General features: G+C 39.4%; 4 protein-coding genes across 5 annotated transcripts; all 4 read left to right on the top strand.

The window, feature by feature from the left end:
* The first annotated feature begins 3,083 nt into the window (after nt 1–3,083).
* fstl3 (follistatin-like 3 (secreted glycoprotein)) lies at nt 3,084–7,383 on the top strand. Its single transcript, XM_068320344.1, has 5 exons — nt 3,084–3,327; nt 3,755–3,940; nt 5,467–5,682; nt 5,790–6,017; nt 6,134–7,383. The coding sequence occupies exons 1-5, from the start codon at nt 3,264–3,266 to the stop codon at nt 6,184–6,186; spliced, it is 747 nt and encodes a 248-aa protein (XP_068176445.1). The 5' UTR covers nt 3,084–3,263; the 3' UTR covers nt 6,187–7,383.
* Nucleotides 7,384–15,916: 8,533 nt separating this feature from the next.
* On the top strand, nt 15,917–21,344 carry LOC137598874 (E3 ubiquitin-protein ligase RNF126-like). The gene is made up of 9 exons (XM_068319400.1): nt 15,917–16,048; nt 17,550–17,608; nt 18,182–18,242; nt 18,593–18,828; nt 18,946–19,014; nt 19,094–19,163; nt 19,318–19,411; nt 19,659–19,774; nt 19,869–21,344. Exons 1-9 carry the CDS (start codon nt 15,974–15,976, stop codon nt 20,055–20,057), a joined length of 969 nt encoding a protein of 322 aa, XP_068175501.1. The 5' UTR covers nt 15,917–15,973; the 3' UTR covers nt 20,058–21,344.
* A 1,249-nt stretch (nt 21,345–22,593) lies between these two features.
* Nucleotides 22,594–33,079, top strand: bsg (basigin). 2 transcript variants are annotated; one of them, XM_068319818.1, is made up of 9 exons: nt 22,594–22,816; nt 25,918–26,268; nt 27,861–28,029; nt 28,810–28,898; nt 29,313–29,449; nt 29,659–29,935; nt 31,607–31,631; nt 31,730–31,801; nt 31,946–33,079. In XM_068319818.1, exons 1-8 carry the CDS (start codon nt 22,753–22,755, stop codon nt 31,788–31,790), a joined length of 1,173 nt encoding a protein of 390 aa, XP_068175919.1. In that variant the 5' UTR covers nt 22,594–22,752; the 3' UTR covers nt 31,791–31,801; nt 31,946–33,079. The 2 variants fall into 2 exon arrangements, with proteins under 2 accessions (XP_068175919.1, XP_068175920.1); XM_068319819.1 differs by lacking the exon at nt 25,918–26,268.
* Nucleotides 33,080–34,234: 1,155 nt separating this feature from the next.
* hcn2b (hyperpolarization activated cyclic nucleotide-gated potassium channel 2b) lies at nt 34,235–70,421 on the top strand. Its single transcript, XM_068320484.1, has 8 exons — nt 34,235–35,076; nt 36,550–36,973; nt 42,337–42,498; nt 51,178–51,396; nt 59,165–59,311; nt 59,979–60,219; nt 63,413–63,577; nt 68,663–70,421. Exons 1-8 carry the CDS (start codon nt 34,235–34,237, stop codon nt 69,631–69,633), a joined length of 3,171 nt encoding a protein of 1,056 aa, XP_068176585.1. The 3' UTR covers nt 69,634–70,421.
* Nucleotides 70,422–72,089: the final 1,668 nt, after the last annotated feature.

Here is a 72,089-nt window from a genome sequence, read left to right as displayed (position 1 = left end):
TCCACACGACAACGCAGATATCTGGAACGAAAACGCAACTTTTTAACAACGCTGGCGGAGGTGGAGTTTTTTTTGTTTTTTTTTAAAAAAAAAACGCTGGGTCTGTGTTGTGCGGACGGCGTATCTTGCGCCTTTTTAAAAACGCTGACGTCTTACTTGCGACGAAAACCGCTGTGACGTCATATTTATGGGCCCGTGTGTTGTAACAACAACACACGGAGGATTCCTATTGGATAAAATTTGACTCAATACTGCCACCACATGGTTTGGCATGCTTATAGCCGTCTTCGAAAACGCACTGGTGCGTTTAGTGTGGACGGAGATATTTTCAGTATGTTTTGGATAATAATGAGTAGATTGAAATCATTTTGTAGGAAGGGAGAGAAGAGGAACGAGGTTTATGGATGTAGTGAAAGAAGACGTGAAGGTAGTTGATGTGAATCTTGGCATCATGTTACAAATTACTGTTACAATAATACTTTAGAATATATTTAATCTTCCCCTGTCATCATCTCACTGTGTGTTCTGATTTGCTTACAGCTACCCTGGTCTGGACTTTATGTGCTTTCTATTCTCCGTCCCACTGCCCCATATTGGGAACCACATAAAAACTGCTTTTAGAATTCCACCAGGAAAATAAGATTATATATTAAATTCAAGCTGGAATTCACTTCACTCATACTTCTTCAAGCATTAATTTAATGTAATATTAAATGATTATACAATCAAAACTGTCTATATTTGTTTGATATAAAAAAAAAATTTTAAAATGAGATTTTTCAACCCATATAGTCTGTGAATTTAAATAACCCTTCTGGCTTTTACCTTAGCCTCGTCTACAAATAGCACTGCTCTTCTAATAACTAACCAGTGAGATTTTTTTTTCTCAACACCAAAAGCAGGTTATATGTGTTATATAAACGGTATCTTTGTCCTGTTTTATTATCATACATACAGTACTGATTAGCTTGTGTTGATGGATTGCTGGGTACATACAGCAGTGGACCCGCTATGACATGTTCACTGCTGTGTGTTTACATGCATACTGCAATATTTGGACCCCGACCACAAGGTGCATGCCTCCAGGCTTTTATTTTGGTTAAAAGCTGTATTAGTTTGACATTTGCACTGACTGAGGTTTGAAATAGAATACAATTGCCTCTTTATTTATGATCTAAATTAATTGTAAAGTATAAGATCTTGATAAAATTTGAAATATATCAAGGTTTGGTTCATAATGCAGGACCCAATTGCAGACAATGAGTGTCAAAAAATGTAGTTTGGCTTTGGTGAAAATGCTTATCTTGTACAAATCTAATTACATGTTGCATTTTATAATTCAGTTTCATTTCCTTGAGGTTCATGTAGTGTTCATGTATAGCAGTAGGTGTTAGAATCTGTATAAAACTAAGAGTACAGAATAAAAACATGAAATACACACAAACACACGTCTCTGCCCTATGTGCATTAGAGATGTATCTGTTTCGTGAACTAGAATGCAGTAGTTAAAATGTTATATTCTGTACTTTAATATGTACATTAATAAACTGGAGGTTAAATAACAATCACGTGTCAGAGACACACGTGGTGTACTTCTGCCACCAGGTGGCAGTGGTGGTTTTAGTGTCTCCGTTTCATTAGTAAGCAAATGCACTGGATAACAGTTGTGAGTGCTACACCTGCCCTGTCAGAGACGCACCCGTTAGATTTGACTTTAGACCGGGTCTACCACTGACTCCATCAATCACATCCTCACGCATCGGACCAGGCCACTTCAAAAAGATCAAAAGTTCTGAGAGATGGGACACGTTACACAGTAAACTGTCGTAATGAAGATCATACATTAGTGGCTGCTCCAGCCTTCCCACCATGCTGTATTCATTTGTATGGCTCTGCAGTGATGATCCAAACCATATGAGGAGCTGAGCAGAGACCCAGTGGAGAGGCAGGCCACCCACAGCCATTGCACTCTTTCCTTCTAGGTCAGGCAACATTCCTCGGGTGCCCTAGGGATCAGAAGAAGGGAACATCATTCACAAAGATGTAGATGCTGTTGCATGTGCTACCTTCATTCCCCCTAAATGATCTAAAGGGGATGCGGAAAAAAAACTGGCATGCCAATGGTAGATTCAAAGCATCTTGGCATCAGCCACATCTCAGTGTCAGAGGTGAATGAGTGCAGGAAAAAGAGACGGGTGCAGATGTTTTGAACAAACATAAAGATAAAGCAGGTTGGATGTACTGTATACATCCAAAGAATGTCAACACATTTATTATTACGTGCTATGTCTGTGTTTCATCATAAACTGAAAATCAAAGGGGCCAGATATGAATGGTCTTGTTAAGCTCCAAAATAGCGGTGTTTATTGAATTTGATGTTCTGCTCAAGGGCAGACCACCTCCACTCCCACAGTACCACTCATCCATCAGGATTATTCTAACCACAGCTGTAAAATGAAACACCAACATCCATTGATGAACCCAGACAGTAAACAAAATGCGGTACGGTAGAATGTGGTCATTTATGCAACAATGAAGAACAAATTGTGGATCACGTTGTATGAAAAGGATTATTGTTTGACCTCAGTGAAGAGAAAAGAAATAAGTCATTTATACAGAGCAGCCAGACAGAAAACTATCATAAAAATGCTAAATGATTTGTGAGGGCAGTTCGGTCTACGCCAGGTGAAAGAGGGAGATGAGATAATAGAGGACAAAATGTTCTGCGCTCATCAAACTATTTCAAAAGCCAGCAACATAAATGGCTTCTTATTAACTCGTTTCCAGAGGCTAATATGATAATAAGTATTTTCTCAAATTGTTCTGCAGCCTGTGAGAAAAAAAGAAAGAGAATTTGAAAGTGAATCATAGAAAGACTGATAAGACCCACTTTAAATCATTTCCAGGGATTATTTAGACTCCAGTTATTCTGATATGCTGTGAAGCTGCTTTGTGAGGTCATATAAGTGTCCAGCTTCTGGCACAGGAGGTGCGTGGATCATTTCCTGACTCTGGAAATTGAGTCAGAGTCAAACTGTGTCCTGCCCTGGCTTATTACTGGCTGAGAGGATCGCCCATCCCAGCAGCATAATTCCATCTGGACTAAATATTTATACGGAGGGGGAACAACATCGCTTATCCACAACACATCCATTCACATACGGGAGAGCTAATACAGTAACTAAGTGGAGTTAGAGCTTTTGTCTGGAACATCACCTCTTTTTGTTGAGAGAAAGGCAGTTTTCTGCTAATCGAAGAACACAATGAGTGTGCCTATCTATGTTTTTGGAGCAATTGTCACTTTGATTCTGGGGAATCCTGTCAGTGGTGAGTGGACGATTTTATTTACCTGATTTTGGTTTTGTTTTTTGTGAAAATTAGATGACCATCCTGCAATGTTTTTAAATCAGGAATGAAATTTGTTTAGGTTAAAGAGTTTATTTGCTACAACTGCACATGCTCTAATGTTTTCATTTGTAGATAGATAGATAGATAGATAGATAGATAGATAGATAGATAGATAGACAGACAGACAGACAGACAGACAGACAGACAGACAGACAGACAGACAGACATAGATAGATTTTTTAAACCAAAAATAATATTGTTAAAATATGATATATAAGTATTTTTTATCTATAATGCAGATATATATGAAACACCTCTAATGTTATTTTAGTGGTGTTTGAACACACGCGCGTGTTTAGTGAACAATAACGTTGTGATCACATTAGTTACTTGTGATTGTTTCCAGCTGGAATGTGCTGGCTGCAACAGAGTCAGGACCAAAGGTGCGACATGGTGCTGATGAGAGGGGTGACCAGAGAGGAGTGTTGTGCTGGGGGTCGCCTAGACACCGCATGGTCCAACACCAGCCTGCCCATGAATGAGGTCAGCCTGCTGGGCTTTTTGGGAATTGTCTCCTGTAAACCATGCAAAGGTAAACAACTTACCAATTCATTGAGTCTATGGAGCAGAAGCCATCAGTTAGTCACGTGTTTGATTTATAGCAGCATCTAATATTTGTTAATGCACATAATTCAAACTTTAAATGCTGTCCTAACTTCTTCATATTAATGTTGCGAATAAGCATTATGAATTGATTTCACTGAATATGGGTTATTTAGGGTAAGTATTGATGAGGATAATCACTTATTAGACTTTCACTGGAAGAGGATAAATGTCATCATCAACGAAAATAGACAACAGACTTAAATCAATAAATTTCCACAATGACTTCCAGGTACAGCTTTATAAAAAATGCAGACGTGGATGGAGGAGAGGCGCTCGACATAACTCCACCCAACTGTCCTGAGAAGCTTTAGTGATCTCTGCAAAGTTCATCCAGGTTCACTTGAAGATAAAATCAAAAATTTTTCAGCAACACCTATGCTGCAGAGTCATAAGCCAAAATCTAATTTTCTCTATGCTCCATTAAAATATACTGTACCTGCTGGAATTTGTTCATCCACATGGAAACTAAAGTATTTAGATAATCCTGAGATGGCGACAAGACCACGGTCAAACAAAGAAAAAAAAAAGGTAAAACATTAAGTCTGTCTTGCAAATGTGTTCCTCTTGAAAGCAAGTTGAAAAGAATCTGTTTATTTTCATGAACAAAATACAAAAATGCATTCCTGCAGGCTTGAATAAATGGTAGCCACATGCCCAGATATTTGAGACTTGTAATGTGTCAAGTTATCTTGAACATTTGGAATTCCGTGGGAGGACGATGTCAGCATTGCGAACATTGATGAAAGTTTATTGGTGTGATCTGTTCGGAGTTACGACACTGCAATCATCAAAAGTCCTCTGTTTAGTTTCAGAAAGTCCGTGACTGGGAGACACGGAGGCAAGAGAGAGAAAAAGTGCTGGAATAATACAAGATATTGAAAATCTGATAGAAACAAGAGATAAGTTCCTCAGTGTTTATAGAAACCTTTGGACTCAGAGCTCATCAGTCATCATCTCTCAGTCCTGGGAAGAGACGTGTTTGCATTGTCTAATGTTGACTCTGTCCTGTGTAGGATTACTGTTCGTCCTGTGCATTGACATTAGGGGATGTCAAAGGAGTCCAGAGTTTCCACCTTTCTGAGCCTGTACTTTTTTCCGACAGTTATTTGAACTCTGTGTACCTCAGATTCCCTCTGTTCCTCTGCAGGAGCTTTGCTTAGTCTGTGTGCAGTCGTACACATAGATCTGTTATGAAAACACACCAGCCTCACATTCCACCAGACGAGACACCCCTGTGTGTAATGGTCAATAAAGAGATGTGATTATTGTAAATATTGTGCAAGATTTTTTTTTTAAAATGTTATGGTCTGGGAAAACCTCAGATCATATGCTTGTTTTGAATGAAAATGCCTGTGGATAACCTGCCGTCTGCAGACTTGTTAATACAGTAACATAATGCTGACGCTGCACAGCGCCGCTGCAAATATGAAACCACTCGCTGTGTTTTTGCAGGGACTTGCGAGGGAGTCAAATGCAGTCCTGGAAAGGTTTGCAAAATGAAGATGGGAAGGCCGCAATGCGTGTGCTCTCCAGACTGCTCTCACATTTCCCGGAAACATGCTGTGTGCGGCAGCGACGGAAAGTCATACAAGGATGAATGCAGTCTGTTGATGGCCCGCTGCATGGGACACCCCGACCTGGAGGTCATGTACCAAGGAGAGTGCAAAAGTACATAAGATCGATCTCATTTACACAAAAAATATTACACTTTATACACTTTTTCTACAAATTAACATGATTCAGTGATAATCCTTTTTTTTTTTCATGCCTTACAGAGTCGTGCTCCAATGTGGTCTGTCCAGGTACCTACACCTGTGTGATTGACCAGACTAACAGTGCTCACTGCGTCACGTGTCGCACAACTCCTTGCCCAATGCCCATGCTCTCCGAGCAGGCAATCTGTGGCAATGACAACATCACTTACCCCAGTGCCTGCCACCTTCGCCGGGCCACCTGCTTCCTTGGTCGCTCTATAGGAGTCCGCCATTATGGTCACTGCAACAGTAAGGCTACAAAGACTCATCTCACTTTTTACCTGTCAGACTTGTCTCTAATAATAATAACAATGAGGAGCTTACACATTTCATGTATGTAAATTCTTACTCTGTCTTTGATCCAGATCCACCTCGGAAATCTCACAATTTTGAAGGCAGTGAGGAAAACGCAGTCTAAAAGAACAACTCCCAAATAAAGCCATTTTTCAAGAGTTTGTCGGCACACCACTACCTTCTGATGATGGCCTCTTTTTGTCAATTACTCATCTCTTTTGTACACAGTATGACAACATGTGTGATATGGATGGAAAACCTAAGTTTGGAGACACATTGATTTAACTGTTTCAAAAATAGCTGCAAAAATCTGTGAACAGTTTGTGTTAAGCTTGTGTTAGTTTGGGAAACAGAGGCAAGTGAACACATTTCTGGACGTAGATATATCTCATGAGCTCTTTGGGAGATGTGTGCATATTGTAAATAGAATGCCACAACTATTTATCAAACTCTATTTATGTTTTTACCCTAGCAAGAAATACACATATCCTTGGGACATCTGATGCAAAATATGTATTTATTTAGTTTTGTTTATTGTGTGGCTACAACTGGCTTTGGCATTTTGCAGATTTCCCACTAACAAAAGCGTGCGCTCGTGGAAAGTAATGCTGATTTCTTTGGAAATTAAATTTTTCTTCATAAACTGTCAATTTAGTTTCATTTCACTGTAAATATAACTGTAAAAACAGGACATTTACAGCTATATTGTATATATTTTAGATTTTGTCTGGAGCTGACGGAGGGCTTCAGCCTAACTAAAAGTCAAAATGTCCCCCTCATGCATTTATTCTACATCTTAATCCAAACTTGGAGCAACCAGCTGATCACTAAAGAGTTGGTTGTATTAAGAGTCCTAGCATACCACAGGCTGAAACCCAAAGCCTCCTCTGCGCTTGGCATTTGTTGTCTTGGTGTGTGTTTTTGGAGGCCATGCTACTTTATTCTGATTCTTTTTTATAAACATTGTAACGCACAGGAAAATAAATGTAATTACACTTAACCAGTAATAAAAGAATATTAGCTTTGTCTGAAAATGGCTAAAATAATTAAATCTTATTTGCTTAACTGCCACAAGAAATGAGCCACTTATTGGTGAGTCTGAAAACCAAATTTAAATAGTGACTCAGCTTTCAAGTGTAAGCAGTGGTTGAAATGCTTTAAATAATGCCTTTAGTGTATTTTGGAGTACTTCAATGACTCTCCTGTACATAACTGTCCCATGTGTACCTACTGTGAAATGTTAAAGATAAATGCATCAACATATTTTTGTATTTTTGTACTGCTATTTCAAACCAACATAAAATGTAATATTTGTAAAATGCGTCATCTCTCTTTTTCTTGGAATGTGCTTCGCAGTCTTGTTAGTTTGCAGTTGACCTTAACATATTATCCGCAATCTGTTACAACAGAATTAAAAATACACAACATACTCTATAACAGTCAAAATATATCTGACATGTATTTTATAATATTTAAAGTTGTGCTAACTGTGTCAATCTTCATAGTCAGATTCAGCCAAATGAGATCATACTAGCAGTCTGAGAAGACTGGGCAGCTTTCCTCTCGGGCTTGGGTTTAGACTCGTGGGTCAGACTGCAGCAGCCAGCCAGACTTCCAGTTTGTGCGTGCGATGGTTAGACTTCCCCTCCTATGCGTGCAGGGACTAGGTTGCGTTTCTGACAGGCCTTGTGAGATGCAACAGAGGCAAATCCAAGCCGGGTGGCTTTTCTCCTCCAGAATATGCCACCACTAGTTAAGATGGGAAGGTTCAGGGGTATGAGTTAGAAGAGGAATGTAGATTTTGAAGTGTAACAGCCTTGATATTCTCACTTTCTTTTGCATGATGTCCGTGCCTCGTTTTTCTGTCTTTTTCTTTCCCTACTTTCAATCCTACGTGCCGCCATGCTGCAGCATCTGGTTCAGCTTTAGGCAGATGTTTATATTCCTGTCGAAGTACCCTTTTATTACACTGGGAAAAGAAACTGGATGTTTGGTTAGTTTGAACAGGGCAAATAAGAATGCCACGAGTGGCTATGTCCACACAAAAAACACTATTTTTTTCAGGGGTACAGAATTTACTTAAATGTTCTCCATGTACTATAAACTTAAATACGAAAGTAGCTCAGTCACACATGAATATTGGTCATATTCTGTCATCAGGCAGGTATACACAACCTCACTGTGGCACTGGAAGTCCTGGGTGAAGAATTCTCTCGAGCAAGTTTGTGACAAATACTGTACACAGAAATGTGCCCCAATTCTCATTATAAACTTAAATGGCTCAGTCTAAATGAACATATAATACAAAAGACAATTATTCCCATACCTTTGAGGGTGAAAACCATCTGTAATTTTTTTTTCAAACTCACACAATAAATGAACCAAACCAGTGTTTCCTGACATAATTTAAAAAGTGGCAATCCCACAGGAAATGGCAGTGAACACCCACTGAAATTACACATTTACCACACATCGTGGTGCATTTGTTGAAATGGCTGTGGTCTTCCAGTAAAATACGCCCAATGACAGTAAGGTTGAAACAGTACTTTTGATACCTTTTTTTGGACGAACAATCACAAGACAAATAAAATTAAGCTATAGTAAAAGTTCTTTCAGAAAGACTTGCCCATAGTTTAGTTCTCATACCATCCTGTCTTCCACATCTCTCACTTCATTTCCTCCTGTCATTGGAGTTCATTATTTCATCAGCCTCATTGGTCTCAGAATCGTCATCGGCCACCTCCACTACCAATGTCTGGACTCCGTGTAATTCTCTTGCTGCTGCTCAAACTAGATTTCTCTGAAGAGTCAAAGCACCAAGGACATTATGGTAAGGCAATCATCACATATCATCTCCTTTTGTTTGTTTTATTCTTTGGTCTGCCCTGATTGAAGCATCATGTGCTATTGACATAATAAATGTGCAATGGCCTTCTCTGGGACAGCCTGTATATCATCAATACACAAATATCTGACTCATTTTGGATAAGTTGTTTCTATGTCACCCCAGTAGAGTTAATGACATAACCAGAGAGTAAAGCTAAAAGTCATCTCAGAGCCCAAGCAGGAGACCGCAACTATTCCCTGCCCACTTCACTCCTTATTTCATCCTCTATTCTGAATGTTATCTTTTGTGGTAAATCTTGTAACAGGCCAGCGTCACTTCCACTGAATTACAGCTGTTTGCGTGTGTGTGTGTGTGTGTGTGTGTGTGTGCGTGTGTGTGGGTGGGATTGTGGGTGCTTCTCATCTGCTGGAGCTCACCTCAAGTGAGTATGGGATCAGTCACACATATGACATCACAACCTTTGGCTGACTTGTTTATATCCCTACGCCCACACTGACATTTCAGGGATGCGTAATCATCCTGGTCTAATATGTCATACGTCTTTCTCAACAATGTCCACATGGTATCATTTCCACCATGTTGTCTTACTACTTCCAGTAAATTAACAGCCAGCATTTAAATGATGAGATGAGGCCAGGCACTGCAAAGTGTTTTGGAGACCACCCACACTTTGGATTGTATCACTGGGTCTAAACAGCTTCTTCTCGCAGCTGAAACTAATAGATTTCAGATTCATCAACCCATCATAATATATCTGCATCAGACATTATTATTACATTATTTTGCATGTGCCTAACGTTGAACTTTTGTCCACTGATTATCACACTGACTGCTCATATTCCAGCATTGCAGTTCACACTGCCTCACTGCCTCAGGTAATATTTTATAGATTGCTCAGAGGCATTTTATCTGTGATATTAGCTTATGATTGCTTTGTGGAATCATATCACACAGCATCACCTTTTAACTACAAGTTTAATCTTGGACCCAAAATTAATTATGAAAGCTTTTTTTCTCATTCTATGTGTGGTCTGGTCCATATGTACTAAGTCTAAAAGGAAGGCAAAGTACTTGCAACACAGTGAGCTCTCGTTACTCACGGTTAGTATGTTCCAGGAACCACCCGCAAACACGCAATTCTGCGATATAGCGACAGACTATTTACAGTAATTTAAACGTTTATGAACCCTCCCCATATTGGTGATAAACCGTCTTCTATCTGTATTACCTTTTCCCACACTCTTAGAGACCGTTTAAAGCTGTAGCCTTCCAGCTTTAAACAGTCTCACGGAATTGCGCAGCGCACTTCTCGGAACGCAGCGCACTTCCGGATGTCGTCGGCCAATAGAATGTGCGTAAGGTATCACGTGACTACCTACTAAAAATCTGCGACGAGGTGAAGCCGTGCGTGTTGATGCGCGAATGTGCGAGGGATTACTGTAAAATAATTGTTAATGTAAATTAAAAATCATCAAAGTAAAATGTTTGTTTGATGTAAATCCAGTCTGGTATGACATTCTTTAAAAATGTACTGTCTGTGATTTCTCAAGGGTTTTAAGGTGTTTGAGAATGTGTGTGTGCGCCAGACACAAGTAGGCCACAAAGGGACATTTTTGCCTCTGCGATAATTGTGCTAGACTTAGTTCCCGAACTTGCCTCAAATCAAACCCAGTTGTGCAATTTGAGGCTTGGAAAATTACCAGACCATAACCATAATTTCACATCAACTTTGCAGGTGGCTCTCGCATAGAGGCAAGACTCAAATACCATTTTTATATTCTTTGGCTCAAACACTGGGATCTTTTTGAAAGGAATGTTGGTTAATTAACTTGGTGTAACATTTGGCCATCACATATTGTGGTATGAACAGAAAATGATGCATTTGCCTTGTTTTCATTTAATATAATTGCGTCCATCGATTGTCACCAGCTTCTTTTAGTTGACCACCTACAATGGCTACTAGGACACACAAAACTAAACATTAGGAGATCTTATGTTTATTGACGTAGGCAAGTTTACCAAAAATAATCTCCAGCACTTTTCCCCCTGCAAACAGAATGATGGTCAGTTTTTGATTAGTGGGACAACTGCATCATTAACTGATTAATTTGCACCAGCTTTACAAAAAGCTGGTGCAAATTAATCAGATAAATCCAGACAGTATTATAGGGAACTCTATGCAATCCTGTTTTCATTTTTGATATCTCGGTTTCTCCTCATTTAACAATTATTGGGGAATTTACAGCAGAAATGAACCATATTTTCTACTATGGAGGGTTGATTTTACCAATTAATCATTGGTCCAATACCTTTTTCAGTATTTTGCTTAATTTAAGCTAAACTAAAAGTCTCCATTCATGCATGTGTGTGAAACTGGGAAGGGATGTGTTTTATGTGAAATACTAATCTTTACATCTGAACATCTTAACACCTTTCAGCTATTATGCATGATACTTTTTACTAAGTAATTATCATATCTATCACACTCATCTGCTCTCTTTAAGGTGTGTTTTTGTACCAACAAACACCAATCCAAAACAGCTGAGGAAGAGTTCATAAAACAAAGTATTGGAAACTTTAAAATGTCATCCTCTTAATGGCCACAAATGAGGGGTACACACACACACACACACACACACACACACACACACACACACACACACACACACACACACACACACACACACACACAAACACACATTGCAGCAAGGTTAAAAAACAATACCCCTACAAGTCACCTTGGGTCATGGACAAATTGGCTTTGACTGAGATATATCTAAAATGTTTGAACGAGCAGATTGTTTAAGTCTTTTGAAGCACTGAGTGAGTAAAAGCAGATAAAGCCAAACTCTGTTAAAATATCTGAAGTGAGAGACCACAAACACTTCACCAGAACTGAAGCTGTTAATTGCATGCATATGTTCCTCTAGTAGTATTTACAGTATGTTTTGTTAGCTGCCCAGGGATGAAATCCTGAACAGTTGTACCACTGTAGTAAGGAAGGACTCCCGCAGAGTCACATAGCGTGTGTATGCATGTGTGTGTGTGTGTGTGTGTGTGTGTGCGGGCGCGCGTACATGCGATTTACATGTCATGTGACACTTTGCCCCAGACAGAGCGTGTCTAGAAGGAGAGAGAGTCTTCGGTGGGTGGGACTGAAAACAAGCGACGCATGACTAAGAGGCCCAGGAAGTTCCAGCAAACGGCTGTTATTGTGTCTTCATGTGTATGTGTGTGAAAGGATTCGGGGGCCCAGGGGGACTGTGTGGGGCAATCCTGGCTGGAGTGTCTGGAAAAACTCTATAGAGTGACAAAAGCAGCAATGTCCCCTGCACCATATCTGTCTGCTGTCTTGACTGCAATGGTTTATTGCCTCTGAAAGTTCAATAGAAATTAACAGGCGAAAATGGATCAGACAAAACAACGATTACTCTATTGCGTAAGTTATTATGAGGGTGTGCACATTCATGTGCTGTATTTGCAATCTAAAGACTTGATAGTTAAAATGGCAGGAAGAAAAATTCTCCCTTCTTGTATTTTTCAGTATATGTTCAGTCTTTAAATTTACATCACAACAAAAAAACAGCTAACATGTGACTAATATGTTAGCTCCTTCTTCTCCTTTCGGCTTTTCCCTTCAGGGGTCACCACAGCGAATCAGTTACCTCCATCTAACCCTGTCTTCTTCATCCTCGTCTCTCACACCAGCTACCTTTATGTCCTCTTTCACTACATCCATAAACCTCTTTGGTCTTCCTCTCGGCCTCCTGCCTGGCAGTTCAAAACTCAGCATCCTTCTACCAACATATTCACTATCTCTCCTCTGGACATGTCCAAACCATCTCAGTCTGGCCTCTCTGACTTTATCTCCAAAACCTCTAACATGTGCTGTCCCTCTGATGTACTCATTCCTGATCCTATCCATCCTGGTCACTCCCAGAGAGAACCTCAGCATCTTCATCTCTGCTACCTCCAGCTCTGTCTCCTGTCTTTTCTTCAGTGACACTGTCTCTAGACCAAACAACATCGCTGGTCTCACCACAGTTTTGTACACCTTTCATTTCATTTTAGCTGAAACTCTTCTATCACACATCACTCGCCTGACACTTTTCTCCACCCGTTCCATCCTGCCTGTACACGCTTCTTCACCTCTTTTCCACACTCTCCATTGCTCTGGACTGTTGACCCTAAGTACTTAAAATCCTCCACCTTCTTGATCTCTTCTCCCTGTAACCTCACTCTTCCACTTGGGTCCCTCTCATTCACACACATGTACTCTGTCTTACTGCGGCTAACCTTCATTCCTCTCCTTTCCAGGACAAACCTCCACCTCTCTAGCTTCTCCTCCATCTGTTCCCTGCTCTCACTGCAGATCACAATGTCATCTGCAAACATCATAGTCCATGGAGATTCCTGTCTAACCTCGTCTGTCAGCCTGTCCATCACCATAGTGAACAAGAAGGGGCTCAGACCTGATCCCTGGTGCAGTCCCACCTCCACCTTGAACTCCTCTGTCACACCTACAGCACACCTCACCACTGTCTTACAGTCCTCATACATGTCCTGCACCGCTCTAACATATTCTCTGCCACTCCAGACTTCCTCGTACAATACCACAGTTCCTCTCTGGGCACCCTGTCACAAGCTTTCTCCAGATCTACAAAAACACAATGGAGCTCCCTCTGGCCTTCTCTGTACTTCTCTATCAACATCCTCAAAGCTAATACTGCATCTGTAGTACTCTTTTTTAGCATGGAACCATACTGCTGCTCACAAATTCTCATTTCTGCCCTTAGTCTAGCTTCAACTACTCTTTCCCATAAATTTATTGTATGGCTCATCAGCTTTATTCTTCTGTAGTTGCCACATCTCTGCATATCTCCCTTGTTATTAAAAAACCAGCACACTTCTCCTCCATTCCTCAGGCATCTTCTCACTATCTAAGATCCTGTTGAACAACCCAGTCAGAAACTGTACACTCAACTCTCCTAGACCTCATATTTACATTAAACTGTGTTTGGTCAACTAATTAGATTTGGGTTTCATCCTCATCCTTAATTTCCTGCAGGGCTGTGAATTGTACAGTTTTACAGCAGAAAATAGGACCACGTAAAAGCACAAATATGAAAGATTTGTAACAAGAAATGAAGATGTAACAGTATGTGAAAGACATGGGAAAGACATTGAAAACCATGCTTTTTGTTACTCACATGACCCGAGTCTGACCCGAATTCATTCACTCCCAATATTGCATTGCTACAATGAGCATTTGACTGGGATGACATTGACACACCAGACGCTGTGAGACAATAGCTTACCTCAGCCTGAGCAGACATAGCAAACCTCCGTGCCATCAGACCCTATCTAATCTCAGCCCATGGGATGGCGGTATCATTCCTGCTCCCACATGGCCAGATCAGACACCCCGACCGAGGGAGGAGACATGGCTTCAATGTAAACAACTGTTACAGTGAAACAGTCCATCGAAGTGTAATGTGAGTCTCTCCAGCTTAACAAAACACATTATTTTTATTAGATTTATTAGATTCCCTGCATATATAATTCTATCACTGAAACACAGAAAAGGGGTGTATTCGATGCATGAAAGATTGTGGATACAATATCTAATACATAGCTTATTCATTCACAGCACATTCATTTAAATCTATATTCCATAAAACACAATATGAGAAGGTCCAGAAACATCCAGGGATTTTATCCTCAAGACATAACACTTGTACACAATAATCAGGCCAGATGGCTTGAGAGATGTGATTGGCTGATGGGCAGTTGGATGGGAACTCCTACTTAATTTCAACATGTGGTGCCAAGTGAACAAGAGGTACTCCAGGCTTGTGTGACATATTTATAGACATCAGTGTGTAGTAATGGAAGTCATATTACTGAATCCTGTGGAAAAACCTTCAGGAGTCCTTCATTTACAACTTTCTAAAATAAAAACAGGCTTGAAAACAAAATAAAGTCATTCCAAGTGATCTTTGAGACCTTCAGTGTTATCTCAGTTTTGCCAGGTGGTTTCCAACAAGAACTTATCAGATCAGGCATATTTGTTCACATATTTTTTCAGGTGAGAAACTACTTATCCAGTGTTTCAAATTTGATACTTAATTCAATGGTTCCAACAGCTGTTATCAAATGCACATGCATAAAAGTCTGCCTTTGAGCAGACGTGTTACTCAAAACAGATGTTCCCTAACTTTCCAGCGCTTAGGTATACCTTTTGCCTCTTGTCTCGAGGTGTTTGATGAGAATCAAGCAGACAAGTAGCATTTCAAAGTTAATCCAGCACAATATTGAAAAGATTCAGCCCCAGTTTTCAATCGAGTACCCAAAACCTACGGTGGTAGGATGTGAGGTCAATGGCGTGCAGTTGATTATGACCCGTCTTTTGTGATATTGGTGAATAACCATGTGAATATGTATTAAAGATAAACAACATAAAAAACCTCACTTAAGATCACTATATTTAAGTGGAAACTTACAGTCTTTTTTGTAACCTCAGTACCTGACGGACACAGGGTGATTAACACACCCTGCAACACTTTGTACACAAAAGCGCCACCATGTGGCAATATTTTATAGAGCATGCACGTCGGCCTTTATCAAGTACATTATAGGTAATATAATTATTATTATTATCATTATTATTTTATTATTATTATTATTTTATTATTATTATTATTATTATTATTATTATTATTATTATTATTATTATTATTATTATTATTATTATTATTACTTTATATTACTATGTTTGCAGTAAAATTGTTTTTTTTATGTTCTTTACTTTTTCACAACTAACATTTTTTTTTAAATTTATTACTATTTAAATTTAATTTCGTAGTAAATTACAGTTAGCCTACAAAACAATGTTTTATCCATATATCAAAGCGTAATCTTTATATCTCTATCATTGGTTTTTCCCGCAGCTGGAGCAGCGCGATCGTGTCAGTGACGTTGGTCGCGTTTTCTCGTGGCTTAACATTGACCTTCGAGGTGCTCCGTAGTCCTTCCCCTTTTCTACCTTTTTTAGTGGTTAAAGATGGCTGAAGCACCTCCATGGCCCAGCCGGTTCTTCTGCCACAGATGCTCGCAAGAGATTAGTCCTCGGCTTCCCGTAAGTAATGAGGACACACAGCGCATAAAAGGATATGTGAATAAATTGTAAACCCTGTCGTTTTGTTTTTACTGAATCAGAAATCGTTGTACTGTTGAGGCTAACGGCTAGTATGCTAACATTGTTAGCTGCGTTGCTACGGACTTCTGTTTATGTTGCTAATGTTAGCCAGTGTTCGTTAAGACTAGCTTGTCATCTAAGTAGTAGATCAGTAAATACACGAACATGAGCTGACTTTGTTTTTACACAGAATAGTTCTACCGTTACTACCACAACGATAAAGCTGGATCATTTGGTGGTTATTATTGGTTTATGATGCATATTAGCCTCGCCGTAAACCATATTGTTTAGCAATAACGTCAACTGGTACGCTGTTAATGGTTAAGTAACGCCTAAGAAACATTACTTTTTGATTGATATAACGCCATCAACATTTGCCTGACTGAAGACTTTATGTTCTAGAAATTTAACAATTTCTGTGTATGATGCGGTTGCAACAATGCCACCGCGACCTTTTCTTGTTTTGCCTTTCAGTAAGGGATAGTGGAATGCTTTTTCCAGGCTAGAATGTTCGCTCTTGGTAAATGTGCGCTTCACAGCGTAATTGTAAAGCGCAACTTTAGGTTTCTGTTAATCATTGACAATGACCCATGTTTGTATTAACACCTTATATTTAATTTGGTTAAATTTGGATTTATGTCAACTGCACAAAAATGTAGTTCAGTTACACTTTTTACTCTCCCTGAATCAGGGAGAACAAATATTGTACATAAACACTTGGAAATTATATGAGTTAAGTTATTTAAACTGATATAGTTTTATGGATAGATTTACAGTATATCCATGGAAGCCTTTAGTGTAGTGCTGCGAAAAAAGGTTATATTTTCAAAACTCATGTGTAATCTGGCTAAAGGGTCATACCACAGTTTCTCAGAGCCCAAAATGACTTCTTCAATTTGCTTCCTTTTTACAATTCAAAGTGGAGATTACTTATTTATTTCAACAAATTCTGAGCTATTAGAAGTCAGGTAAAAAGTGATTTTTTTAAATTAAAAAAATGGCTGTAATGACAGATCAATGGGCAGACAAAGTAACTTAGTTGGTAAATAAATTAATTTTAACTGCTTGATTGACTTATTATGGCGGCTTTGCTCTGGAGAGCCATTATGCTCAGATTGATGGTCATACAAAACAAGTCATCTCAAGGTATCATCTATCAATGTGTCTTTGAAGACACATGTTGTTAACTTGCATAAATATAACAGTCAGTGAGTGTGTTACCACTGTTTTGCCAGACTGCCCTGCAGTCACACTGCTTTTCTACAATATCTCACTGTCCATCCGTTGTGTTTAAAGTGTCTGATCTGCAGTTTACTCTTGCCACGCTCACAGTAGTGTTACTGGTCAACATTTTTTTCAGTCATACAAATTTTATGAGTGCGAAAACTTTTAATATCTGTGAGTGTAAGTCAGAAAGTTGAGCTTCTTTCTTTGTTTGCAGGAGTATACATGTCCAAGATGTGATTCAGGGTTTATCGAGGAACTGTTGGAAGAAAGAAGGTCAGTAGAAGTTCGTATGAAGTCTTTTTTTATTGTCCTAACAGCTGTGTTACTCACCACCATATGTTAGCTAACATGTAAAATAAAAACATTCTGCAAAATTCAAGACTCAGCACCTGTAGGGCAAACAACACTAGGTTAGATGGTTATTCCTCTAAAAAATCAGTCAATATGCGGATAATTCATTCGTGCTTTTGTGAGTAATTTGAATAATTGTAATGAAACTTATCGAGGCCAACATTAAACATGAATATTTTAATTGCTTCCCAAATAAGTGATTTGGATTGTGTTTTGCTTGTCTTCACAGATTTTGAGTGACCTCTCAAAAATGGAAAATTCATTAAAATGCATACTAATCCACTTTACTGGTCACCTTCTTTTATATCGCACCTTTTCTTTCCTATTATCCTAAATTTTTGACCTCGGCTGTTATGATGTGAAATGAGAAAGTGGAAACACAAGAAAACATGATATTATAACTGTTAGAAATCATTCAAACCATGATACATTGTACAAAAAGTGTTTCATAACTAAATCAAGACATAACTTTGTCAACTGTTTGTCCACGTTTAGTTCTGACAATGGCTCCATGTCTACCATCTTCAGTGGGCCCCAGAACCAGCAACCATTTGAGGTTTCTAACCTTTTCAGTAACCTTTCTCTGTTCTGTTAGTGTTCAAACAAGTCAAAAATTCATAGATTTTTTTTTCCATTGACACTTTCTAACGGGTCTAACTTGATTCATTGAATGATCTGGATGTTTAAACTTTTTATGTTTATGTGACTGCTGTGATAAACCGAGTGTCAGCATGTGTCTCTATTGGTTTGAAATTAATCCAGAGCCAGAAATCTCTATTCCTGAGTTATTTTGACCAAAGATAGTTGTAGCCATAAAAATAATTAAACATATCCTGCTTTCACCATCAAGACAACAACACCCAGGGTTTCTGTGTGCTTTCTTTTTTTTCTTCTTTTTTTTACCAGAACACAGACCAGCAATTGTTCAGTTTTCCTTCGGGCTACGGACAGTTTGCATTTGGTGTCTTTGATGACCGCTTTCCTTTTGGGTCTGGACTGGGAACGGAGGACAACAGGGATGCTGAAAACAGGCGAGAAAGGGAAAATGCATCAAGACAGCGGTATAGTGCCAGGCAACCAAGAAGTCGTCATGGTTCAAGGCGACAAGCAGGAAGGCATGAGGGTGTTCCTACTTTAGAGGGGTAAGGAGCACAGTCCGTGATGTAGGGAATGCCAGTTAATATTGGAAGATTTAAACAATTGGAAAATGTTCTTTTGTCAACATATCAGTGTCATAGCTGCATGTTTTCTTTTTATAGAATTATTCAACAATTAGTGAATGGAATCATTGCACCCACTGCAATGCCCAATATTGGTGTTGGACCTTGGTAAGTCTAACCATAGCAAAAAATTTTCACAGAATTTGTCAGGGCTTTCCTAACTGTTCTATTGCATTATTTCTTCAAGGGGTGTTCTTCATTCAAATCCTATGGATTATGCCTGGGGTGCAAATGGACTAGATGCAATTGTAACCCAGGTATCTTTTAAGATTTTATTCTTTACTGTGATTTATTTGCTTTGTTTTGTTTTAATCATTTGGAATAAACATTTTAGATGTTTAAGAAAATAAGTGGTATTCACACTAATATTTACACATCATTTATTTTTCTTTTTTTTGCTTTCACATTTAGTTGTTAAACCAGTTTGAGAACTCAGGACCTCCTCCTGCTGATAGGGATAAAATAAAAAGTCTTCCAACAGTACGAGTTACAGATGAGCATGTTGGTAAGTTGAACATCATAATTATCTCTGGTGTAACAGACAAACTGCTTTTCTCTGTTAATTTTTGGCTTGTTTTGTTGTCTTTAAGTACATGTTTGTTTGAACAAACTAAAAAAATTGTTAAAGCTGGTTACATTACAGTGCCAGTTTGAACCCATTTAGTGATTCAGTGGACAGTATGTTGTTGATAATGTATTGTTACCTTTGATTTTATACAAACCTCCTGATGGATCTTATTTGAAAACTTCAGCTTCAGGATTGGAATGTCCAGTGTGTAAAGAAGATTACAGTGTTGCGGAAAATGTGAGGCAGCTCCCATGCAATCACATGTTCCACAACGACTGTATAGTCCCTTGGCTAGAACAGGTATTTAACCACAGTTTTATAACACTCATCCCACTTAAATATTCTAAAACAGTGAAGTACCCATAATATTATTGATGGTATTCTTTTTCACCAGCATGATACTTGTCCAGTGTGCAGGAAAAGCTTGAGTGGACAAAACACAGCGACAAACCCTCCAGAACTATCAGGGATGAATTTTACCTCCTCCTCTTCCTCCTCCTCTTCCTCCTCCTCTTCTTCATCTTCTTCTACCCCTCAGTCCTCAAGTTCAACCAGCAATGAAAACCCTACTGATAACTCTTAGAGAACCTTTTAATAAAGCTCCTGGGGTAATGTACTTTAGAGCAGTGACCTCCAGTCTCTCCATGCTGTCTGTCAACTGAGTGCTTCTTGCCAGGAACACTCAAGCCTGATTCAGGGGTAAGTGATACATGAGGTCCATGTATTTCTTTTGCCTCCACCTTCATCAGGAATTTGAACAAAAGAGGGCGTGGAGGTCTTTTGACAAGGAGGATATGGAGAACCAAGGAAACTTCAGAAGGTTTGATTTGTTTCAATAACCTTATACAGGAAGAGGACTCCAAGGTACAAGTTTCGGAATGTCAAGGCAGTTCAGTTTTTTTTTTAAATCTCCAGACTATGGTTTCAAGTGTTCCACTTTTGCCAATGAAGTGAAAAGAGATGTACAGTTATTCCTTGGTATGACATTTCATTTAGTTCTCAAAAATAAATTTCCAATAGTTTATAAGATTTTATTGTCAACATCATCTTATAGTTTTCAAATTACCTGACAACACACAGGTACCATTGTTTGCACTTGAAATGAAAAAAAAATTGAGTAATTATGTGCTGTTTGAAAATGGAGTTGCTAAATTAATTTTTTTTTTTAATTTTATCTTCAAGACTACAGTGTGGAACAGTTTTTTTCACTTGAGTATGTTTGTGTATTTTAACTTGAAGGTAAATAATATTTTGTAATATTGTGAGTTGAAATATCATTAATTTGCAGTATGATTGTGTCCAAACAATACGAATTGAAATATTAATAAAGAAAATTGGGTGCTATTACCCACAATCCATGTAAATCATTCTCAATTGTGTGTATATATTAGCTCTGAATGTCTTCTCATGGGCAGCAGGATAAAATGACCAAAAGTAAAATTGTTTCCAGTCACTGAACAAATGTGTTGCCTGAAACAACCCTGTTGACAAATTCTGTTTTCGTCTGCACTTAGTGATGCAATAAAACCACCAAAAATTGGTTCCAAAATTTTTTGTTGCTAAAAAGGCTACCGTAATAACAAAATGTTCTAAAATCGAAGGAATAGAATAGTATGGTAAACATTATTGCTAAACAGCCTTTGAGCTGTGCTGGTCCTTGTGTACTCAACAAGAGAACAAAAAAAACCGTCAAAACTGAGCTCTGGTGGAAGTGATTTAATCCAAAATGTGAGATTGTTTCTTGCTTTCAAAGTAAGGCCTGACATGCCGATATGAAGCAGTGTTCATACTAAATCTTTCAATGAGGTGCTTGCCTATTAAATGTTTGTCAATAGGTCAATAAATTAAACTTCCATTCATTGTTTAGCCACATTGGTGTATTTCCTTTACATTGTCCTGCATTTCCTTTCTCTGTTTTTTGTTCAAAGGCCTCTTTCATCTGAGGGCTTTGTTGTTTTGTACAGAATATGGCTTTGAGTTTGCTTTTACAATGTGCAACTGCTGATTCTAAATCAGTTCATTGTTACCTCTGGGGTTAAAGCGGCCAAGTATTTGTATTCACATAATTATGTACTTGGAAATACAGCAAGCCATTTTAATATTAATCAGAGAGCTAGTAACAGGAGCTAACATCTTAGCTCCTTCAACATGAAATAGTGTTGGTGGGCAGTTTTTCATTGCTATAGTTTGAATTTGAAATGAATTCGGCTTTTGGAAATCTACATAAATTATGGCATCACTTCTTTTTTGCTGAAATAGCGTGACAGCTGGATTTAGAAAATTCTTAACAGTTATATACATGTAGTTTTTGGAGATTGTGGGAAACATCTAGATACTAATCAGAAATAACACACTGGATGTGAAAAATGTGAGTGAAATGTGGTTTCTCCTCATTCTCTCCTCAAGCTTCCACTTGGTGGCAACCCCTGCTGTAACATGTCTGCAACTGACACGAAATTGTTTGAGAGTGTATGAACCGTGTCATGTGGCTGTCAATTTTCTAAAAACTCCAACAATAATTAGATACTGAAAGACACTTGTGGGTGTCTTAGTTTAGAGGAGTTATAAACTAGATTTTTACTAGCAGCTAAAGACTCAGTTGTATCTGAGTACTTGGGCATACAGATATTTAAACTTTTTAGGGAAAAAATACATACTTTGTAGTTGCGTCAGATTCAATCTCGAAAGATTATTGATTATTGAAGATTATACTTGGATGAATGGATATGTACACCAATATCTTGACATGGCTGACGAATGCAAGTGGTCTGATTGTGAGATGAAAAATGTTGCTACTTCTGAGACGAAATGTGCTAGTTGATAAGGATTCTTGTTACATACTGTATAACGTACGTAAAAAGACACGTGTACAAGTTTTTGTAAACTTCAAATTATGTCTTTAAATGTGGTTGCACATTCAAACTTACAAAAACATGCTGCTTTTGTACGAGTGTGTTTGTTGTTTTCCATCCAACATTTAAAATTCTATCCGTCAACTTCTTCGAAAATATTATATCTATGGAAAAAATATTGTTTTAAAGTCCAGCACGCATCTTCACGTGGAGTGACCACGCCTTTAAAATGACGTCACGCGTACGTGCCTTTCAGGGCGTGTGTACGTGAAGTGCAACTAGAGGACGACCAGCTATATCGGCTGTGCTGTGAGACGGAGCTCGTACATCTCAGTGCAAGTTCGGAAGAAACGCAGGGAGAAGAGTGGGCTAGTCGTGGTTAATATTACTACATTCGACGATATACGAAGCTCTAAATTAGCTACCATGCAGTTATTCTGGGCTGTCATTGCCCTTCTGGTGATCTGTTGGCGAGCCGATGCATCTACAGGTAAGAATTTTTGTGTCAGCCATGTTGGTTGGAGATGAAGACTTTGTCCTGAATACGAACATTTAAAAAGGTCATTTTCTGTACGTAGTTAACCAAACCAGTGTGGCTTTCGATATAGGATATAATGCAAAATTACTAGCAATACAAAATACCAAATTGTCCAACACTAGCTAATAAGAATTACTCAACTTACAAATACATGCTAACGCTAGTATGTTAGCTGACGACTGATTTGACAGTTGTCAAATTCACGAACTGCTGAACCGGTATTCCGTCTAAATAAATTCTACTTTTTTATCTTATTGAAGTCGTCTCATCCTTTCATTGTTATTTGGAGTATTTTAATGTAAAACCTTATAGAACGTGATGGGCCCCGTGAGTCGTAGCGTTAATGTAAACCATATGGTCAAGTGTTTTTTCTTGGGGTTTTTTTTTGTTTGTTTTGTAACCTCTACAGCGCGACCTTACTCAGTGTTCCAAATGCTTGTGAAGGATTGGAGATGACCTCCAAGATGCAAAATAAGCTCAAATTCTTGTGATTATGTATTCGAATAATTCCTATTGTTTTTCTGCGATCTTTTTCTCCTTATCGAATGATAAACCAGGAACAAACGAATTCCAGAAATCGTTCCAAGTTGGTTATTTGACGTCAAAGTCAGGGATTTAAACCAGAATTTTTTGCCAATTGGTTCGTTTGAACTGATTAAGAAACACAGAAACAGCGTTATACCGTTTCCGGTTTAAAGTTCCATCCATGAACTGACGTTCCTGAATCGGTTAGAACAAAAAGAAAAAAAAAAGGTTCCCGAACCGCTTAATAACGTTCCTTATAAACAAGAATAGGTAGGTAGCTTTAGGACTTTTAAATGAGCAATTAAAGCAATTGGTTTACATACTGAAGATTTGTTCCTACAGTAAACAGAAGAACAGCACTGATCCAGGTACGGAACAGAGGATGGCAAACCAAAGAGAGACGGAGAAGTTAAGGCAGCTTATGATGCAACAAAGTTTGCGTGTGTCAGACTATCGGAGCTCACCGGGGAGCTCTAAATGAAGCATTTGTGATCGGTGAAGAACAGAGAGGAACACTGATGACCTTTGTACGTTATTGGAGCTTCCCCTTGTAACTATTATATGATATAATATGTATAATATGTGTATAGTTATTATGCCAAATATCAGACATAGGACATTTTTCAATGAATAATCTCTGATTAAACAGTCGCAGGAATTAATTTGGAGTAACATGCATATAGTAATACATATCATGTTTCTGTAAGCAATGTAAGCGGACGTCTTTTCTTAAATGTTTGACGTCTTACAATAATTGCCTTCATTAATAAGGATGATAATCTCAAAGAACTTTTAAATTACGTAGTTTTGTAGTCCCCATAATATACAAATTTGAGTGTGGGGATTGATTCAGTTGTGGAGTTTTTTCTGCTTGGCATGAACAATATTTACTTGGATATACCCTTGCATGCTTTGTCTTGAAGGAGAATGAAAGTAGGATTTCATATTTTAGTCTTTGTTATACTTATTTGTCTTCTCAAGTAGCTAAGCACATTTCAGCTTGGGTTGTAAAACTTCCAGCTGGAGTGAAGTATTTCTGAAGATAAAGTATGTATACCCATAGTTTGGGTTTATTTACTCCACTACTACATTTTTGTGCTTGACAAAGTCCATTCGAATTCCTTATCACAACAAATATTCCAGGTTTTGGACATTGTTCAGGCCATATACAGTAGCTTGTTGCTGAACATATTTAGCAGATTTCACAAATGGAAAGTATTCATTGATATGGCTCTAAAAGCATGTAGCTTACCTTTGGGACCAAGACTAATTAATGTTGAACTTTTATGCAGCTTGATTGGAAGGGACTGCTATGAAGGCGACCTTTGGAAGCCACAAAAGAACAGTTACATGATACATGAGACTGAGGCGCCTGTCGACACACTCGCAAATGAACTTGAAAAATGTCATGCATGTATTTTAAAATGTATACATGATATAAAACAATACTGGTTTTGATCTGACCAAGCTACTTTTCAAGTAATAGTCTTACTTATCTTTTGGTAGGTTGTTCTGATTCTCTTCACTGACGTCCATGTTGTTTCTTCAGTGAGCGACCCCTCAAGTCAAATTCTGCTTTTGCTGTCAGGGAGTGATTCTTCCTCCACCACTGGTGCTTATGTACTGTAGTTATATAACATAAGTTATCGTGTCAAAAAAATCTCATACCATTTAAACCTACCCACCACCACTAAAAACAAGTGACACCCCCCTTAACCGGATCGGTGATGAAACCTTTGAGGGTCAACTGTTGACAAATGTACATATTCTTGATTGAATGATCAACAGAATGACCTGAAAAATGCTAACCTAGATAAGCATCCCAACTACTATTATTAGGTTCATTATTGGGTGACTCTAAAGTAGACGGCAGTACAGAAAATGCTCCCGGGATGTACATTTTTTTCTCTCATAATTTCTAATTATTGTGTAAAATGCCTCATTTGAACCTCATCTGCTTTTCTCCATTGTGTTTCTTTCACTGCACATTGTTTTGATTTCATTTAATGCCCCCTTCACCCCCTTTTTAAAAAAATAATGATTTAAAAACCTTTTTCCATGTGTGCCTTTAGGGATGTTTCGACCTGGCTTTTATGCCCAATTCCAACATTATCGATTGATGTCTCATGCTCAGCCTGTTCATGTAACATGAACGTGCACCAAGAACCAATTTAGCCTTTCACACACAAGAACAGCAGTAGTTCAATTTATATATGCATTTACTGTAGTTCAGTTTACCATAATGAATCAGGTCATCCCTAAAGGCCTTTTTTTGCATTTCTTATTTTTACGTTAATGGGTCAGAGCACCATCAATGCAAAATAATAAAATCCCAGATGAATTGGAGGAAAGTGTTGCTCTGATCTGTGTACTTATTTCATTCCACTGTTATTAACTGTTCTTTCTTTCTCTTTTCTGTTTGCTTGTCTTTCATCAATGCCTTTTCTCATCCTTTCAATCACCTGGCTTGATTTATCACATTTAAAATGTCACATCCATTTAATGGGTTGATGATAAACTACAATCAGCGGGCTTTATCAAGTCTCCTCTGTCTCAGATGAAGCTCATCAGTGACAGCGCAGAGCTGCATTGTGAGGTGATAGGAACCCCCATTCCTGAGGTGCAGTGGTGGTTTATAGAGGGTGAGGAGCCCAACGAGACCTTCACCCAGCTTTTTGATGGGGCACGGGATGATCGTGTGCAAATGAATGCCACATACATAGCACACGCCACTAGCACCATTTACCTTACTGGCCTCACGCTCAATGACTCTGGCACTTATGAGTGTCGCGCTTCCAACGACCCTGACCGCAATGAACTGAAGAAGACGCCAAAAATCAAGTGGATCCGATCGCAGGCAAACATTATTGTGATCGAAAGTGAGTGGCAGAGGAAGCTTGAGGAGACATAGCTTGGTTATCTCCTCATTAGTCAAGTCCTTGACCTTCATCTCCTCGTAGATTCAACTCCCATGTTTCCTGACCCAATGCCCGCCTTATCCTGCTATGTCTAGTGTACACTTTCCTTCACCTCTCCCCAATATTACAGGGTTTTCCTGTAGAAGCGCATACATCTGATTGTAAAGACTCTTATTGGCCCACTACACCATCCTCAATCCGATGCCTTTTTTCTCCACTTATTTTAAGACATGGATGTCATAAATTGACACCTTGTGATTTTCTTCTATATAATACTGGTCATAAGGTTAAGTGACTCCACAAAATGAATTGTCTGTATAGGTTCTCAGTTATCCAGGTCATGGTTATCCAAAGCTGTTTAAATCAATCCACTGAAGAAAATGTATATATATAATATGAAAGTTTTTATAATGTCAGATTAATTGGTTCTGTGACTGAGCTTGTAAGTCAAGGTACTTGTAACTCAAATAAATTTTCCCCATTTAAAATGACCAAAATAATCTTAATCCATTCCAGCCTTGTAAAAAAGCCCCAAATCTCTCTTAATTACGTACAAAACAAAAAAACCACTTGCGTCTTTACTCCGAGAACGAGATCTGGGCTTAGCTTATGTTGTATCCATCCACCAACTAGCAGCGGTGTCCTGAAGCACGGCTCATTTCTTGGAATTTTGCTCATATGTCAAACAAAAATATGGACAGAGCAACGGCTCAAGTAACTCATATGTTGAGCAGCTCTCAAGGTAAAGCTGTAAGAACATTGGCAATGATGCTTGTGTTGGAGCTTGTAGTCTATCCCTGAGGTTTAAAGCCTACTGAACAGTAGGCACAGAAGATGACAATGGATTATTAAAAATGGACTGTGAATGGTTATTTTTCTTCCTTATGGTCCAGTATTATAAATCAAAAATACTTTGATTCAAGTGATTGGCTGGAAAAATTTCCAGACTTTTCACCCCCTTTGTTCCATCCTCTGCATGTGTCTATGCCCCCTCCCCTCCATCCCCATGAGTTTGTAGCTGACTATCCAATAGATTTTCCAATGAAGTTCTATTCTCCCCTCCATCCTGCTGTTTGTGAGACTGATCACCCCAGTGTGGGAAACCCCTTCCTTCCTTTGATTAACATGCATTTGTTCATACTATGTGCTTATGTGCATCTGTGGAAACACATTTGTTTACATTGTTAACATCTTAATTTGATGCAAAATGCAACAGGCTTTGTTGATAATACTACTTTGTTTTTGCTCAATCATTTAACATTCAACAGTTGTGGCAACAGACAATAGCCTGTATTTCAGGTTATACCTGATGCTGGTAGGGTTGACCTTTCATGTTTCAGGAGGATTACATGCATTTAAATGGAGATAAGGCATAGCTTCCATATCAAGTACGATCTTTTGTATCAGACGATAAGATAATTGAGTATCCAGGTTAAATCGGTAGATATTAAATTATGCGAAGTCCCTTGACATCAGTAACGTTATGCAGACAGCCATGTCTAATATTGTCCATTTCATGATCAATAATTTATTTTGTCTTTTGTTATCTCAAGCGCCAAACATCATTACTGAACCCCACGAGGTCAATAACCAGACCTCTGCTGTCCTGACCTGCAATTTGACTGAGTCCAGCCTCCCCATCAAGGGCTCGCAATGGCTACACAATGGAAAAGTTATCGAGAGTTCCAAGTCAACTGATGCTGCTCCATTCACCATCCTCCGGTGAGTAGATTCATCCAAATGTTCCTTATCAGTTTTACTGATTAACAGTGGTAGATAAATGACCCATATACTAAAATGGAAAGTGCAGTTGGCTGTAATACTTAAGCTTTTTGGACTGCAAGATTTGGAATCATTCATAAAAATAAAATGTTTAGTAGTCTTGGCTTAAAAGCAAGCTGCTGGTCTACATATCAAGACTCAAGACTTTCTTCATTCCCTTCTTTCTTTATGCCTTCTCTTCCTGGTTCTGTCTAAAGCCACCTAAGGCCTGCAATGTTCCTTCCCTCACTTTATTATCTGCTATCCTTACGCCTCTCACGATTCTCACTGGCTTCCTCCATTAGCACCAGAGCTTGGGGCACCATCCAGGCATTCACTGGTCTTCGATCAGCAGAGATGGACTATGCAGTGGTGCAGCTTTGCCTCTAGTCTTGGCAGCAGTGATAAGCGCTCCTAGCAGTGTGCTCACTTGCTCTGACCTTAATTCCCCATTAGAGCGAGCAGGCAGGACCGCGTGAGAAAACGCCACCACACAAAAGCAGAATTGTGATTACCAGAGGAAATTTGAAGTAATTGCTGCATGAGCAAGCAGCTTTTTTTTTATTTAATTCCCAGCTCTTGAGCACGTGCAGTATTATATTTAGTTTCGTCGCTATGATTCACTTTCCACTTATGTGGCTCCTACAGATTGGTTAGAAGTCAACACGTTTTAGTTTAACAGGTCTGCATAAAAAAAACAAACCCTGATTTCTATATTGAAGTTTTCTGAATTTCCTCTAGGTTGGAGAAGATCACCTATGCTTCGTCTGGAATCTATGAATGTGTGTTCCTGACTGAGCCAGTGGTGAAGCAGACGGTTGAAGTCAAATGTAAGTTAATTATTTTCGCCAACATTGAAAATGTAATCTTTTTTGTTACAAATTAGGTAGTCTATATTGAATTCAGTCCAGTATTCATAAGAGTTGTCTGTTGACAAACTTCTTACAAAAATTATTATGTATCTCCAAGACAATAGTAGACTTGTATTAGCAGCACATGCTGCAGACAGTGCAAAAAGCACGAGGGGGATGGTTGAGCCTGAATTTAATTAACTCACTGGCTGCCAATGACATCTATAAATGTCAGTCATTTGTTTTAGCTACAAGAAACATTAGTTTGTTGTTGCTTTTGACTTTTTTAAGTGGACCTCTCAGATCTTACTCTTACTCTGCCATGACAGGCAGCTCACTTTGTCATCACTCAAACTATTATTCTAAGTTGAATTTATTGCCTCTCCATTGTAGTACCTCCCCATGTTGGTGCCTACAAGCATTCTGAGCATGGCAACGAGAAGGACAAAGGTGTGATGGTCTGTGTGAGTCATGGCTACCCTCTGCCCACTGACTGGACCTGGTTCAAAGATGAAGATGGCACCCAGATAGTATGTCTCTCCTATTATTTCATAGTTACTCAGTGTTTCTGTTCAGACTTTCAAAATAGAAGACTTGAATGTACACACTCCAGTCACTTTTAAATTGCAGTTGTTCATAAGTTGCAAAAAAATGCCCATCTGACTCTTTAATAGTTTAAATAGTCATGGTCACACATCTTTCTATTTGCTACTAACTTGCTCTTGAACATAACCTTCAGCCGATCATCAATGGCACCAGTGACAAATATGAGATCAGGAGCACTCCTAACAAGACCACTCTGACCATTGATAATCTGAACATCGAAACTGACATTGGAGACTACATCTGCTCTGGAACAAGTGAACTTGGCACAGCCACCGACAAAATCCACCTGCGTGTCCGCAGTCGGCTGGCTGCCCTCTGGCCTTTCCTTGGTATTGTTGCCGAGGTCATCATCCTCGTGACCATCATTTTAATCTATGAGAAGAGGAGAAAGCCTGATGAGATCAACGATGGTACGTACCCAACACTGCCTCCACTGCTGCCTACGACATACTCCACATCACTGCAGTTTCATTCATTTCAATCAGGCCACTGTGTTTCCAAAAAACACAAACAATTCCGAGGTGTCAGGGTGTAAAAAACCGAAGCCAGACGTTTTAGAAAGTTCTGGATGACCAAGACCTAATTTAATCTCCTAACATTTTTCTAAAATTGATGATATTTGGTCTGAACAGCCATGGAGGACTGAGAATTTTAGCCATTTGAAAATCATTGGCTGTGTTACAAATCATCAAAGTTCGGTGGAGAAAATACCCTCAATGTGAACTTGACTTGTAGAAATACTTGCCAGTGTTAGTTTGCATTTTGAGGATGGATAGGGGCTGTTTGTTAGCTTTCATTAAGCAATTATGTGTTACTAAAACCCTCAAAGGAGTTTGAGTCATTAACTCCCAAAAGAACAAAAACACACAATTCTGGGCCGTTTTCTTCATTGTGAGGTCAAAAGCTCAAGTGAAGTCAACTATTAAGGCAAAACATTGCTGTTAAGATGGAAATGTATAGACTGTAGTTGCATGCATCCGGTGAGAATCCTTCTGTATTTGGCTTGGCTTTTATTTTCTTTTTTTGTTTTTTTTTAGAATACAGATCAGGTATTAGCTTCAGCCTCTGTTTAAACCATCTGTGATAGAAAATATTATTTTATTATTTACATTTTTACTTCTCTGTTCGCTGCTGATTTTGCATTTTGGTAAGTGAACAAAACTGCATGTCAGACTGGAGTTGTTGAGCTGCAATGACCCCATGGACAACGCCAAGGGAGTCTGAATGAACTGCTTTCATAGTTGCCACTTCTAAGAGGAATGTGCTCAAAGATTTGTTCACTCTTTCACTGGCCCTGCAATCAGAGCAAGCTCTTCTATTGTTTTCTTTACATTTCGTATATTGGCCCTTTAAACCCTGATTAAGCCAATGAAAGAGTTACTGAGATGTAAACAAATGTATTGGTTTGACCTGAAATTTGATAGGTTGAAAAGTGAGAATTTTCAGCATTCTGATTGCATGCCTTTTGCATCTTGTTCTTTTATGCATGATAAAGGATAGGCAACCTTCAGGATCAGTTCATCATTTACATTTGTCTCATTGACCATGTGGCCACAGAGGTGGGCTCCTCCTGCCTCAGTGCTCTTCTGCTGGTGTGAATCATGTCGGTATACATGCCAGGTTGTGTGTCGGCGCTGCCAATTTGAAGATGTTTACAGTTTGGTTATCTGAAAACAGTCACTGCAGTGTTCTTCTGCTGTCTTGTTTGTATTGCATGAGCCTCTGTGATGCTACGAGGTGACTCCAGACAGTGCATTTAAGTGTCCATAACTGTCAGTTTTTGGAGTAAGAGTTGTTTCAGTGGCATTTGGTCATGTATCTTTTTACAAAGCAATGATTTTGAGTGGAAGTCCTTTGGTAAATGATTTTCCAAAGATCTCATTATCTTCACCCTCAGAATTTTAGCATATAGGCATGCTCCAGTTCATGTAAAATTTGATCATAACCTCATTGTTCACGCGTTCTAACATTTTGGGGGAAGGGGAGCATGTGTTGCTCACACCAGTCAAAAATATGTCACATGCTGTGAACTGACACCTTTCTGTTTTCCTTCTTTTCACTGCTCCTTTACTACTGTCCAGATGACGATTCAGGATCTGCTCCCCTGTAAGTACAGTCAACAGCTCAGAACCTCAACTCACTAAATAATAATAATTAATATTATAGTATTGACAGAACACATCTATGTGTATTTTGTTTGTCAGGAAGAGCAATTCTAATGCAAATCACAAAGACAAGAATGTGAGGCAAAGGAACTCCAACTAGGGGCTGAAAAGGTACGTGTTTGAGCAATTCATTCATTATAGAAGCTAAACCAAGAGTTTAGCTTCTGAATGTGACACAGAATAATACTGAATAATAATTTGAATAACATCTGAGTCTTTGCAATGTGATTAAGTCGTGAACATTTTCTTTCCTAGATGGACGTCCAGATGGCAGCCGAGGATTCAGCTGCGCTGTTGCACATGATACTGTGCACCCTGCAATTCTAAATACCTTTTTGTGCTTGGGTGTTTGTTTTAAGGATTTGAATGATTTCCTCTTTTTGTTTTCTTCTCTAATCATCGTCACAATGTGCAGCAAGAGTACCTGACGTGGAATAATTTCTATTTGAGATCACAGGGCAAATAATGCATGAGGTTAAGTGTAGAAAAGTGTATTCATTGTAAAATCATTAGAACGTACATGTGAGGAATGGTTCGTGTGTGGGCTTTTTTCTGTCTATGCTGATGCATCCTATATTACACTTCACAATTCTCATTTCTTTGCTTTTTTTAAATCTTCCAGTCCTGATGTAGAAGCACCCAAGTTGTTTGGAGGATCTGTAATGTTAATTGGTTTCTTAACAATACTGCCATTCAGATATCGGATCTGTCCCTGCACCACACACACACGCAACCCTCCCTTAGCAGAGTTTCATACCTTGCCTTTTAACAAGCACCGAGTTTCTATTGTTCTATTTTATGTTACAAACTTTAAATGGGACACTTCAAATTCAATAAAATGAAGAAATTTAAGAATTTTGAACCTGCTAGGTTTTATTGCCATATGGGAATTGTTAATCTTTTAGTCAAAACATTTTCCTGTTTCAGCCGTGTTTTTATTTCATTTTTTCTTATCACATGTTTTATTTAAATTTGAAGTTTTGGTCATCAGTCTTTTTGTAACCAATGCACTTCCATACAAAAGTAGAGGACCAAGTGCAATAGATATGACCTCATTTGCTTCTGTTAAACATGAGAGCATCACTCGGCACTGATGCTTTAGTCTAATACGGCACACAATCTTTAAACAACATGCTTTGTCATTGTCATTCAATGTAATAAGATGAACTGTGTGTGCAATTGTTAGACCTGTTGTTTGTGCTTCCATCTATGTGTGATATGATTCAGAATCGATATGCTCCATTTAACCTGAATAGTCTTGTGATTGAATGTTACCAGAGTTACCCAAAATAAGACTGGGCCAGAATTGTGTAAATTGTTGTACCTTCCAAGTACAAGTACCATCTATCGTACAACTTTTCACAAGCTGAATAAAGGTTTTAAATTTTACATGTCTGCTTTCTTTCTTAAATTCTAAGCAAGTGATGTAAGGGAGGTTTGAAATGGCAGGAAATGACTTATCTTGCTGAATGAGGCCATACATAAACTGTACAGGGATCACAGTTAACTGTTTGATTTGCTGTCTTTCAGTCAAAGGAGTAACAACCACAAGAACTAATGCAAGTGAAGCGTGTAAATGCTTGGAAATTTGACTCAAGTCTATTCAGAGTGACTGCTACTTCAGTCCAGCAGGCAGCAGTTGAGAAAGTCACTAGTTTCATTCCTACAGACTAATATGTGCTTAGATAAATTTACAAAGTGATTCTCAAGGGTGGCAAAGCAGAAAGTTAATGAGAATATTACTTGAGGGTTTGACAGGGCCTCTTGAGTGGGAAGTAGCTGCATAATTATGTTGAGTAAATCATTATGTGCTGTAGTAAAAACCACAATTGGAAAAAAAAAAAAGGATTCGTTTCTTCACCAGCTTTGATGAAAATCTCTCAGAAATCCGTCGATTGTTATTGGATCTTAATCTACGTCATGGTCTCAAAACGTGAATCCTCGTGACAGCTCTCGAAACATGAAAAGGTGCGATATGTCCACGTGTCCACACGATGGAGCCCTTTCACCCAGTATGGAGGAGAACGACCAGCGTTTTTTGAGACTCCCAACGCAAAGCAACAGGCAGACGGTGATGATACACACATTCTCCCAATATAGTCAAGAGAGATCTACCATTAAAAGGACTATGGATCACCTGACCATGGCGGTTTATGATAGTGGCTGATGTTTATTTACCTGAGGTCAACTGTGGATGATAAGAGAACTTTGGTGGTATGTGACCTTCACCTGAAACCTTTGTTCTGCTGTCCTATCAGGTGAGTTCATTGTTGCGTTTAGTAATGTCATATTTTCTTAGCTGATATAGTTTATTTTCTGCCTACACAGTCAGGTTATTGGGCGTGCCCTGCTTTGTTCATAACAGGAGCCAGGTTGCAGCCATAGAAACGCCTCTGGTCCTCTGTTATCCTTAAACTGGTAATGGAAAGCGAAAGGCTGATGCTGCTTTGACCTCAACCCTCCATCCTCAACACACCCCACCCACCCTTCCAATGTATCACCAGGTTTAAGGTGCAGGTGTGTCTGTCTTTGCCTTCTTTTGTGATGGACGACTCGGAGGACGGCGAGGAGGAGTCCAAATTCCAGCTGCCTCGACCAGATCCAGTAGGCAGCTCCTTCTTACGCGAGGATGGGAGCAGTGGAAGAACCAATATGAAGAAATTGATGCCAGGAGGCGGGGCCGCGTCCATTGCGCGCAGAAACTCCAGCAACAATGAGCTGTGTCTCCTGCAAGACGAGGACTCCACACCTGTGCGCAGCAGCTGCAGCACAGCCCCGGCTCTGTTCAGCCAGAGGGATGCTGCCGGCGGCTCGGAGGCTGACCACACAGCCGGAGGGGACGCGGGCTTAGAGGGACTGACAGACACGGGAGCCATCGGAATGATATGCAACAAAAACGGAGACTGTAGAAGGGACCCGACCAGTTCAGGGAGCCTCTCCTCTCTCATCTCAAGGCAGGAAAAGCAGACAGATGGAGTAGCGGCATCTGAAGACGGCAAGACGGCGGGAATGGACGGCTCCATCACTTCAGCGGGGTCCCTGACTCAGGGGCCGGGGGCCGAGGTCAAAAGCGCGGCAGCGATGGAGAAAAAGGACTCCAGAGTTTCTTTCTCCAACGCCCCGACTAGTAAAGGACAGACTCCGAGTCAGCAGTCGAGGAACTCTGTTACATTTTCCAAAGCTGAGGACGGATCTCAGATAGTGCCAGATGATGCAGACTCCAGGGGGAATCAGACTTACATGCAGCGGCAGTTTAGTTCCATGCTTCAGCCCGGAGTTAACAAATTCTCCCTGCGCATGTTTGGAAGCCAGAAGGCGGTGGAGAAAGAACAAGAGCGCGTAAAGTCAGCGGGTAATTGGATTATCCACCCATACAGCGACTTCAGGTATGGGTTCAGTAGAGTTAGGCTTATGAACCACGCACACTATGGAAATCAAACTTTATGTGAGAAAAAAATCATTTAGAAAAAGGAAAATTATTACCTATATTTTTGAAGCCCAGCCCCCCCCCCCGGAGACACTTTAGCTTTAGATGAAAATGGAAGATGGATGCATATAAAAAAAATCAAATGGCCAAATAGGAAGTATGTTTAGAAGATTTAAATAAACATTTGTGTGGTATCTATTTACTGATGCTGAAGTTGCACCTGCATTGAAGACCTTCAGGTTAAAGTAGTGCATTTTATTACTTTTGCATAAATGTGAAAATACTGGGATGAATGCTGCACAGAATTGTCATTTGTCAAAATAAGACGTCCTCCAAAAGCTCTGATGGATAAGTTTCATCTTTGGGAAGAAGCTGACGGAGGAAAAGTTGTGTCATTGATCAGCCTCAGCACCCAGGACAGCTCCTTCCATTATCTGACGTGTGAAACAGCAGCAAGCTGAGACCAACCAGTTCTTTGAGCTCATAATTTGCTATCAGTATATTATTTCATGACATATTGATTAATGGTTACGCGTAGAAGTATGTGAAGAAATATTCCAAATTAAAGCTGAAACATAAAAGGGTGGAAGTTGTGACTCAGCAAACCAGTTTCCTCCCTTGCTTTTTCAGGCTGAACAGAGAGTTGAATCAGCCTTCAATCTATAGAGCTGCAACTGAGGAAGAGTTCTATAATTGAACGATGGGCAAATGTGAAACGTTTCTTGATTAATCATTTTATATGTACTTATAAAATGTCAGGAGCAGGAAACACTTCTCAAACTGGAAAAGCTGAATTTTTTATGAATGTCATTTTGGCTTCAGCTGTGCTAACTGATCGATTGGTCAGTTAATCGATCACCCTGTCCAGCTCTAAAAGTAAAGGTGTGTCCATTAAAATTCAGGACTACGGCTGGATCTGATGGTGCAACGGAACCTTGTGAGAAAACCGTAAATAACCGTCAGTCAGATACAGAATCCATAACTGATTTGCCCCAATAGTCTGTCCATCTGTTTTGTCCTTGATTTGACCTTGTGTTGAGTTTGGAGTTATAGATGACTTCACCAGGAGGTGATACGCTGGAGTGTCACGAACGATTGGCCATGTGTGTGCAGGGATGTCCCTGTGTGTGTGTGTGTGTGTGTGTGTGTGTGTGTGTGTGTGTGTGTGTGTGTGTGTGTGTGTGTGTGTGTGTGTGTGTGTGTGTGTGTGTGTGTGTGTGTGTGTGTGTGTGTGTGTGTAGACTCTAGTGATAAAACTGAAGTGGCTCAGATTTAGCAGTTCTTCAGATTTAGAAGATTTCCCTCATATGTCACAGGAATTCAACATATTCTGTGTGTGTGTGTGTGTGTGTGTGTGTGTGTGTGTGTGTGTGTGTGTGTGTGTGTGTGTGTGTGTGCCGCCCCCCCCCCCCCCGGGGCTTTAACCTGGCAGGTTCTACTGGGACTTCACCATGCTGATGTTCATGGTGGGAAACCTAATCATCATCCCCGTGGGCATCACCTTCTTTAAGGATGAGACCACCACACCCTGGATCATCTTCAACGTGGTTTCTGACACCTTCTTCCTCATGGACCTGGTGCTGAACTTCAGGACTGGCATCGTGTTTGAGGACAACACTGAGATCATCCTCGATCCTGACAAGATTAAGAAGAAGTACCTGAAGACCTGGTTTGTGGTGGACTTTGTTTCCTCCATACCTGTGGATTATATCTTCCTCATCGTAGAGAAAGGGATTGACTCAGAGGTGTACAAGACAGCCCGGGCGCTCCGTATCGTCCGCTTCACTAAGATCCTCAGTCTGCTGCGACTTCTGAGACTGTCCAGACTCATCCGTTACATCCACCAATGGGAAGAGGTACGCTGAGGTTCAATATTAAGGAGTGACGGGGCAAAGAAAAATGCAATACTTAAGCGGTGACATTTTTTTTTAATGCCAATTGAAGCCATCATTGCAGCTGTTACAGACACATTTTGTAAAATGATGTCAAAATAAATTCAGAAATTGATTTACTTAGTAACAGCAAAAGGAGACAACATCTACATTTGTAAACACTGAAAATAAAATTGTTAAACGTAATAACCACCTGTAAACACAGACATACAGAAAAAATATAAACATTTCGAAAAAAAAAATCTATCATGGGTATATTTAATCTGTTAAAATCATATTGTATTTTTGTGAAGACGAGGCTATCCTCTAATTTTTTCAAATGATAAATTGAATTCAAACAACAAAGGTTCTTTTTTTCATTTAAAAGATATTAAATCTATAAGGACAAATTCTGCAACCTCAGTATTTTGCAGAGATAGGATACAGATAAGGCTGATATCCCTGCAAAGGTCTGGCTTAGGGTGAGGTTTTTCCCATTAGAGGGAAGTATTTTATGTTTATCATAAAAAATGTTCCCAGATCTTTTTATATTCCTAAATATTGATATTATTTGCCTCACAAATCCAGTGTCGGTTGGGTTGTGCGATTGTTCACATTAACACCATGATGCTTCTCAGGTTGCCTCGATGACGGCGGAGGGATCTCCTGTGAAGGAATGAGCAAATCCCAAGAAAGCTTTCATAAATGTTCATCATGTTCTTGCTGAGTTTCAGGTTTTCTTCCCTCAGCAGCAAAGCCTTCAAAGTTGAATCGATCATCACGGTTGTTTCATTACAGATGGAAGCTGCAGCTTAGACATGGTGACAAAAAAAAAAAAAAGCCAAATAGTCCAACTTTCTAAATAATTAACACAAAATATTGGCTTCCAGCGTTTTATGTTAGTAATTCTGTTTGTCTGTCAAAACAATCCTCCGCTGTATAATTACTTCCTGACTTGAAAAGAGTAAGGTTTTTCCGTGTTATGACATTTAGCCTGTAATCTGTGATGATGGAGTTATGAAATCATGAAAAAAATTATTTCTGTATTTTTCATCAGTTGGGAAGGGGGGGGGGTTTCCAGAGGATGTTGACAGTCTCTTTCTTCTCATGAGAATAACTACCTTTTTTTAATTTGTCTAAATGTTTCAAAGTGGCTTTTGAAGCAGTCAGTGCATCTTTTACATATCCACCAAAGATTTTTGGTGACCTGGCAGATGCAATATTAATAATTTTTTTAGTAAATGCTGCATAAACACAAGTATGAGTGAATAAACACAGGATGGCCCTAAAATCCTGTAAGGATCAAATGTTCCCTCATTCTGAAAATAGCAGCTGCTCTACTGATTTCACAGCTTGACAAATATCCTCAATTCTGTTTCAAACATTCACAACCGAATGTTCTTTGACTCCCCCCCCCCCACCCCGGATCAGTCCAGCTGAGCTCGGCACTGTTCAGCCCCAAACCAAACGTGGCTGACTGTGTTTCCCCTCAGCTCAGCTCAGCTCAGCTCAGCTCCGGGTTTCATAAAAGATCACGTTTGAGTGTTTTGCTCAACTGCAGGTCAACCGGGAAGAGAACATTAGATGACCACTGGTACTCTTTATTTAAAAACACTCAGCAGGGTAGGGTTGTGTTTTTGACGTGGTCTCTGAAGCAGCCTAGTCTAGGATGAATGTGTGTGTGTGTGTGTGTGTGTGTGTTTGCTGAAGCAGACGTAAGCCTTGACTATAATAATCAGAGGGATCTTCCAAGGCAGGCAGCTCTTACTGGGAAGAATTTTAAGATGTGATTTTTTTTAACCAGATTAGTCATGATTCAGGGGTTAAAATCAGTATGGTGTTGTGATATATTGCTTTTTTTAGTCTGATTTTTTGAAAAATGTTAAACATCACAGTGTGCCATCTCATGCATTTAGGAAGTTGTGTTTTTATGCAACCAGAACAGTGGAATTGGATGTCAGTAGTTAACTTCATAGAACTATAATTTGTACAGCCTGAGAAAAAAACCCCATATTATTAATCTACTTTCTGGATTCTAGTGGTATACAAATACTAACCCATGGAGCTGGTGACAGTGTGACAGCGTGAGACTTTTCAAGTGAGCTTATTCAAATTCGTAGGTGGGGAGGTAAAAAAATATGCAATTCTAATTGCTAGTCATCGTAAAATGTAATAGTGCAAAATCATTTATCAATATTTTCCCAATTGATTCCTCTGATGTCAGTTAGGATGTCAGTGGGGCGCCATGGGGATTTGTTTCACTACTTTTCTTGACATGCTTTTACCCAAACCATCTGGAACACCCTTTTTTAATGTGTGGCAGAGAGAAGTAGAAAGAAGTCTATCTGTGTTTTGTGGGTCTTGGTAATGTGCCTTGACCCAGATTGTGGTCTGACAGTGACACATGGCCAGGTGCTGTTCTGGTGTCGGGGGAACATTAGTCCTGAAGCCTCATTAATCATGATGGGAATGTCTCATAATCACAGGGCATGGCCTCATGGTGTGTGTGCCCCCCACCCCCCCACCCCCCTTACCCAAATGAGCTAAGGCAATTAGCCATTATTGGAAAAAGTCTATGAAAGCAAAGAAAGTAGTATCTTTGTATTGAGTTGGGGGGTGGGTGGGGGTAAATTCCATCAATTAGAAACACGCGGCTGAAGTTCTACTAGATTTTCTACTAGATTTCATTAGAATGAAAATTTGAAACTTTTTAAAGTACATGCAAGGTGGCATCAAATACATTTACAGGGCTTGATAATTTTATAAATATTGATACAAACCAGAGAAGACCCAGAGGTACGTGAGCTCATTCACATTACTAAGTTAAGAATGTGGGCTGGTTGGCCGTCTTCTGTTGCACCTACAATTAACTAGAACGTTTGATATTTGGTTTCCGGAGGAGAGAAGTTTTTATGTTCAATTGAGCTGCAAGTTTTATTGCAGGCATTTTCTAAGGTAAGCCCTAGAATGTCCCGACTTGGCTGTCTCCAAAGTGTCCATTGTACAGCTGTGCATTTGTTTGTGTCATGTCTGCGTGCACCCCCCCCCCACACACACACACAGTATCTGGCCTAGTTCACATGTAGGGCGCTTCTTTTCTCTCGTCTCAAGAGAGAAATGAGCATTTGTTTTTCATGTATGAGAAACTGTCAACTTCACCCATAAAGCAGGGCTTTCTAATATGCATTATCTATCCATCAATACATATACACACACACACACACACACAAACACACACTACATATGCAGTTATACATATACTGTATCTGGTCTACTTCCCTTCTAGGACAATCCTCTGTCCCCAGTGGGAAACAGTCTTTGCTTACAGTTTAGTCCAGCCTCCAGTTGGTCCTGCTAAGCAAGTATTACACACCAGTGCACACACATGCATGTAAATCCTTCGTATTCGGACACACACACTGCAGTAGCGAAGTCTGGCCGATCGCCAGCAAAACCACAGTGAGTGATATTTACAAGGCTGTGACCACAACACCAGCTCCATATAAATGATCTCTCTCACCTGAGGGGAGTAAATGTAAGAAACAGCTGAGAGGCCTGGGTTGATCAAAGCTCCATCAGTGTCTGATGATGGTTTGATCAAGAGTCCAGACCACAGACACCTGGTTATAATGTCGAACCCAACCTGACACAATGATCTACTGAGTCAGAGGAGAGAGTGTGTCGACATCGCTGTTTTATAATACTGCTTTAAAGTAATATTCAGTGTTTGAGCTACATTCACATCAATGGGAAAGAAACAGATATGCTTATCTTTAAACTTTACTTCACTGCAGCTCTTCCTCTAATCATTTCCACTGATCAATACTTTTATATCAAGGATAGGTCAAATGACTACCTGCAGTGTGTTAGGTGGTTGCTTCCTGCATTATAATGTTCTTTTAAGTTCCATAAAGCATCTTAATGTGCTTTAGCTAGCTGGTTGTTTTGGATTTCTGGTTCTTAATGCTCACTCTCACTGTTCTCGTCAGCACCATATCCAAACAGCACAGTGCAGCTCACTCACTGTTTGACCTGGATAGCACCAAATAGCACTCTAACAAAGTGAGCAACTCACTAATAAAACTGAGCAGACAAAGTAGGAGGAAATATGTTAATCAAAATTCATTACTTAATGTTATGACTACTGCCACCACGGCTGCTGGTGCTGCTACTACATATAACCCACTGAGGTGATTTCACATCCTGTTGTTTAGTGATATACGTAGACGGCTAACCTTGTTCATCTTCCTCAGATGGGGTGTGCTCTAATGCTTTTCTCTCAGATGCTACATCTGAATATGTCATTTTTGTAAAAAGAATGTCAATGATATTTTCTTTATTTACTTTTGGGGCTCTTGGAGATTTGGGTCACACTGTAAGAGGTGCGTGGAGTCACTTAACATTTCTCTAAGTTGAAATCACGTCCCCATGTTCTTCACATGTTTTTGGAGATGATTGCAGTCCATGTTCCCTTGAAGTTTTGCACATGTTTCTAGACTAAGTTATCTTTATAGATAACATTTTTAATAATAAATTTCTCCTGCGATATTAGCTACTAGTTAATGGTTAAAAAGAACAATTAAAAACTGGACACGCTTAATTTTTTGTAGGCACAAATGTGAGCGTGAATGTTTGTTTGCCCTGTGATTAGTTGGCGACTCATCCAGAGTGCACCCTGCCTATCGCCCATAGCCAGCTGGGATGAGCTCCACCATAACCTGTGACCCGTATTTGAAATAAGTGGCTGAAGGCGAGACAATTACGATTGTCTCATCTTCAAGAAGTTAAATTAATTAATTTTGTGGAGTTCATAATGACTTCCTGCTGGCAACGTGGAGTTTTATTTTGTGGTTATTAATCAAAGTCGAAATGAAAATACATCCATCATGACAGATGAAATAAAACAATCTCACAAAAATAAAAATAAAAAGGACAATCTGGACCCACGCTTTGCTAGGATGTGCACCAAAATGCAATGGCGACTATTCTGACCTATCTTCACATCAAGTTTCACTGAAACTCATCCAGTAGTTTTTATGTAATTCTGCTTTTACACCAAAAATGAACGTAGAAAAATAGCCTCCTTAGCAGAGAGCGATACAAACTGAGTCAGGATCTGTACTGGTAAAAATGCTGCTAGGTAATCAGTCTGATAGAATATTCTTGATGCCATATATCAAAAGTTACGCTTCTTTCAGTTACATGCACTATGGATGAATGCATCTAACAGCTTCAAAAGTTACCGCTGTCTATTGTGTCTAAGTGATTTTTTTTATTCCTCTCTCATGCTTTTCCTCCTCTTCCCATTTACAACCCTCTCTCCACCCCATCTCTTCTCTTCCTGACAGATCTTCCATATGACCTATGACCTCGCCAGCGCTGTGATGCGAATATTCAACCTGATTGGTATGATGTTGTTGCTGTGTCACTGGGATGGCTGCCTCCAGTTCCTGGTTCCCATGCTGCAGGACTTTCCATCTGACTGCTGGGTCTCACTCAACAAGATGGTGGTAAGGAACGTGTTTTGAAAATGTGTGTTTGTTGGCAAATGTTAAAGGTATTCAATTGCAAACATGCTCAATGGAATAAATTATGCAAAAGCAGGACTTATATGGCATTCCCGATTGGCAAAAAAAAAGGTATTATTTGCCCAGTAGTGGACACATGCTCGAGGAGAAACCAGTTCCAATTCATACAAGACCATCATGTGGTTTGTTTTTTGTCTGTCGTTCTGTTTTTGTGTCTGTCCTGTTTATTTCTCCTCTCAGATGTCCTCCCTCCATTCTAGCTGGCAGGTAGCTTCTGGCCATCTGCTGGTGGACGGATTATTAGGAGAGGTTTTCTCCTGGCATGAAAGAACAAACTCTCTGAATAGCAAGTGGTGCAACACTCAAGCTGTACGAAGATCAATTATATAACCGGGCAATTAATGAATAATCATTGAGAGAAGAATAAGCATTTCTAACTTAAACTACGTGGAATTTTGGCAAACAAGAGCATCATTCTTTTAGATTCCTGGATGGTAAACCTTTTCTTTATGGTTCATCTTAGATCAGCACTTTTCAACAAATAATTAGCATTTTTAATGGAAGTGGGAATGAATTCAAGGCTGATCTATTGGATTGTAAGTTTTAGAATATTCAGGATACCTAGTCAAAAGTTGATGTTCAATGTGATTCACATCTTTTCGGACATTTTGAGGAGCAACTTAAAAAATGATGTTGTTTTTTCAACTGCACCTGCATTTAATGCACCAGTCAGATGTTGATCAAGATGATCTACTGTTAAGTGATTTCAAAACTTCCGCTGTCAACAATGCAAATAACCACAAATAATCACTCAGATATTTCAAAATCTAACACAATGTGTGATTGGCTCTCTGCCGCAGCACCAATAACCCAGTCAAACCAAACAGCCAGTCTTTGTTCGATTGTTGCGTATATGGAGTCGATGACTTAGAAATTTTTCAAAATGTAGTCATGTAAAATGATCAGGGTGGTTAGGTGACATTTTTCATGACTGACTCCTTCCATTTACATGGTTTGCATCAGATAAAGTAATCATTGGTTATGGTATCACTCTAATGGTCCTTCTGTTTGTACGGCACCATTTTCTTTTTCCTTTTCTGGGTATCAATACCCAGCTAATTTTAACAGAGGGCATCCTTTTAAGATCCACCAAAGACAAACAATTATCTTTCTGACAAACTCCTAGATGCAGCACTTCAAATACATAATAAATTACAAATTAAAAATCTTCTTAATCACAGGAAGAAAACACAAAAACATGGAGACTCAGCCTGTGTCTGACTAATTATTGTATGTCAGAGATAAAACACTAAAGGTGGTGACTGACAGCACCAGAGGCACAGAGAAATGGGGTCATACTAGCAGAGAACGTGATTTGCATACACCTGTGTGTGTCAGACTAATGGTAGGAGTGAGACTTATGGAGGTTTGCTGTAGCATCAGACTCAGAGCCAGCTCAAGCTATTTCTTGGAGGGAACATCCCATAGTCGTTTTGTCTGTGTTCAGCAGACTGGATCATCACCTCCTTGTGCTTTTGTCAGAGGAGACTTTTTCCTGAGCTGCCGTCTTTGCTGCTGCTGCTAAGAAATGTTTCATAGGCTGAGAATAAACTTTCTAATTTTGGCACAAAGATTTGTGACACTTGAAACGACTCCTTCTGAAAATACACTGCGCCGTGACTTGCATGTGTAAGATTGTGTGTTTGTCTGTGTGTGTGTGTGTGTGTGTGTGTGTGTGTATTAGTATGTGTGATCTCCAGGAACAAATGGATCTCACACCCGCTGACCCTAGGGGAACACCAGTGTTGCTTTTTCTGTTGTTCCATCTTTCATTTCTTGTTCCGTTCCTGACCATCTTCCTCTCTATCCACACACACAGATGTTGCTGGCCTTCAGTTGTTTCCATCCAATCGTCTTACCTATTCAATCATACATACTCCCCTGACATCTAGGGCTGTTTTGTCAGTGGAAATATTTCTTTACCTTTCAAGATTTAAAATCTTCGATCTGAATACATGAGATTAATTTCTTACTTTTAAAAATCATTTAAAGGTTTTGCATCTAGCCTACTTGTCTCTTGGTTGGAACCAATTTTTATGAAGATTCCCCGACGTAAAGACATCTTGCAGTGGGAGAACAGTTAACACAAAGGGCATGAATACAGAGAAAATGTGTCATTGTCGTAGCTGTCGTCACTGAACTCTTCCTTCTTCCTTCTGCTCCTCCTGCTGTGTTGAAATTCTCTGTGTTGTTTTTTTTTGGCTGTGTGTCATTTTTCGAGCAAGACGCCACTATGCCAGTGTGCACCCAAGTGGGCGTGGCCTCTCAGAATAAACAACTTCATAGATCATCTTAGTGTGGATGAGAGATGCGGTGTTAAATGATCCTATGCAGGTCATCTACTGCGCTCCACTCTGCTCTTCTCTTTCTCTCATCCAGGCACAAGCCAATAGAAAAGAAGAACAGACGTGATGTGATGCTCCAAAGGCACTCATATTCACTACAATACTTTCTTCTATGTGTGTGTTGTCTTACATATCAATACATAAATAAATGATAACCATTACAGTCTCCTTCATCTCTGTAATACATTCAGCGCTGCTTCACAACGCTTGAAAACAATACATTTTTCATTTAAAAGATTTTCATGCAGCATGCAGTGTTGTTCATTATAAGCTTCATAATAAGGCTCATTTGGCACAATGATCACCTAAGATCGAGTTATCACTGCTGTAATTTAGGAGGCTCCCAGTTACATGGATGGCAGGTAGTTTCATCCCATCTGCATCATCCTGATTGGTTGTGGGATCAGCAGCATCAGAATAAAGCCTCTTTTTTTCCTCTCAGCCTCAGATTCAGATTCTATGTTCAATACATACGTTGCTGAGAGGTATTTTACTGCAGAGGAAGAGTTGTTGTCATTATAACACCCCACTGAATTGTGTGGCTTTATTATGTATGCATACTCATGCACAGATGCACTTCAAGAAGCCCTCCCACTTTGAAACTTAATAAGGATACCCTCCATTCATTCAATTACTGAAGAGGCCTGACTGACAGGCAGGCCTGTCAGAGTGCGTAAGAATAATGGACAGTTATTGAGATCTGTGTGTGGAGGTGTTGGTGTGTATGAGAGTGAGTGACAGTTGTCTGTTGAGACATTCAGGCAAATACAGTACTTGTACAGGCAGTCTCAGTCACACAATGTAACATGAAAACCAGTGACACCATGTTGCATCTGTATATAAGGACTGAAACACTGAGGACACTGATCATTATTGTTCTGATGACTAATTTGTTTTTGCTTTGCTTTTTTTTTTTTTTTTAAAATATTTTTTGTTTCATTCTGTTTCGTTTCGTTTCGTTTCATTTCTCTAGTCGCTAATTTCAAAAGTGCTGCACAGCCAAGATAAAGTTACAGTCTTTGTGGGGCAAATTTCCCCTATGAGACCAATTCCAATTTAAGAATAAAAGTCGTTTTCAGCTTTGCCGTGTTATTCTGAAGCCAGAATAATTAACAGCACGTAGTATTAATAGTTAAGTATAAATCAGATTTTAACAAGTATTAGTGTAAATCTATGCGTGCCGGTCTCTGGCAGCTGCACAGACACACATTTCTTAACCTTTATGTAGTCATGCACCTTTTCATTGCTTGAAAACTCTGAAGGTATCACAATCTGAAACACCAGATACATAAAAGGAATAGAGTGGAGGGCTTAGGGGTAAAGGTGACTTACTAACAGTGGGAAACCTGAACCCAGGAAAACGCAGACAACCATTCTATTCTGGTAGTGACTGATGGCAGGCAGACTGGTAGCTCCCAAACCCAAATCGGTGCTGCTGAAAACATTCCAACACTGAGATGCAAAACCTGTCCTGGATCTCTGTCACCGGCTCCTGGGGCACATTTTAAAACTCTGTGCATTTTACAAGAATGCATTGTAAAGCATCTGTATTTGCATTATATTATTATTTGTAATTATATACACACAAAATCAGTTGTTACAGTTTCGACAGCATAATGTAGCATATTACTGCTTACTGTCTATATATAAATCTACAGTATGTGTTCTGTATGGGAGGATAATTAAAGAGCAAAAGCGTCAGACTGCTAAAAAAAATAGTAAACGAACTGTTCTCAGTGAGCTTTCTGACTGACCAATCAAAGTGTTTTACATCATTAAAATGGTGACTTATATCACTTGGCCAATGTTCCACTGGCTACAGCTCACAGTGGATTTCTGGCATACATGCTTTAACTATATCTTATTTCTCCCAGATTACACTTGTGTTTACAGCAGGTCTCAATGACATTAACACAGAGAAATACTGCTCGGATTTACAGTCTAGTTTTACAGTGGAGCAGAGAAACGTCTTTCCCCGACACATTTGCACACATCATCAGCAGCAGCAGCAGCATTCCTATTTGTGTTAACTGAAGTGAATGAAATATTCTACATCTTTGCTGGCTAGTGGCAGATGATTTGTTTTTTAAGGTTGCTCACAGCTATTGGTTTGACAGCCTCATACCACACATCAGGCACGTTGGGGGGGGGGGGTGATGGATTCCCAGTAAAGATGAAACAATGCAACAAGTAGCTGTCTTCTTGCTGTCTTTGCTTTATCTTGCCGGGGGCGCCTACTACCCTCTCTGCTCAGATACCACTGAATGCTGTTGATAGCTCACGTTCAATTCTTTTTTTACTCTACAGTCTTTCTTTTCAGAAGCTGTTGCTGTTTTTCTGTGTTGCACAAGCAACACTTTTGTAATGAATTGTGCCTTAGTGAAAGTGTAATCCATTTGTAGTTCACTATGTACGTTAACGTGATAATGTCAATCTTACTGATATCACGGTACTGAATGTGTCAGGTGGTAGAGGGCCAGAACACGTTTCTGATCTGCTACCCAGTTATGAATGTCCAGACATCTCTGGTCATATTGTGCTGATCTGCTGTCTGTCCAGAGAGTCACACCCAAAAATGGACATTTATTCTTTGCACAACACATCTGGAAAACCTCAATGCTGCTCCAACTCTCAGTTCAATTGAATCAGGGCTTCAGAAGTTTTATTTTATTAAATTAAAATATGTACTGCAAATTTGGACTGTTAAATGTGACTTGTCCTCCTTAACTGTTTTAATGTCTTATACTATAGTATTATGATCATCAGTCTTTTTGCATCTTTTTTATGTTTTTTGTTGCTTCTTTTGCGACATGTCATAACTTTTTTTCCAGAAATGCAAACTGGCTCTTTGTTGAGCAGCGCATTCTACACACACTATTAATGTAATTCAATAATAATAATTCAATAATCTGTTATTCCGATGTGAAGTGTAAATACTTCATTAAAATTTTCCACTGTTTCCACCCCATTCTTGATATTTTATTTTCATCTATTTATTCAGAAGCTCCCTATACAGATTAGATGTCACCTTTAGTACATATTAAATTAATATATAAATAGTTGTGGTGGGATTTGTCTCAGATGTGGGCTTCTAGGGCATAAATGAAAATCGACAAAAAAAATTCCCCTAAAACTTTGAGAATCACACATGTATGAGAGACAAATATTTTCACGAGTTAATTTTTGTCCTTTATTTATTTATTATATTTTAGAAATGTGTTGTTGTTTTTTACAGAAATACAATTAACAAGAATTGCATAGAACATGAACTATTTATTTATTAACTTTTTTCTAACTTGAAAATGAAAATCTGTGACTGAGCGGATTCTCCCTCCACCTCAACCAAATAGCACTTTCCTTTCAACTGCTTTAAATAACCATTCAATGATGTATAGATAAAGCGAATGCTGATTCTCCACTGGAAAAACACAATCTAGTGAGTTTTCGCATGTTGTAAGCAAATCATTTCACGTAACCCATTGTATTATGTGGTAATTGTTTCTTGGGTGTAGGATGTTGGACGGCTTTCTCTGAAACAAATACCAAATGAAATGAATAAACTCAAAGGCAATAACAGCAGCTTATTATACAGAAAGCGTTATGATCCACTGAGTCACAACCTTTTCCATTCAAATCCAAACACTTGATCCATTTCCCATCTGATGATGCCAAAGATAAACAGGAGTTTGTCAGACGTCCAAGTTGCCTTTTCAGAATGACGACGTTCTTCCGTTTCCTCAAAATTCTCATTTGTCCACTGCATCAACACAAACCTGCAAACCTGAAGGCACCACACAGAGCTAAGTTGGAAAACCAGGAACTTGAAACATTCTGCTGGTAAATTCAGAGATAATACTGGACAAGACTGCATTTAATTCTGAGAAATTTAAATGTGTGTTGTTACATTTATCCTGACCAAAGCATGAAGTCTGCATTGGATATACAATAGGTTGTGTCTGTGTGGGTTAGTTATGCACTGTAGCAGATGGTTGACTACTGAATAACTATTTCCAGACGCCTGCAGTAATAGAGTCAGATTTTACACAGGATGCAGCGCATTACAGGTTCCTCAAAAGCTGTTGACGATAGAAGGATGCACTAATCATGAATTGATTCTTACACATCTCCCCCTAAAACATTAGCTAATTTTGTGGGTGGAGTTTTCAGTGTTTGTATTCTATACATAGCAACAAAGAACATTCATCGTCAAGCTTCAAATCACGTTCGGTTCTACATAATGAAAATAAGCACAGATATAAGTAATGAGCGATGCTAACAGCATGTTTCATTGCAGTTTACATATTAAAATCCTTCATATCAGCTCTTTGACTCACACACACACACACACACACACACACACACACACACACACACACACACACACACACACACACACACACACACACACACACACTACACATCAAAGAGAGTCTGAAAATCAGACAAGCCAGTAAACCCAGATGGATGTGCCATCATGCACGTACACTCACTATGCTACACTTGCTCCATCATGTCTCATAGATAATCCTGTACTCCCTTTGTGTTCCACCCTAAGTTCATTATATTCAATCTGCTATCATCACCAGTGCTCAGAGAAGACTGACGGCAAATAACATTAACACAGAAGCTAATTTCATTTGTTCCGTCCGCCTCCACCCTTCTAGATCCCCTCTATTTCTCTGTAGCATTAACTTATCATGTTATTATGAAAACTGCAATTTCCAATAGTAAGAGACAGCTGTACGGTGTGTCAGTTTTGATAAGCTACTATTTAAAAACGTACTATAGATACAGCTGGCGGGTGTGTGTTCCATGTCTATAAGGATTTACTGCTCAGACAGTCACATTTAAATGAACACTTTGGATAACTTTTGGGAAAATATGCAGGTTAGCTTTCTTTCTCAGCATCGCATTAAATTACATCACAGTAAATCAGACAGTGAGGAGACCCCACACAGCCAAAAAACAATCAGGTCTGTATGTAATGGTATGTTTGGTATGTAATGGCTTGGTGTTCACCTCACAAAAATACTCTATATATATTAATGTGTGTGCATTAGACAGAAGTAATAAGTTCGAGATATGCAAGCATGTTTCAGAAGGTGTGTCTGTCTGTGCTCGGGCTCTCATCTTGCTGTTTATCCATCAGCAATGTGATTGGCGTACTGATGGCTGTCTGGAGGGATTGAACTCCAGGTCTGCTCACCACCTGCAGCAGTGGAGAACAGGCTCAGACTGAGGCAATGCAAATTTTCTGTCAGGGTTTGCAGAAAAAAATTGCTTATTATAATGGGCTTTGAGGCTACGGATGACAGTGATGTAGGAGATGCGGTTACAAGGCTACACTAAAAACAACTAAACTGGGGATATGATGAGGGCATTTTTAACCTTAAAGCTTCAAACTGTTTTCGTGGGTTTCTCTCTCTTCTGTCAAAAAAATTCAATGTGTAGTTTATGTCGTCAAAGTATTCGGTTCAAAATGTTAAACATTGAACCAGGCTGGAAAAAACTTGTTGAAAATCTTTTTCTTTGCATGTTCATCCATTCACCTTCCTTAAACACTTGTTTAGTTCCGTACCGGAACTCTTTTAGCTCCTCGAATAACAAAAAAGAAAAAAAGAAAAAGAGAAAGAAACCAACTTTGAATTACAAATGAAATGGAAATTCCCATGGAAATATACAAATCAGATAGGCTTCCAACTAGTCAATCAGAGACTGAAGATACACTTGTGTCTGTGAAGGACAGAAGGAGCTGGAGAGGAAACTCCTCACGGTGTGTGAACCACAGCTGTTTCAGGGTGAGATGTTCAGCTGTGCCTGTGGAGGGCTTTTCTTAATGAGAAGAATTAGGGTTGACGGAGTATGCGAGTATCAATCAAGAGCAGACTGGAGCACGCAGATGTACAGGTTCCTCATTAACCCTCGCTTTTTCCTCTCCTCCTGCCTGGTGCTCCATGATGATGAGACTCTCCAGCAAACCAGAAACATTTGTTAAAAAACAGAGAGACATACTCTGCACCAGAATGCGTCTCGCTCTGGAGCTGTCTTGTTCTAAAATTCACACTATCATAACATCTGTCACATTCATACAAAACTGTCTCTAATGATCCATGGCAGAGATAAGTATGGGTCAACAGACTGATATAAAACAAGATATTTTAGGTGGACAGAATGACCGCGGTCCTCCTTTTTCTTCCATCTGCTTTATCGTCCATATTCTATTTCCTCACACTACCTCCTTTACCTCTCTTTGCAGAATGACTCCTGGAGTGAGCTCTACTCCTTTGCACTCTTTAAGGCAATGAGCCACATGCTGTGCATTGGATATGGAAGACAAGCACCAGAGAGCATGTCAGACATCTGGCTGACCATGCTCAGTATGATCGTTGGAGCCACCTGCTATGCCATGTTCATCGGTCATGCAACAGCGCTAATCCAATCCCTGGACTCATCCAGGCGGCAGTACCAAGAAAAAGTAAGGAACTGACTGGTTTAGGTGTGTTGATTTATTTCATGTTTGCCTTCATGTTTTAAAGCACAAATTAAATTTGTGATGGTGTCTTTGGTCAATTATTCTAGTTATTTAACAGATTAATTCATCAACTTTGGGAAACATGCTTAATATCTTTCTTTCTAAGAGTTGGATGAGAAACTCCATATCACTATCTTGTGTTTATGGTGGCTAAATGCTGGAAGTAAATATGTTAGTTTAGTGTACAGACTGGATGCATAAAGAAACATACAGCTTGGTTTTATCTATACTTAAAAAAAATTAAAAATGTCTCCTGGTCAATCCAGTCTTAATGCTGAGCAAAATGCAATCTGATCCTGGTCATGCATGGACCAGATCATGGTATCACAGTTCTCATATGACCCTAATAGTAAATATTATCACTCTCAAATTATTCTTTCTATGAATCCAGCAGCAACTTTTTTTTTTTTTTTCAAAAGCAATGTGCTGGTCATCTCTAATAATCCACAGGCCATGCTGGAAACAGTTGTCATTGGAACTACCTTCTAGTGAAATAATAATCCCTATAAAACCTGTGGACTGTTTGTTCTGTGGATTATCCTGTCACTGGGGAACATTTCCCAGATTGAGATATAGCTGTTGATATTTTTTTTTAATTTGCTTTCTCAGTAGTGTGAGCACTGTTACTCAGGATCTCAGAAGCTAAGAGAATTATAACAGAACCATCATGTCTAGATTCCACCATATGCTTGTACAAATTGGGTGAACAAACCCAAAGAACTAAAATGATCGAATGCAATAGTGGAGAAAGTGAATTGGTGCTACCTTTCTATCTATCTTTAGATCACTGATTAAATCAGGAGGACTGCTGCATGATTACCTTACTTTAACCCATGTGTCCCCAGTCTCCCGTCTGAGGAGACTCTGTGGGGGAGGGGGGAAGTCATTTGAAGTGATCATGCTTTATGACAATGTGAATACAGTTATCACATTTGATATGAACAGAGGGGGTTTGCCTATGTGATTACAACTCCATCAATATTAAAAAAAGAAAAAGAAATTACAGGCAATTTGTGACTGAGTCGCCTTACAGGTAGTCTATAGTCTTCAATGCTGGCTCTAACTTTCCATTTGTCTGCAGTCTCAATGTTTGCAATCGTCCCCAGGCACATAAATACATTGTGTGTTCGTTCTCTGCTCAGAAGTTGGCAGACATGCGGACAAAAGAAGGACTGCAAATGACACATCGACAGGAAAGCCACATGAGATCCAACATCATTTAAATGCTTGTAATTATTCTGTGTAATTCCTGTGATAAACCCACCCTTACATGAACTAGTGTTGTTTATTACATGAACTGCACTGCAAGCCTAACAGCCATTGCTCTTCAATGAGCAGCTTCAGGTCTGCACTGTCCTGCAGACTCACTAATTCAGCTCCGTTTTATGAATCCACATCTCAAAATACACTCAGCAATTTGTTTGATCTCGCTAACATTTGACCTTGTGTTGTTACTGCATGCATCTTTCCGAGTAATTTTATTTTCCAAAGTTATTTTCCTTTTGATCATGTTTTCTATGTTTATGGCTTTTTTTGGGTTTTATGCTTCATTATTTTTCTTTTATTATTTCATTCTTGCCTTTATGCTTTCATGTAATGAAGTTTATAAACTTGGAAACGAGTTTTGATCTACACAAAAGTTGTTTTTTTTCATTATTACTTCAAAATAGTTGGTAACAGTGTGTATCATTAGTTTGGCTCTTGCTTGTCTACTAATTATCAGGCACATAATAAAAAGGTTTAAAGTCCAACAAGATTAGAAGAGTGTTTGGAATTTTAATACATTGTGTCCATTTATTACTCATTTCTCCTCATAACTCCTTAAAAACCATTATGGATAGGTATCTTGTAGTTCATTAGTTCACCATTGCAAGACAATCCCTTTTCTGACTTTTTTGTTAACCATTTCTCTTCATACTTCATTCAGCAATAAATATGCTGAGTAACTGTGCTAGGAAAAGGCCAGGAGTCTAAAGTTCATCCCTTGCAGTGAGCACAGGGACTAATGAAAAGTTGTAAGAGAAAGGAGACATGAACTGCTGAGTCTATGCTGGAGTCTGTTCTTGTCAGTTATGAATAACTAACATCTGCAGCATCTTACATCATCATCTATGATGATGCACAGTGAAGTTATAAACAGTGTCGACACCAGGCTAAGTTGGTCTGAGATTACTTCACCAACAAGCTGCCCCTCACAAGTCTCCATTGAGAGTTTGTTCACCATTAACCAATGAACTGTAAGATAATAGACTGGAGACAGGGCTATGAGTAGGAAGTTGCCTCTGTTACAAAAAGCATGCTTTGCATCAGATAATGTTAATGGTAGCAACAGAATGGTCTGATATTGACACAAGACGGGGCAAACAGACAGGAATGTCGTAACAGCTGCAGCATAAAGCAGCTTCTCCTTCCTGCAGGCAAAAACCCCACTGATCAACGAGCGCAATGGATTCTGAATGTTTGCCATAGGTTCAAGAGTCAAACAAAGCATGCTGGTATGTTTTCTGCTTTATCAGAATCGGCGCGTGCTGTTTGTTTAGCAGTGAGTGCGGCAGATCAAGGGACAAGAATATAAATGGAGACACAGAGAGGGAGATAAGCCAGGGTGAATGTAATGAGAGACTCTGGAGCAGTTGTTCCAAACTGTTAACACCGTTTCATATATTTGACTTCTCATTTGTTGGAATGTGATGTGGCAAAGTTTGACGGAGGCCACAGTGTTTACAGTGCAGATAGCGTTGCTTTGTTAGTCCATCCTTGGAGTTGAGGTGAATAATGTTTCTACATCACCTGTCCTCACCAGCTTCATCTGTCCATTTGCCCTTGGCTGTTGGGCAATACACCATCTGCCAGCGGACACTGCACATGAACACAGGGCATTAGCCATTATGTAACTGCACTCATGTTCCTCCTCCCCATCACTTCCACCCTTCAAGAGCGATGGAACAACATGTCCAAATAGTGGTGAGAGAAGGGAGATGTGAACCCTATGGCCGTGTCACATCAACGCATCCACGTCAAATTTAATGCAACACTGTTTTACCCTTATCACCTCCATATGTTCTAGGTAATCCCAGCAGAATATGCCATGACCACACAGGGGTAAACATTCGCATGTGGCTTGAGGTCAGAGTTTTGCTGACTCCATATCACTCCTGAGGTTGTATTCTATTTGTTTATGCATATTGAGTGAAATCAACACTCGAAGATCACAGATGTCTGCTGGTCAATCATAGTGACAGCAGGATATGAGACAGTTATACTAAGTTAAACTCTTACTCCATGAGTAATTGTATACTTTTCTCATCCGTCCATCCTAAATTTCCCAGTTTGGGATAAATAAAGTATATCTATCTATCATCAGCATGCATGTTGGGAAAATGTATGCATGTGCACATATAGTGCATTTGTTTCTTTCTGCAGGTCTGTCTTTAGGATGGATGGAAAAGTCAGTTTTGCAGACGCAGGCGCACACGCGCGCGCACACACACACACACACACACACACACACCCACACACACACACACACACACACACACACACACACTTAAGACTTATCATATCCTGAGCCCTGACGTTCAGTGACATTGCCCATTAATAAAAGGCCAATTCAATTTCTTCCTTCTCTGTGTGGCAGCTTATGGTGACAGCCATACATCATAGTCACAATCCACCAACTAGGAGCTTTATGTCCCATAACATCCTCTGTCCTTCTCCCTTAACTCTGTCCACAGCCTGTGGGGAACAGATTGGTTGCTGTTAGTTTAATTTGATAATTTTCTACATGTGCTGTAGCAGTTTCTAAGTCCAGTCTTATCTGTATCCCCAGCCACAATGTTTGAGTTTATAGGACAGACGTTGTTCCGCAGGAAGAGCTTAGCTGCGTCAGATGCATGCAGTAGTTTGCACTGATATAAATAACATTTAGAGAACATTTTATTTAGTGCCTATGCATCTTGAAAATGAAATATTTCATGCAGACATGTGAATCAAGTTTTAAATATGTGGATTTATTTATCTTTACAGGATTTATATCTTTGAATGGGCTTGGGCTTGTCTGGCAGAGCTTTACCTGTCAACCATTAATATCACATTCTACCTCTCGTAGATTTTTTATTTCTCTAAAACGTAAAAATAAAAAATCACGACACAATATTTACAGTATGTGGCACAAGAAATACATTTCAGCTCCACTCCTTAGTTTAAAAAAAAAAGAAAATCGTAATTTTTTTTGTGTTTGTGTGTGAGGAACATTTGAATCTCATTCTCATCCACTGACTTGAGTGACATGGTCACCAATCAATGTGTGTGTGTGTGTGTGTGTGTGTGTGTGTGTGTGTGTGTGTGTGTGTGTGTGTGTGTGTGTGTGTGTGTGTGTGTGTGTGTGTGAGGAAGACATGTCATTTCAGTTTAATTGAGACTGCCACACACTGAATCCCCAGGCAGGAAACACTTAATAGGAGCCTCCCAGCTTATCCGCATGCTTGATTGAATGACCTGGATACTCTGGATGTTTGACGTCTAAATAAAATGACTTTACTCTTTTTTGTTTTATTGGATTTGACTATTCATTTAGACTCCTCCATTAGTATTCTGATTGTTCTACGCTGTATTGTGATTACTGATAAGATGTGACTCAGTCTGAAAGATGACAACCTATAAAGTTGTCTGCAGTCACAGCTTTTTTAATTCAAAATGAACCATGCCTGGAGGGAATTAATAAAAGATAAATGGGACTGAGATTAGAGTTGGTTCACATAATAAAGGAGTAGATTGTTTTTGTAAACATAATAGCAGTGAGGATTTCATTAAGTGAGGGACATGCTGTGCTGTATATAGGTATTGTGTGCAGTATTTCTCCAGCTGGATCCAACTGGGGAACCGCAAGGGACCCAAATATTAACAATGCTTCTATTCTCACTTGAACCCAAGTTGTTTCTCTTTCATGAAAGCCACTCACTGTTTTATTTCATGAGGAGAAGATCCCCCCATAGTGAAACTAAATTAATGACACCATGACGGCTACTGTGTGCAGTATTAAAGATCTTGTGGTTTGTTGCATCACCCAGAAGGGTCAAACTTCCATTTTCAACTCTAAGCCATATGTCACCATGCAGTGTGACAAAATGTAATTTCCCATCCCATTCATGTGTCATCTGCTGATTCAAGCAAGGTCACTGTCAGGGGCCTGAATTTGCACCATACATGATGGGTCCTAATAAATCATGTCTGTAGTCAAGCCTCATGGGCCAGAAAGTCCAGACAGCCTACATAATTAAAGGATTGTGTTTAAACACACAGAAGCAGCTGAAGATCATTGTGTGATATCGCCACCAATAACGACTATTGGTCACTTATTTTGTTGTATTCAGATGGGAGATAAATGACAGAAAAAAAACTATAGTAAGTTGAGCCAAAAACAAGGCTTGAACTCCTCAGTTGTCACTTTCAAAAGTCTCTCAGCAGTGTTTCGTTGGGTTGAAATAACTCCTCTGATAAAACCACTGTCACTAAAACAATTAATCAGAAAACAGTTTTCCGAATAATTCTTTTTGGGATTTCTGTCACCATTTAGACTTATAAAAACAAATACACATTCATTGTTCTTATACTTTTTTTAAACAAAGATGCAAGAATTCCATCTGGGTAATTGTCTCTGATAATCTACATTATTTAAACGTAGCTACATATTGGCAGTAGGAAGTACTGTATATCCTCCTCTCTCCGTTGCTATAGATATATACTTTATATTTTAATCAGATCCTGATTATGATCCACATATATCTAACCATGCATTTGTAATGAAACATAACCTATCTATGCTCAGTTTTTTAATGGAAAATCATTATTCATTACAAGAGCTGAATCATATGGCTAATTTTTTTTTGTCATTTTCATACATATCGTGACCTAATGGTCCATATGACGACATCTACTTTTGTTTCTCCATTTATTCATGAAGGTTTTTCTTTCAATTAATTAAAAATGTCACATTAGTATTTTTCTGTCTCTCCAAATGGCACAGTTAAAAGGAGCTGACAGCATTTTCAATCTTGACCAGTTCTATCTTACTTGATTTTTCAGACGATGTAGAGACAACTGACAGCCATGGCGGTTCGGATTTGAAAGGTGGAATGCATAAGAGCTGTAAATCTGCTAATTACCATGAGTACTACAAAACCACAGGCATGCTGTTAACTATGACAGCTTTGCTTGACAGGGTGCAATCAGTTTCTTATTCATCACCAGTAAGAGGTGCTATAAAAATTACCCAAGGCTGCTTGAGTTAGACTTTTTGAAGTGCTGTTTTTAAACTCTTAGGCAATTTAAGTTCCATCCTGTACCTGTTGGACGAGAGTCTTCCAGCACATACACCAACACAGCGACATATGAATTGCCAGTCCGTCTAATGAGCGTTATATTTGTGACCATATAAAGGAGTTTCATTCATTCTTCTCACTCGTACATTTTTTTTAAATCACTCAACGATATTTTAGGTTTTGTGTTCCTCTTGTTGCATCTTTTTGGATTTGTGTTTTTGTTTTGTCTCTCACTGATATAACATGAACAGATGCCTATAAAATGCTGAAGTTTTTCTGTTCTAAAACACCAGCCTTATGGCTCTATTTTTCACTCTCAATTTGTTGTTGTGCGTGTTATTTATTATTTTGTTCACAGGAAGACAAACTTGAGAGAACATTAAGTGTCCTATTTTCTTCCCACGAATAAAAGAAACCCAAAAGCCATTTGTTTTGCGGTGAATGTTGAGAATTACACAATGTATTCCCCACCTGACACACAGCCATGCAATTCCACTTAATTAGAGATGCTATACAGTTGGTCCAGCAGCAAGGAATGTAATGTGTTATGGGGCACCATAATGTTTGCAGAGACATTCAGGCTGCATCAGAAGTAGAAAAACAACACAAATATGTGATTGTGTGAATCACATGGGTGAGCAAACACAACACCGTAGATGACCTCCATTTTAAGCTTCTTTTCGAGCCACATAGTTACATATTTATCACTCTGAACAAAAACAAAAACCAAGGCAGTCAGAAACTGCAACATCCCGTGTCTTACCCTGACCTACTTAAATGGGTAGGTCAGGGTCAAAGCTTCAGGGTAGGTCAAAGCTATGCACTAGCTTTGACCATAGATCAAAGCTAGTGCATTGGTAGATCAAAGCACTAGCTTTGATCTATGGTCTTCCTCACACTGGCCTTCTCTCTTGTCTTTCTATCTTATCCGGTTCCTGAGTGTACAAAAGTTGAAATTTGACCTTGACCTAGTTTTCTCAAGGTCAAAGTCTACCTATCTACCTATCTGCATTGGTTGCGAAGATATTTGGTGGACATAAGAATGGACGAACGGACGAACAAACGCACAAACACTGACAATTACAATACATCCTTTCTTTGAACTGGGATGTAATAACAAACATCTTCCTCTCTCAGAATAGTAAGTTAAGTACATACGGTAACTGTTTTCATCAAATTATGTACCTATGTAAAAGCACTGGACAACAACAGGCATAGGTGCTATCATGTTGGTCTTCATTTCACTAAATATCAACTGGATTCCATTTTATCATCTTCATCATTTTGTTTTTTACAATTATGATGCTTGTTAGCAATGGTTGATGCAAGAAAAAGTCACTGAATCCTTTGGTAATCTCATTTAATCTCTCGCATGTTTCTGCATCTTTCAGTACAAACAAGTGGAGCAGTACATGTCCTTCCACAAACTCCCGGCTGACTTCCGACAGAAAATCCATGACTACTATGAGCACAGATATCAGGGCAAGATGTTTGATGAAGAGAGCATCCTGGAGGAGCTTAATGAGCCATTGCGTGAGGTAACACTCTACATCCTCAACCATCTGTTGGTTTTCCCCACAAAAACAAAATCATCTCTATTGTACTGCTCAACTGTGAGCTGTCCAAGTCAAAAGATGCCAGTTACAACCATGCCAGTTTTTATTTTATTTACTTAATAACTTTATTGACTACATTTTGTGACTGTTTTTATTGTGTGAAAATGGATTTTTATGACATGTTTCATTTTTGATGAAACAGAAAAGATGATTTCAGACCTATTTTTACAGAAAATAACTTGTGTTGCCAGTGGAAACTTTACTGCATTTTACAATAAACAAAGTCCTCCTGCTTCAAGGACAACTTAAAGCACTCTTCGAGTTACAAGAAATCAGTGATAAAGTGGAATATTGAAAAAAAATTGTTGTTTTTACAGTAATGCCTTCACTTTTCAAATGTCAAGTAAAAAATAGTGAGCGCTAACAAATGTTTTTACCTTGAATGAATCACGGAATTATTAGTTTTAAAAGATTCTTTCACTCCAAAACTTAGTAAAATTTTATCTTTCCAACTAATGTAGGGAGTTGAAATTCATGCAGTACAGCAGCACCGCTGCAGGAAACACCATCAATAGAATATATAACCCTCGTTCTCATTTATCTGAAACGTTCACATTATGATCCAAGGCTGGATTCTGTTACCTTTCAGGAAATCGTCAACTTCAACTGTCGCAAACTGGTGGCCTCCATGCCTCTTTTTGCCAACGCTGATCCCAACTTTGTGACAGCCATGCTAACCAAACTCAGATTTGAAGTCTTCCAGCCCAGAGACTACATCGTCAGGGAGGGCACCGTCGGCAAGAAGATGTACTTCATCCAGCACGGCGTGGTCAGCGTCCTCACCAAAGCAAACACTGGCATGAAGCTGTTGGACGGCTCTTACTTTGGAGGTATGCAAGAATTTAAACATTTATTAAACTATCCCATTCTATTTTATTCTACTCTACTTAATTCTGGTCGTGATATAAAATGACAACACAAAGTTTTTCAGTTGACCACTATTATAGAACAGGTTGTGCACGTGACTAACATCCCATCTCATCTCATTCCATCCCTTTCATTTTTACTTGAACTTGTAGTTTTTCCCTTCAGGCTCCTTCCTTCCTGTTGAGCCAGACTGTTAGCTCCTCTCTGGCTGGTTTAAAACATTTGGTGCCTCTGCTGTAATTACTACACATGCTCCAGACACACGCCAAGCCTTGTTGGTGGTTTGGGCTGTGTCTTTAACATCTGTTGAGCCTTTGCAGCAGACTAGAACTCACTGATAATAATGCTGATGGTGCCAGCAACCCAGGGCACTGTTGGACTTTTGTGGACACACACATTCATATATACAGTACAAATCAAACACACACACATCCAATTAATAACAGTTAATTAGCAGCACAACGGAGACGACAGGGCCATTTGTAATGTCACTCTTAATATGACAGTTCAGAGTCGTCCCTGCTGCCAGGAAGGAAATCACAACTCTATTCAGAGACAAAACTCTGAGTTTAGTTTGAAGGGACAACATACTTTAATGCTGTGTGGCGCGGTGCAGCATGTATTTGTGTTAGAGTGTATAAATTAGTGAGTTGCAGGAAGTAGATGATGATATCAGGCAAAACATTTTCATTTCTGCAATTTAACTGTGTCTTCTACTCCTGCGTTTTCAATTCGCCGCCTGTATTGGCACACGTTTCTCATCAGCGAATTTGACTCCATTATTAAATCAGGAACAGTCAGAGCTTTGTTAACAGTTTCAATGCGACCGAGTTATGTTTTCAAAATTGCTGTCTGGCATAACAATGCGTAACTCATTCAGCCTCATCCATCATAATACTAATCTCTTTCTACTAAATTGGTTTTGCAAAATAGCGTAAAACCTGAGTTCAAAGAATTTCTTACTCACTGCCTGACTATTAACCCTCCATTAGTTGTATTACTGCTGCTGTGACTCTAAAATACCAAAGATTTACCGAAAAACATCCTCAAAGTTATTTTTGTCTAAAAAAATGTATTGCTATTATAATTATTGAAATAGATAGACTTATACAGTTAACACAACCTAGAAAACAATAATATAGGTAACACAAAAGTAACATGGAGAGGTATTTGGCTGAGAACATGTTAGTCCATAAAAACAAGAAAGACTATTTTGGAAATTATATCTTCCACTATTTGGAGTACACAAAGGATTCCAGGCCAAAGGAAGTCACTGCTAAGATTCCCCATCCTGGATGCCTCTGCATTTTTAATTTCAGGATGACAGCCTTCCTATCTACGAGCTGCTAATGGTTACCCAGTGGTTTGAACATCTTTTTGATGGTTTCGTTATCTTCTCCCAGCTCTTCCCACTAATGATGTAGGCAATATGCAAATGATTGTGATAACTGTAACAGAAACATCCCAAGTGGCACTTCATGCAAGGGCATTATGAAGAGAACTGTGTGTATTTTGCAGAGTTATAGATTGCCTAAAACCAACTTGTCACACCGAGAACATAAACGGACAAATAATTTTAATAAAATATGTCTTTCCACAAGACTTTACATTTAGAATCACCAGATTAACTCAAAGTACAGATATACTGCATTTCTGTCATCATTCATTACAACCCACTCATCTGGTCTGTCTACATTGGCTATTAATATCAGTATCATGTAGATACATAAATATTATATTGGATTTGAAGAAAACATGGCCATAATCACTGTGACAATAGTATCTGAATAAGTAACCACTGTATACTGACTCAGTGTGTAACGAGTCAGCATCTGTTTTATGAAGACACTTTGGATGTGAGAGAAGAGACACAGAAAATCTCCTGGACCTGTGGCCTGCATCCAACCATTTGTCTTATATTAGTTTTTAGAAATCAGTAGTAGAAAATATTATACTTATTTGCATTTTGTAAAATAGTTAGAGGAGATAGTTTTACCATACTAATGAATATTGAAGCTATCACAGGACTTGATTTTCCATTTGTAAATGGCAATCACTGAGCGGGGGTGAGACAAGGATAAAGGCTTCATTGAGGTCATCAGGTGTCCTTTTCCCTTCGTTTCATCAGCCCGTTGGCTGACATGGCTGTAGAACCTCAGCAGTATACCTCTATTTGGAACATCCTTCTCTTGCTTCAACTGTAACCAGGCAAGCCATGGAGATCCCAGGAAGTCACTTTTATCAGTTTATGTGGGGGTTTTTCTACATGTCATTTTGCTAAGTTTCTAAGGTTCTTTGTGGGAGTGGAATAACTCTTCTCAAAATGTTAAACCACTGGTTTGATGAATACACAACTACACATCTACCTTTAGTGTCTTCAGACTGATTAATGATATATACTTGTATGCCTGTAGAATTTCTTTCTTGTAGACACAACCTGAGAGGTACACTTCATTTCAATATACTGTAACGCCCCTGTGCACGCTCTCGATGGAGTCCTCGTGCATGTTTGTTATTTTACTCCTTTTCCCACAGACAGTCCGGGGAAGTCGACCTTTTCGGTGAGGGAAAAAGAGGGCATATGGTTGTCAAGACAACAGTCAGCTCCACCCCAAAGAAGAATGATGCTAGGGAAAGGAAGATACTCAGGGAAGGGAAGGGGAACAGCTGAATGTAATGAAGCTTAGCTGCACATCTCCAAATATAATGTGCTTCCTTCACACAGCTGTCAGAGCTGTGGCAGCGCTGGAGGAAATATCTAGCTTCACTGTCAGTGGGTCATACTGTCTACACACAACAACAACAACAACAACAACAACAACAACAACAAACAGGAATAAATACATTTCCTAATACGTAAACACATTTGTGGCCACATTTGATTAAAGCATTGAGTTTTATAAACCCAGATTTTGTGATTCGGACATTAAAATGCCAATTACAGTAATAAAGTCTGGGCTTAATTTTTGTTGAAAAGTCCAGGTTTGTGTATGTTGTTTTGGAAATGTGTAAATTATTTTTATTATGATTTTCAAAGTGCTCTTTTCTCAGTTGCAGCATCTGTGTTTCTCTTTCACCGACTCACACCATGAAGTCCCAGCCTGACATTTTTGTGGTATGACTCTCTCTTGTTGGGTCTCTCTTTCCTTCCATCAGAGATCTGTCTGCTGACCCGTGGCAGACGGACAGCCAGTGTGCGAGCAGACACCTACTGTCGCCTGTACTCTCTCTCTGTGGATAATTTCAATGAGGTGCTGGAGGAGTATCCCATGATGAGGAGGGCCTTTGAAACGGTTGCCATTGACAGGCTGGACAGGATAGGTAAGATGTCACCAGATTACATAAGTTTTATTCGACATCGTCTAAACCTTTCTTCATACATCTCTAGTATTGCTCAGCCAAAGATTTAGTTTGGATCTTTTATTGCTTTCGTGTTTGGTTCAATTAGGTAAAGGACAATAGCACCTTTGGAGCTCAGGTGCAAGTTGCATCTCACTCATGCCAATTCATTTTCCCTGAAATAGGAGATTTTCCATCAAACAACCCACAGGGCAGACTGACATAATTCTAAACCGTGGAAGCCCTGCCTCAAAACTCATTTATATTTAGTCACAGAAATGGAACTACTGACACTAACAGGCCATAGCAACATTGAATTAATTTGACTGATCAATGTCAAGATGCAAAGCATAAAACCACGCAGATTTACTTTCAGTCACAAACTAAAAAATCTTCACAACTGTCTCCAGTCAGCAAGATCTTGAGAGTCCATAGGGTTTTTTTTTTAAACGTGTTTCTATTGTGTTAAAAACAATGTAAAAATATTTGTAATGAATAAATATTTTCATTTAGGTCTAATATATGGAGATTCAGTCACGGATGATTAGTATTAGTGCTTCACTGATAAAAGGGACAGGTATGTTGTCTTCACAGGCATCGTCGTCATTCACCATATAAAATCAGGCGTAAAGAAAAAAGCATGCATTCATTACTGTCTGTCAAAACACTGCACTGACAGCTGTGATGTACTGATAAAATGATCCTAACTGGGGCAATGTGTATGATGGAGGACAGCGGTCTGGGCTGGAAAGATATTCATGGTTGTGAATCATTCATTAGGTAGTTCCTCGAGTGTAAATATGTCAGTGTTTGCTGTGGAAATCTGACATTTCAGAAAGTTATTTAACATATGTGACATATAAAAATGTAAGGGTGTATACGAGCTGAACTCCCCCAAATGAATTCACTGATTCTTTAACATGATTGATTAGCAGCGAGCCGTTCTGAGCGTCATTTCTTTGAATGATCCAGACGCCTTGAGAATCCTTTGTTAGCAAGTTAATAGCAGCATGTTATTTACCGAGCTATGGTTGTAGCCACGTTCCAGGATCAAACCGTGTTAACATGACATTCCTGTTTGAGTTCCCTGTGATTATGAAGAAAGGATACTTCAAGAAGAGAATAAAAAATGCAGGATACTAAATCTTTTATGCTGTGGGAAAGACCTTTGTTTGCCCTCTGATCTTGTGTTCATGTGAACTTTAAGCTACCCACACATATAACTTATGTCGCCTTTTCCAAACTTTAACTAAACTAAATTCATTTCACAGAGTTAACAGCATCACATCCAGGGGCTCCAGAAATGTAGCAATGGGCTTAAAACAAACATCAAAGAATGAGCTCTATTTTTGGCATACTCTGTACCTAGCATACTGTTTTTCTGCCAATGTCAAAGTCCTGTCACATGACCACACTTCACATGTTTACAAAAGCCCTGCAACACCCACCTTCCCGTGTTGCCATGGAGACAGACTTCAGAGCTTTTAGTAAGTCTGCTGATATATTTGAAATTGACATGCTTCTTGTAGGACCTAACCACCAATCAGATATTCCCAATGGGCTCCATGTACTCTACAAATATACTGAGTGCTTCAGCTTTAAAATAAAGTACCACGTAAGTATTAGCACAACAAACTGTATAGCAATGATTCCAGGGATGGAAGTGTTACTGCTGCAACAGTTCTGCAGGAAGCAGTATCACTTTATGAATTACCTCAATCTTTAAAGGGTTCCGACCTCTAAGAGACTTAACACTTGACACAACTTGTGAACCTACTGTACCTCTCTCTCTATCGGGTGGAGCATGACCTTCTCTTTCAAGTCCTGCTTAAGCTCCAGTGGGTTATTGCCACCCCTGGGTACTGCCTTGTAGAATCTGGTCACTTGGGTGGTGCAACTCGACACAGGCAGTCACTAAATCTGAGCAGTTTCAAGCCTAATCAAGAAGACGAGTACTAAGAACAGAGCCTGTTTTTTCTTTGAAGAAGACCTTGTAGTTCTCCCCAAGGAACTAAACCTGACTGGCAGACTTTCTCAGGCTGCAGCACAACAAATGATTCCTCTGCCTCCTCCTTCCACTGCCTGACAGTCAATCTTATAACCAAACCTCATCTGCCAGATAGTTTGTTTAAATTAAACCTGTACGACTTGTCAGGACAGCACCCAAGTTATCAGTCGGCCACTGCCCTCGTCCAACCTCCCTCTAACCAGACACTGGACAATATTAGACGGATCTGGCAAATAATTAGTTACTTGCCAGCCTTGATGACCTTTTGGTTTCATCATTAAATTGTATACAATATATGACCAAAATTGTCAGTGTGCACATGTACACTTTACTACATGTCCTTTTTGTGTGGGTTATTGTTTGTCTCAAATGCACAGCAGATGGTGGATCATCTGGGTGCTTTTAAGAAGCTCAAAAGCAGGTAAAATATTGTCTTTGGTCCCGATTTTCAGCAGCCTCTGAGAGAGAGCAGCCCTAATTGACATTTCAAACCATCACAATATCAGTGGCTTGTTGGCCCAAATACTCCTAACATTTCAGCATCCTGTCAGCAGGGTAAGATCTTAGGTAAACTTAGAATACCAACCCTGTGTGTCACACAGAAAGTCCAGCAAAAATATCGGAAGAAAAGTGGTGTGGCTGTACTATAACACCTTTCTGTCAGTGTCTCATCATCCTATTTCTATTTTTTTGTGCAACCAGGCATGTATGAACAATGTTAGAGGTATGCTGTATAGACTAGACCTTCATTCTTAATAATGATTGATTAGGCTATAAAATTATCACCGGACTATTATACTTTCTTGACACCTAACAGAAACCAAGAGAGTCTCTGGGCAACAGACTGAGCTATGAAACAAGAACCAAAAGAGAAAAGGATGATGAATGTACATGTAGCAACTGTCAAGTTCCATGTAGACCCTCCATTTCAGGTCAGACACTCGAGGCTGACAGCAGCTACTTGTGGCTGGTTAGCTCTGACCACCAGACAGCTGTATCAACTACATAGTTGGATGTAGTCTGTCACACAGGCAAAGTCACTCTGGTTGATGTCCTCTTAAATTAACACAAGGCTACGGCTTGTACAGCAGCGCAGTTATATTTATTTTTCAATTAAATAAGTGGGAATGGAGGGAGGAAGCAGAACTTGGGTACAGTTACTCTTTACAAAAGAAAATAGCTGACATATTGAAGGTTTAGGTGTCTAAACGTATTATTAGTTATCCCTACTCATGTGTCAAAACATTGATTAATGGGTTCAAATAAGCTCCTTCCCTTATCGAGAAGAGAGTCTGTTTACTCTCTCCATCACCCTTCCTTGTCATCATGTCAGAGGAAATGAACTTGTAAATTCAGCTCACAGCAGGTCACTGACACAGCAATGTCGAACACACTCATCTTACTCAACTTAAACTTTTAAAAAGTCAGGAAGTTTGGACCTCACAAATGCACTCTATCATTAGCACAACCTTGACCAAAGAGGCACTGTGTGAGATCAGAGTCTTCCTCTAGTGCTGCCTCTGTCTCCTTGTACAATGAACTGTATTAAGGATTATGACAGTTTAGGGATGCCTGTCTAAAGTATTCTGGTGTGAAGGTTGTGTGTTCTTTTTTGTGAGGCACCAGCACTACCCCCTGCACCATAGTTCTGCCACCGATAGATATTGCATAGCCCAAATTAATATCATTACCATGGAAAGCAGAACAAACATTCCCATTCACTCACATAGCCACCAAGGGCAAAAAACAAAGCAACTACTATTTTTCAATAGTTGCATCAAACATGTTCAAAAGAAGCAAGTTTGGATGTCGAACATGAACATGGATGGTCACATGAATATGGATAGAGACTGCACCTGTGTGGAGTTATGTATTGTGTGAATGAATGAATGAATAAGGAAATGTGCATAGATGTTGGACATGCACTTGGTTCATATGTGAAAAATGTGGCACCTTTGTTGCTCCCGACTTACGGTAATTATAAATCTACCCCATCGAGGTCGATTTCTGTTTCTATTTCATCCATTTACAATCACCAATCACAATCCTGACAGCACAGGTAAAATAATATAAAAATCAGTTTATTACAGAGTGTGCCCTCGTTCCTCGCGGGTAATGCCTTCCAGGAACCACACGCGATTATCGAATTCTGGGATAGAATGCTGAGCTATTTATCTTATTATTTACGGAAATTTAAACATTTATGAACCCTTCTATCTGCATTACCTTTTCCCACACTCTTATCAACTGTTTAAAGCACTTTTGTGTCTTACGTAAGTCCCAGACTCACGGAACATAGCACACTTCCGCATGTCGTCAACCAACAGAATGCGCCTATGGTATCACGTGACTGCCTACCAAAAATCCACAATGAGGTGAAGTCACGAGTGTTAATGCGCAAATGCACGAGGGCGCACTGTATTAAAAAAAATTAAGTCATACAGTCATACAGCTGTGCAGCCTACAGTAATTCTTCCAGTAAGTAAGTAAAGTGATTTTTCAAGTCACATGTAGGTGTGACCATCACGAGTCATCAGTCATGTGAACTCTCTTGAATGTGGTTGAGAATGGTTGTCCGGATGACGCAGACTGCTGTGTTTCTGTTTTTGGCATCAATGCTTAAAAATATCTAAAATGTGTTTTCACATTTGCAAATGCACAGTACTCTGCTTTGGAAGTCTGTACAGGAATTGGTAAAGCTGGTAACAAATTCTTGAATGTGTAGACAAACCTGTAAGATATGATTGAATAACATAGGGTAAGTGCATCGATTCACACAGAGACATAGAGCATATACAAATATTTCTGCCACTGAAATGCACTATTAGATTGTCAGCGCTGGGTTGACTACAAAACTATTATATCTATGGAATAAATAATGAGGATAAATGATATACATTATTTCTGTGTCTGGTAAAAACTGGCTGAGGATCAGAGGAGACAGGATAATACCAGAGGGAAAGCACCTTTCACTTTTGGAACTAACACTTTTTTTGTCTTGCATAGAAATGTCATTCGCTTCAGCAACAATGCTACCCTCTGTGTCTATGTGATTGCAGGCAAGAAGAACTCAATTCTGATGCACAAAGTTCAGCATGATCTGAGTTCAGGTGTCTTCAACAACCGTGAGAACGAGATGATCCAGGAGATTGTTAAATATGATCGGGAGATGGTTCAGCAAGTTGATGTACCTTGCCAGCGGGCTATGTCCTTGACACCCCCACTGCACAGCGGGATATGCACTCATCCAACTTCCGCCATCCAACCCCAGAATTCAGCAATTGCCACTTTGCAGCAGGCCGTGGCCATGAACTTTTGTAACCCCATGCAAGGGAACTCAGTGGGAGTGGGAGGCCTCCAGTCCCCCAGGATGGTGAGGAGATTCCAGGTGATAGAGAGTGTCTCCAGCCCCGTCTCAGCTTCTCCACTGCAGTCGCAAATCATTGCTTCCGGTGCCTTTGCTCCTATCCTGTCCAGCCCCCCTGTGCAGAGCCCACGGGCAATTGGAGGGCGATCATTCCAGTATGGATCCAGTGCCCTTGCTGGTCCCACCTCAGGCTCCCAGCTTTCTCTAGTCCAGCAGCACATAGCTAGTCCTGCACACCGGCCCAGCACACATAAGAGTACCCATTCCCTGCATATGGGCAGTCTGAGCCAAGACGCCAGAGCGCTGTCAGCCTCTCAGCCCTCACTGCCTCATGATGGGCTGCAACAAGGTACCCCTAGTTCACCCCAGTCTACACGAGTCTCCTCCACTTCCATTGGACCTCCACCGACCCCATCAGGTCATACAGGCATCTTAAGTGCTATACCACATAGGGTGGTCCTGCCCCAACAGATGTCTGTGGGTGCCTTCCCTGTAGTATCCCTGCCTGCTTCTCTGCATGGTTTTGGGGCATCTTCAGGGCTGGCAGCAGGAGGTATGGGATCAGGTCAAGGGGACTCAGGACTTCCCAAGAGGGACTCTGTGGAGAGTGTTCCTGAGACAGATCACATCAAAGTTCGATCCAGGCTATCCTCAAACTTGTGATCTTAATTAAATCTTCTGGAGGAGTGAGTCAATGAGGGACTTGACTGCAGGAACATTGGAGAGATCTGCTTGTTCTCCTACAGCCGTGCTTCTTTTAGACCACTCCAGTTTGACTATCCGAACGTATGAATGTTGAGTGAGTGTCAGCAGGGAGAATCTGATTGGAGACTGTCCTAACAAAAAGAAGTCTGTCGGGGGACCTTTGAATCTACAGCATTAAAATATTTATACTCAAAGGCCCAGGTAGTTGCACCAATCTTTTATGGTAAAAGTAGCATCTTCTCATGTCCAACTTCATTTGTTGTGTTTCACTATTTCTTAGTCTTTTCCTCTTATTAACTTATCTTAATGCAACGTTGGGGTTGAATGGGTTGAAAAGAACATCAGGGAGCTGCTTCAGACATTAGAAGTTGGCACTTAAATTGGATCTGATTGTAAAGTGTTGTTGATATAAGGGCATGAGTATGAACAATACAATAGAAGACTTTTGTTGTGTTTATAAAGTATCCTTGTTGACTAAATTTGCACATAATTGCATAGTGTCCAATCAGACATAATATTCATCAATACGTTTATGAATCAGACTGGCATTTTCAGAATCTAGCTGGCCTTTTTTGTAAGTCTTCCTTACATCTAATGGTCCCGTGGATAAATATGTGCACTCCAGACAATGAGTATCTTTCATAAAGCTATGGGATAAAATGTCTATTTCCACACAAGCCATTCATTTCTACAGGAAATGTTCTTTTTCACATTTGTTTCATTTAAGATACATTAAACTATATTTGTTCATATTAACATTTAAATCAAGGATAAATGAGAGCATTCAAGACTGCACCTGTATGGAGTCTTTCTTTTAATCTTTTATAGGTTGATGTTTTGGCATAAAAGCCCTAGATAATCTCCACAGTTCACTGGTCAAACCAATTTATAATAGCAAAAGGCACAAAAGCTCATTTGTGCACTAAAATTTTACCGGATGAAGAGCCAGGTGTTCTCCTTGGACTCCAGTGGGACTTTAGTATTTTCTAATGTCTTCTGGATATGAAAGTGGCCAGCTGTATGCAAAAATGTCAGCTGTAACAACTTGATAAGATAATACTATGTATATTAGGGTTGTGCGTCTGTCTGCTTAATCTGTTGTTAGTCTGCCCTCCAATGAGCAAAAATGTCAAATAATCCTATTATTGTATACCTGATGAAAAGACACTTCTTTTTCAGATTGGATTTAAAGGGTTTATGGACTGTAGCCATAGTAGTAGAGTAGTAAGTAGTAAGACCTGACATTGTATCTTTAAAGTACTAATTCACTGCCAGTTCATAACAGTTATACCACTCAAAATGTTAAAACTTACCTAATCAAAATATAGACATTCCCTTCCACATCCCTCATTAGAGCATTTGTTGAAATGTATTTCTGTACCAAAGTAAATTCATACAGACTCTTGCAAAGCTCAACTCTACTTGTGTTTCTGTTTTGACCAACAGCCAAGGACAGCACTGATGCTGTGGATGTATACTGAAGTGTGCCTCTGTCATTAATGCCTCAGTAAGAGTTCATTGAATGCTGCTGATTTGTGTCCTAGAGCAAATAGAGAGGACATGTTTCCTCCTGGACCTGACAGTCTCTTCACCTCATCTCACTGATGCCTGAGCTGTGACTGGGTAATGAGTGGAGAATGGAATCCCCGGGTCTGCTCAGGACTCGTATTATTCTCCTTCCAATGGATTTTGTAATACAGTGTCAATGATTTGTTCCTCCCCTATAACTTTTTTTTTTTTGGAGGGGGGGGGGGTCATTCTGTTTTTCTTCAGTTATTATTTGGAAACTTATTTGGATGTGTAGGAATAATTAACATAGGCTTCTTATGAGATCATAGTGTTTTACTTAACTTCACATTATATCCTGAAGGCACTGTCTTAGGAAATGTATTTAGCAGCGCAGTAACTTTATAGCCAATTTATACTTTATTGAAAAGCACACATTAGTGGAGCATAGAAGAGAGAAAGGCGATAAAGCTTGGACTAATAAAAGTTCTTAGATCATAATCACATTTTACAGACTCAGCCCTACAATTTTACTAAAAAAACAAAGAATTAACGGTGTGAAACCAGTTTGAGACGGGATTATTTTGTGTTTTTAGTATGCAGAATACATCCAAACATCGAGACGTGAATGACATGTCACAGGCAATCATTTGTGCAACTAAACCCACAAATCAGAAAATATTACACTACTCATTCAGTCAACCTGAAATAAGGTTGATGCTCCTCACACAAAGCAATAACTGTATATGTAGATGATGCAGGTGTTCAAGGAGATGCAATATTTCAAATGTTAGACTGATTTGAAACTGGGAATCTAATACAAGTCTGTTTTCAGAGGAATTTGAGCAGATACTGACATTTGAAAATCACTCTTTTGTAATGATCTGTCTGCAAACATGTAGGACACA

The sequence above is a fragment of the Antennarius striatus genome, chromosome 7 (assembly GCF_040054535.1).
Source record: "Antennarius striatus isolate MH-2024 chromosome 7, ASM4005453v1, whole genome shotgun sequence".
NCBI lineage: Eukaryota > Metazoa > Chordata > Actinopteri > Lophiiformes > Antennariidae > Antennarius > Antennarius striatus.
Note: the sequence above shows the minus strand (reverse complement) of the source record. Positions and strands in the feature narration are given on the sequence as shown.

Coding starts and splice junctions, on each gene's coding strand:
- fstl3 (XM_068320344.1), top strand. CDS start 3,264: ATGAGTGTGCCTATCTATGTTTTTGGAGCAATTGTCACTTTGATTCTG. Junction 3,328..3,754: donor TCTGGGGAATCCTGTCAGTG/GTGAGTGGACGA, acceptor GATTGTTTCCAG/CTGGAATGTGCTGGCTGCAA. Junction 6,018..6,133: donor CCATTATGGTCACTGCAACA/GTAAGGCTACAA, acceptor TCTTTGATCCAG/ATCCACCTCGGAAATCTCAC.
- LOC137598874 (XM_068319400.1), top strand. CDS start 15,974: ATGGCTGAAGCACCTCCATGGCCCAGCCGGTTCTTCTGCCACAGATGC. Junction 18,243..18,592: donor AGAACCAGCAACCATTTGAG/GTTTCTAACCTT, acceptor TTTTTTTACCAG/AACACAGACCAGCAATTGTT. Junction 19,412..19,658: donor AGTTACAGATGAGCATGTTG/GTAAGTTGAACA, acceptor TGAAAACTTCAG/CTTCAGGATTGGAATGTCCA.
- bsg (XM_068319818.1), top strand. CDS start 22,753: ATGCAGTTATTCTGGGCTGTCATTGCCCTTCTGGTGATCTGTTGGCGA. Junction 26,269..27,860: donor AAACATTATTGTGATCGAAA/GTGAGTGGCAGA, acceptor TGTTATCTCAAG/CGCCAAACATCATTACTGAA. Junction 28,899..29,312: donor GCAGACGGTTGAAGTCAAAT/GTAAGTTAATTA, acceptor TCTCCATTGTAG/TACCTCCCCATGTTGGTGCC.
- hcn2b (XM_068320484.1), top strand. CDS start 34,235: ATGGACGACTCGGAGGACGGCGAGGAGGAGTCCAAATTCCAGCTGCCT. Junction 51,397..59,164: donor GGCGGCAGTACCAAGAAAAA/GTAAGGAACTGA, acceptor TGCATCTTTCAG/TACAAACAAGTGGAGCAGTA. Junction 63,578..68,662: donor TGACAGGCTGGACAGGATAG/GTAAGATGTCAC, acceptor ATGTGATTGCAG/GCAAGAAGAACTCAATTCTG.